The sequence below is a fragment of the Moschus berezovskii genome, chromosome 8 (assembly GCF_049115385.1).
Source record: "Moschus berezovskii isolate FMDL1 chromosome 8, NW_MosBer_1.0, whole genome shotgun sequence".
Taxonomy (NCBI): domain Eukaryota; kingdom Metazoa; phylum Chordata; class Mammalia; order Artiodactyla; family Moschidae; genus Moschus; species Moschus berezovskii.
In genome coordinates, this window is record NC_142467.1 from 102,637,984 (window position 1) to 102,710,072 (window position 72,089).

The 72,089-nt window shown below is 39.9% G+C and overlaps 4 pseudogenes; 2 read left to right on the forward strand and 2 right to left on the reverse strand.

Annotated features, from left to right (window-relative positions):
• The first annotated feature begins 2,436 nt into the window (after positions 1 to 2,436).
• On the forward strand, positions 2,437 to 13,101 carry LOC129558147 (olfactory receptor-like protein OLF4; annotated as a pseudogene).
• An 8,408-nt stretch (positions 13,102 to 21,509) lies between these two features.
• Positions 21,510 to 22,459, forward strand: LOC148777165 (olfactory receptor-like protein OLF4; annotated as a pseudogene).
• Positions 22,460 to 31,222: 8,763 nt separating this feature from the next.
• Positions 31,223 to 32,191, reverse strand: LOC129559210 (olfactory receptor-like protein OLF4; annotated as a pseudogene).
• Positions 32,192 to 38,013: 5,822 nt separating this feature from the next.
• Positions 38,014 to 56,871, reverse strand: LOC129558142 (olfactory receptor-like protein OLF4; annotated as a pseudogene).
• Positions 56,872 to 72,089: the final 15,218 nt, after the last annotated feature.

Here is a 72,089-nt window from a genome sequence, read left to right on the forward strand (position 1 = left end):
TATAAATTTATATAGCTCACTTGGTTAAGCTTTTTAATTTCTCTCTTAACCGAGAATTGTTGCCTTCATGCTTTCCCACTTGCTAAAATTTGTTTTCAAACTTAAATCTGAGCAATTTGGGGATTACTGCTTATCATATTAGTTGATTGATTTCTTTTTTTTTTCTTCCCAGACACATATTTATTTTAAATACTTTTTGAAAGTCTTCTTTTACATTTTTCAGGTACATGACACACCTAACAGGGTCTAATACCTGTCTTGTGAGGTTTGTATGCGTGCATGAGTATGGCATCAAAATAAAACTTGTGAATTTGAGTGCATATCTTCAGAAAAGTTAAATGAAAGTATGATCTTAAACAAAGCAACAAAGATTAAAAAGAAATTAGGCATGAACAGTGGCTTCAAAATCTTAGATTTTTCTAATCTATGAATTAAGAGTAAATTATGAGTGAAGACTTAACTAATACAAATAGTAAGTAGTTTGCCTAGCATTTTCTAATCTATGAATTAGGAGTAAATTATGAGTTAATTATAAACTAATACAAATCCTAAGTAGTTTGTCTAGCTTTTTCTAATCTATGAGTTAGGAGTAAATTATGAGCTAAGACTAAACTAACACAAATACTAAGCAGTTTGCCAGGAGTTTGTTTTTCCTTAAGGTTTTCTTGTTTACTTTGTCTCCTGGTTTTGTTTTATAAACCAATGAAAACTTATTCCAGTTGATTTTAGTCCTGGCCCCAGTCACAGAAGAGTTATCATCTGAAACATTTCTATCAAGGCCCACACAGAGGCGGCTCACGATCACAGTGGGCATCTCATTTAAACAAAACCACATGACTTATAGACTATAGTTCTAAAGGCTCCCTGGGGGAATTTCGTCATCATGAGAAGTCATGATGGGATCTGGAGTCACTGGGACATCTGTTTAGTCATGGGAGCTGCACGTGGAGAGGAAGGAAGATTTCTTCACAGACAAACGTGGGTCTTGGGTGTAGTGTTGGCAGTTAGGCCGGATACTGGAGCCGAGTCAAGACTTGCCTGTCTCCCGGGACCCCCGAGCCAGGGGCAGTGGCTGGCGCTCCGGGTCCCCGGGGGCAGGGCCGGGAGGGGGCCAGGTCAGCGGCCAGCTCCTGCCTGAGGCGCGCGTTGTAGCTCCTGAGCTCCTGGACCTTCCTCCAGGTCTGCTCGGCAGCCATCCAGCTCTCCCACACCATCCTCTCCTGGAAGAGGGTTTCCTTGCGATGGAAGGTGATGCTGACCTCCATCTCACGGCCCAGGCGCTCTGCCATCTCGCGGTAGATGCTGCGGGCCTCCTCCTGGGCGGCCAGGTCCTCCAGCGTGGCGGGCAACCTCCTCTCCAGCTCCAGGCAGCACGTCTCCGCCTGCAGCTCGGTCTCCTGTAGCTCCGCCAAGAGCCGAGCGTGCTGTCCCGGCAGCACCTGCAGCTTGTGCTTCAGCAGCTGCACGTCGTGCTCCAGCTGGAAGGCCTCTCCCCGCAGGGACGCCTGCTCTCGCTGCAGACGCACCGTCTCCCCCACAAGCCTCGCGAAGCGCCGCTTTTCTTCCAGCTCCTGTCTGGCTCTTCCCTGGGGTTGGTGCTCCGGGCCTGGGAGGGACACGCACAAGTCCCCGCCAGCGCCCATCTTCTTCAGGACACTTTCTGGCTGCTGGACTGGGACACGGCCAGCTGGCTCGACGTCCCCGTCACCCCCACGGCACCCAAGGATGTCAGGGACCGGGAAGACCCTCAACAGTTGCTCGGCCAGGGCCTCTGCCTGGCAGACCTGGGCTTCCAGCTCCTGCTGCCTCTGTGCGTTAGCCTCCCGCAGCCTCTCTTTCTCCTCCTCCTTCTCCAGGACTCTCTGCTTCCATCTTGCAAGATCCTGGGCCAGCAGCCCTGGACGTTCGGCAACAAGGATGTTTTCATTCAAATCGCTCACAGCTTTCGGGCAAGGCTGCCCCGCACTCTTCTCGGATGCTCTGAGGCCGGGTCTGTCATCGGTAACTCGGGGGCGTCGAGGTTCCCGGCTCTTCTGTACCTTTTCCACAAAGTCCACGGTGTCCTGACGAGAGCAACCGCTCAGGTGTGCGTTCAGTGCCGACAGGCCCGGGGTGTGGCGCATGGGTGGGCCGGGTTCCCCGTCGGGAGGTCCGGGGGCTCCATCGGCCTGTGCCATGGGGGAACCGCTTTTCTCCCTACTTTGTCCACAGACCTCATCGCGGCCAGAATACCTCCCGCCAGGCACCTTTCCTCTGCGGACACTGTGCCGTCTCCTCAGGACCCACAGCAGCCACGCAACACAAACCAGGGCCCCCCAGGGCAACAGAGGGAGGCCTGGGACGCGGGTCAAGCTCTCAGAAGCCAGCAGCAGAGCGCCCCCTAGCTGCTCCAGGGTTAGCTGGCTGTGGACCCCAGGCGCCGGCAGTGGGCCCTCCATGGCAGGGAGGGCTCCCCAGCTCCTCCTTCGAGGGCCGGTGTCCTGTGGGCAACGACCAACCGCTCAGAACCTTGGGGAGTGTTCCGTCTCCAAGGGAAACAGGTGCGTGACGACCAGGGCTGGTCAGTGAGGTGGGGGAGGGGAGGCACACCAGGTTCAAGAGACAGTTCCCTGGAGAGGTTCTGAATTAGAAAGGGATCGCTCCTGTCCAGGCTGGGGAAGGTGGCGTGGGGGAAGGCAGTGTGTCCCACACAGGCTCACAGCAAACCTTGGGTCAGGTACAGGACCTGGGGAGGTGGCCAGAGGGCAGCCTTGGGGCAGAGCCACCTGCAAAGGACCTGTACAAGTGTGTTGGAGTGAGGATTGCACTGCAGGGTCCTGAATCCTGAGTCTGTGTTTGAGGTGAGGGTGTTCTCCGTTATTTCCATCGTCTGTTCAGTTAATGTCTCGGGGCTCCTCCAGTATCCCCAGGATTATCCTGGCTGTTGGATCCAGGGATGAAGTCACCCAGGTGCATTGTCCAGGGGACCAAGAGGTCCAGCTCTAGGGAGCAGAAGATCAGGTAACAGGAACCAGGGGAGAATGGTCCCTTCTGCTCTGTAGACTCGTCCACCGGCTATCAGACGGGGTGACATGACAGGCTCCCGCCAGGACGGACACTGGTGCTGCTGTCTGAGGCAGGAGGAATCTGCCTGGAAGTCGGGGGTACAGTGTCCCAGGCAGGACGCAGGAGTGGGAATGCCTGTTATCCGAAATTTAGTGGTGAAATAAAGTATATGAAGAGATTGCTCAAAAGTATCCAGGCTAGGCTTCAACAGTATGTGAATCGAGAACTCCCATTGCTCAAACTGGACTTAGAAAAGGCAGAGGAAGCAGAGATCGCATTGCCAACATCCATTGGATCATAGAAAAAACAAGAGAGTTCCAGAAAAACATCTACTTCTGCTTCATTGACTACGCTAAAGCCTTTCACTGTTTGGATCACACCAAACTGGGGAAAATCTTAAGGAGATGGGAATACCAGAGCACCTCGCCTCCTGAGAAACCTGTATGAAGGTCAGGAAGCAACAGTTAGAACCGGACATTGAACAATGGACCCTTTCAAAATCGGGAAAGTACTCAAGGGTGTACGCTGTCACCCTGCCCATCCAACCCACATACTGAGCACATCATGCGAAACGCCAAACTGGATAAAGCACAAGCTGGATTCAAGACTGCAGGGAGAAACATCAACAAACTCAGACATGCAGATGGCACCACCCCCACGACAGACAAGTGAAGAGGAACTCTAGAGCCCCCCGATGAAGGCCAAAGAGGAGGGCGAAAAAGCCGAGCCCAAACTCAACATTCAGACAACCAAGACCATGGTGTCTGGTCCCCTCAGTTCAGTTCAGTTCAGTTGCTCAATTGTGTCTGACTCTTTGTGACCCCATAAACTGCAGCATGCCGGGCCTCCCTGTCCATCACCAGCTCCCGGAGTCCACCCAAACACATGTCCATGGAGTCGGTGATGCCATCCAATCATCCCATCCTCTGTCGTCCCCCTCTCCTCCTACCCTCAATCTTTCCCAGCATCGGGGTCTTTTCCAATGAGTCAGCTCTTTGCATCAGGTGGCCAAAGTATTGGAGCTTCAGCTTCAACATCAGTCCTTCCAATGAACACCCAGGACTGATCTCCGTTAGGATGGACTGGTTGGATCTCCTTGCAGTCCAAGGGATTCTCAAGAGTCTTCTTCAACACCACAGTTCAAAAGCATCAATTTTTCAGCGCTCAGCTTTCTTTATAGTCCAACTCTCACATCCATACATGATCACTGGAAAAACCATAGCCTTGACTAGATGAACCTTTGTTGACAAAGTGATGTCTCTGCTTTTTAATATGCTGTCTAGGTTGGTCATAACTTTCCTTCCAAGGAGCAAATGTCTTTCAATTTCATGGCTGCAATCACCATCTGCAGTGATCTTGGAGTCATGTATGGATGTAAGAGCTGGGCCTTAAAGAAGTCTGAGCACTGAAGAACTGATGCTTTTGAACTGTGGTATTAGAGAAAACTCTTGAGAATCCCTTGGACTGCAAGGAGATCCAACCAGTCCATCCTAAAGGAAATCAGTCCTGAATATTCATTGGAAGGACTGATGCTGAAGCTGAAACTCCAATACTTTGGCCAGCTGATGCAAAGAACTGACTCACTGGAAAAGACCCTGATTCTGGGAAAGATTGAAGGCCGGAGAAGGGGACAACAGAGGATGAGATATTTGGAAGGCATCACTGACTCGATGGACATGAGTTTGAGCTAGCTCCAGTAGATGGTGAAGGACCGGGATGCCTGGCACGCTGCAGTCCATGGAGTAGCAAAGAGTCAGAGGCAACTGAAAACTGAGCAACAACAAAGGCACTCATGGTTACTTATATGTATATAACAAGAGAAATCTCAGACCACTGATTTCTCACTGGTGTGTATCATTCCTTTGTATATTAACACCTTAGCTGCACTTCCTGATATTCCAGAATTCAACAAACATTGTGTTTTGTAAGTTGTCACTGAATTTTATTCTTCTTGTCACTGTTACATTCTCTGACTCTATTTCCACAATTCTCACCCTTTTTGTTGTTTAGTTGTTAAGTTGTGTCTGACTCTTTCATTACCCCATGTACTGTTACCACATGGTGAAACCACCAGGCTCCTCTGCCCATGGAATTTTCCAGACAAGAATACTGGAGCAAGTTACCATTTCCTACTCCAGGAGATCTTCCCAATTCAGTGATTGAACCCACATCTCTTATGTCTCCTGCAGAGGCAAGTGGGTTCTTTACCACTAGTGTCATCTGGCCACTGGCAAAAACAGTATCACATACAAATCTCCATATGGAGTTTCCAAAGTAATGCAAATTTGAATAAATCGTTGGGAATAATAAATATGTGAAATATGGGGAAAGGAATATTAAAATATAGTTCATATTACTTGCAAGATATTTTATTTTCATGCCACACATCTATTCCTTGTGTTATGGAAGATCAATATTTATGTAAAGGGGGATTTACCTTGGAGTTCAAGTGTTGATGTCTTGTTTTATATGTTATATATAGGATTATATTCTTGTTTCTCATTGAAAACCTCCAGTTATGCCTACAAATGAATTCTTCTATTGCTCTAAATGAAATATATCCCTCTATTCTAAATAGCCATATTTAAGGCGTAGTGAATGTTTATTATAAATATCATCTATTATGATCATAAATCTCATCATTCATTATGATCAAGGATGACTTACAAGAAAAGTTCACACAAGAGAAGTTCAATTCCTGTCTAGTCTAGTGTTTCAGGATCACATATTTTTCTCCATAAATATTCATTTCCCTCCACACTTCCCTGGTTTCCTGGAAAGGAATCTCAGTGAAGCCAAATACACATTTCTGAAGTAAACTTGAATAACAGAATGGTATTAAAGTTGTGTCAATATCAAAGCAAATATTAAAAGTAAGAATCAAATGTTTGTAAATGCCTTCACTTCTACTCAGTTTGGTTCTTGTATTAATAAGTGGTTGCTGTGTAAGAAGACATCCTGAAAGCAAATAGTTTGACATTATGTTTTACTAAAAGGTTATGGTAATGAATTGTTGAGATTTCTGCTGGGATTCTCATGTGTCTTTACTCATCTGTAAGTCAGCTGGGCAGGCTCCCTTGATCTTGGCTGACTTTTCTAATATACTGGCAGCTCACCTAGCAGTCGGCTGATCTACCATGGTCTTGGCTGGGACAATCAAGCTCTGTTCCATGAGTCCTCTCGATGGCCCACCTGGATTTATTTATATGTTTCAGAGGTGATTTTCCCAAAGAGATTAGCAGAAATGCATGAAGTCTACTTAAGCCACATCATCATTTTCTCTATATTCCATGAACAAAAGCAGAAAAGAAAAAAAAAAAAAAGCATGAGTCCAGAGTGGATACAAAGGTGGAGAAATAAACTCCATGACCTGATGGAAGGTGTTTTATTATCACTTTGTAAAATATGGGGATGCAGATGAAGGTGGAGAATTGGAGTCATGTCCACAAATAGTCTAAGACAATAATACATTTCAAGTCAGCAAAGTTTTGTCTTTAGAGCTGAGGTGCCTCTCTTTGAGGTAGAATGTATCTGCGTCTGTTTTTTAAATCCATCCAGGCACTCTGTGACTTTTGATTGGTGTGTTGAATCTGTTTACATTTAAAGTGATTATTGACAGATAAAGACTTAGTCCTGCTATTTTCCTCTTTTGTATATGGTTACTCTATTTCTCCTTTGATTCTGAAATTTTCCTTATGTTTCTGTCTGCCATTTCAAGTTGGTGGATTTCCATGATGCACTTTTCAGTTTTCTCTTTCCTGATGTTTCATGTCTCTACTCTAGATTTATGGTTACCATTCCATTCCGTCACTCAGTTGTGTCCGACTCTATGCGACCCCGTGGACTGTAGCCTACCAGGCTTCTCCGTCCATGGGATTCTCCAGGCAAGAATACTGGAGTGGGTTACCGTTTCCTTCTCCAGGGGATCTTCCCAACCCAGGGATCGAACCCGGGTCTCCCGCATTAGAGGCAGACACTTTAACCTCTGAGCCACCAGGGAAGCCCTATGGGTTAGTTTAAAATGTCTTGTAGATTAAATAGTCCTTTTCCCACTGATTGCATCTTATTTTCATTTGCACATATGGTTGCATACTTTCATCTTTCCCTTCTGTCTTTTAGTCACCTCAGCAATCTCTTTTTATGTTGATAACTTGTTACCTAATCAAAGTAACTATAATTATTGTTTCTGCTTTGTCACTCCTTTACACTTTATGCTATAAAAAATGCTTAAACCTATTCTGATGCTGTGTTAGAATCTTCAAATTCCACCTATTTATCAACTTACTCAAAATGTTGTGTGCTTTTGCCTTTGTTTCTGGTAGAAGAGTTTCTTTCAGCATCTATGTAAGGCATGCCTAGTGTTGATGAACTCCCTGAGCATTTGTTTGTCTAAAAGTCTTTATTTATCCTACATATCTGAATGGTAACTTTTCTGGGTAGAGTATTTTTAGGTGACAGTTTTTGTCTTTCAGTATTTTCAGAATGACATTCACTCCCTCCTGGTCTCATAAGCTTTCTACTGAGAAATGTGCTGGTAGGCTAATGAAGGTTTCATGTCGGTTACCTTTCTTTTTCCCTGTTTGCTTATAAATTATTTTATGTTCCTGACTTTGACAATTTTAAAATATTGTGTCTTGGGGAAGATCTTTGTGCACTGAGGTAATTAGATGATGTTTAGCTTCATGGAAGTGTATATATCCTGTTTCTTCTGCAGGATTGGAGAGTGTCGATTACCATTTGCTTAAATAAACTTTTTGTTCCCTTTTCCCTGTCTTCTCCTTCTGAGATACCCATTACTCTTATGTTGACTGTCAAAAAAAGCATTCAGATAGATTTTGATTTTGCTAGGTTTCCTCATATTTTGAGTATCTCATTTCTCTCTCCTCTTCTACTTGTGTCATCTTTAGATTTCTGTCTTCAAGTTGTGTATTCTCTCTTTATTTCCAATGATTTCGAGTGCCTTCTTCATCTGTTTGTATGTGTTTGTTGTTGTTGTTTTTTGATTAATTTTTCAGCCTTAGTCTTCCCTGGTTGCTCAGATAGTGAAGAATCTGCCAGCAATGAGGGAGACCTGGGTTCAATCTCTGGGTTGGGAAGAGCCCCTGAGAAGGGAATGGCTACCCACTCCAGTATTCTTACCTGGAGAACCCCATGCACAGAGGAGCCTGGTGGGCTACAGTCCACAGTGTCAAAGAGTCAGACATGACTGAGAGAGATTCATTATTCGGCTTTAGGATTTCTGTTTGGTTCCATTTTAAAGTTTTAACCTTTTTAGTAAAGCACGCCTTCTGTTCATTAATTTCACTCTTATGTTATTGAATTGACTTACAGAGTTGGCTCAGATAGTAAAGCGTCTGCTTACAATGCGGGAGACCTGGGTTCAATCCCTGGGTTGGGAAGATCTCCTGGAGAAGGAAATGGCAACCCACTTCAGTATTCTTGGCTGGAAAATCCCATGGACAGAGGAACCTGGTAGGCTATAGTCCATGGGGTCGCAAAGAGTTGGACACAACTGAGCAACTTCACTTTCACTTATGGCTCGTTAAGTTTCTTCATGGCAGATACTTTGAATTCAGTTGGTAAAGAATCTGCCTGCAATGGGGGAGACTTTGGTTTGATCCCTGAGTTGTGAAGATGCCCTGGAGGAGGGAATAGCAACACACTCCAGTATTCTTGACCAGAGAATCCCATGGACAGTGGAGCCTGGTGGGCTACAGTCCATGGCGTCACAAAGAGTCAGACATGACTGAGAAACTAACACCAGAATGCAATATCCCGTGCTTTGAAGTTTTGTTTCTGGGGAATTATTTTCTTTCTGTGGTAACGTTAGTGTACTTCTTTCTAGTGTGTGATGAGCTGTTCCTCTACTGGAACATTTGAAGTAGGGAACTTGTTGTTCAGTCCCTAAGTCATGTCCAGCTACCCCATGAACTGCAGCATTCCAGGCTTCCCTGTCCTTAACTTTCTCCAAGAGTTTGCTCCAACTCATGTCTATGGAGTCGGTGATGCCATCCAATCATCTCATCTTCTCTCACCCCCTTCACCTCTTGCCCTCAATCTTTCCCAGCATCAGGGTTTTTCCCATGGAGTCAGGAAAGACTGACTTCACATCACATGGTAAAGTATTGGAGCTTCAGCTTTGGCACCAGTCCTTCCAATGAATATTCAGTACTGATTTCCTTTAGGATGGACTAGCTGGATCTCCTTGCAGTCCAAGGGACTCTCAAGAGTTTTCTCCAACACCACAGTTCAAAAGCATCAATTCTTTCATTCTCAGTCTTCTTTATTATGGTCCAACTCTCATATCTGTACATAACTACTGGAAAAACCATAACTTTGAGTATATGGACCTTTGTTGGCAAAGTGATGTCTCTTCTTTCTAATACACTGTATAGGTTTGTCATAGCTTTTCTTCAAGGAACAAGGGTCTTTTAATTTCATGGCTGCACTCAATATCCACAATGATTTTGGAGCCCAAGAAAATAAAATATGTCACTGTTTCTACTTTTCTCACATTTATGAAGTCATGAAGTTGAGAGGGTAACAGGTAGGAAGGCTAGGTACTCCCAAGTGGAGGAAATAAACTGCAAGTGGCAGACTTTTATTTTTTCCCTTCTCTATACAATGGCAAGCCACTCCAGTACTCTTGCCTAGAAAATCCCATGGATGGAGGAGCCTGGTAGGCTGCAGTCCATGGGGTCGCTAAGGGTCGGACACGACTGAGCGACTTCACTTTCACTTTTCACTTTCACACATTGGAGAAGGAAATGGCAACCCACTCCAGTGTTCTTGCCTGGAGAATCCCAGGGACGGGGGAGCCTGGTGGGCTTCCGTCTATGGAGTCACACAGAGTCGGACACGACTGAAGTGACTTAGCAGCAGCAGCATACAAAATTAAAAGGAGGTTTCTTTTAAATTCTGTGTTGTTATGATGACACCTGGTTCCCCCTAACTTAACTTTTCTCAAACCTTGAGCTAACCAATGTGTTTTTCTTATGGAAATATTTTTCTTAAGCTATGTTAATGAACTATGTATTTGCCTTGGAATCTGCCTTTCTTCTAAAAGGTTCAGCCTAAGACTCAAACCTTGAACAGAAAATGGCCCAAAAAATCAGTATGTCTTACTCATGGAAATGTTTTCTTAAGCTATGCTAATGAGACTATGTATTTGATTGGAAATCCGCCTTTCTTTAAGATTCATGTCAACTGTTTTATGGTGGGGATGACCTTGTGCCAATGTAATCTCAAAACGCGTGCTATAGGAGAGGGGCCTGGTGCAACTCTTTCAGTTTTGAGGTGATTCTTTATTTGATTAGCAACAGATATCTTGCTAACAGATATATAACTCCTTGCTAAAAAATAGCAAGAGGGGCCTCTTTCTGCCCCCTTCTGATATCTATGTCAGAGCTTCCTCTGTCTCTTTTATACTTTAATAAAACTTCATTGCACAAAAGCTTTGAGTGATCAAACCTCGTCTCTGGCCCCGACTCAAAATCCTCTCCTCTGGAGGTCACAGATCCCAGTGTAGCTCTCGGCTGGCAGCCAAACCTTTCAAAGTGATGGGACTGGATGCCATGATCTTAGTTTTTTGAATTTTGAGTTTTAAACCAGCTTTTTCACTCTCCTCTTTCATCCTAATCAAGAGGATTTTTAGTTCCTCTTCACTTTCTGCCATTAGAGTGGTATCATCTGCATATTTGAGGCTGTTGATATTTCTCCCTGCAATCTTGATTCCAGCTTGGGATTCATCCTGCCCAGAATTTCACGTAATGTATGGCTGGATGGCATCAGCGACTCTGTGGACATGAGTTTGAATGAACTCCAGGAGTTGGTGATGGACAGGGAGGCCTGGCGTGCTGTGATTCATGGGGTCACAGAGAGTCGGACACGACTGAGCGACTGAACTGAACTGAACTGAACTGAACTCTGCATATAAATAAGCAGGGTGACAATATACAGCCTTAAAGTACTCCTGTCCCAATTTTGAACCAGTCAGTTGTTCCATATAATACTCTTACTGTTGCTTCTTGACCTGCAAACAGGTTTCTCAGGAGACAGATATGGTGGTCTGGTTTTCTCATCTCTGAGAATTTTCCAGTTTGTTGGGATCCACACAGTCAAAGGCTTTATCATAGTCAATGAAGCAGAAGAAGATATTTTTCTAGAATTCCTTTGCTCTTTCTATGATCCAGCAGTTGTTGGCAATTTGATCTCTGGTTCCTCTACCTTTTCTAAATCCAGATTTTACCTTTCCCTGGTTCAGAATCAGTTAAAAATTTGAGGCTTTACTCTCATTGTCAAGTAGGTGATGGTATATAGCAGTTACAAATTTCTTTTGCCTGAACTGCCTCTGTTTATTGTTCTGCTCTTTCCACCTTCCATCGCCTCTGTCAGAGGTGTCATCCTGAGACTTAGCTATTGCTTCTTGTGTCTCTGGGATTGTTGGTACATTGCTGCTGCCAGTGTGGCTGGCCTGTTGCCTGGTACTGTGGATGGGTAGATTTTCTGATGTACCTGGGAACTCCTGGGACACAGGCTATGATGCCATAAGGGTAGAGTGATGGTAGGTGGTGGGGCTGGGGTTATAAGTGTGCTACGGCATGTTCCTGGTGGCTCAGATGGTAAAGAATGCATCTGCAATGCAGGAGACCCAGGTTTGATCCCTAGGTATGGAAGATCCCCTGGAGAAGGAAATGGCTACCCACTCCAGTATTCTTGCCTGGAGAACTTCATGGAAAAGGGAGCCTGGTCACAAAAAGTCAAACAGACTGAAGCGAATTAGCATGCACACATGTGATATGTTCAGTGTGGTAAGATTCAACAACCTCAGTCACTGCAGGTGTGGAACTAGGAGGAAGAGTCATGGAACCCTAGGTGACTATGGGGATGGAATCCCATCCTCACAGCCACCTGTACTCATACCTAATTAGAGATGATGTAGGAGGTTCCCTACAGGGCATTAAATCCATGAACAAAATACTGACATTAACTTATTTATGGTAAAATATAAATGGTAGCATTTCAGCAATGCAGTAATGCCAATTTATGTGAAAATTAGTCATGTTATTTTCCCCTTTTATCATAGTCACCACCACCACATGGCACCAAGGAACCTAACAGCAATTTCTTAATTTCTTCTTATGGGATTTTCAGGGGAATCAGAACTGCAGACCCTCTTATTTATTATTTTTCTCTCCATGCACCTGATCAATGTGTTTGAAAACCTACTCACTATCATTGGTGCCCAGTCAGACTCCCACCTGCACACCCCCATGTACTTCTTCCTCTCCAACCTGTCCTTTGTAGACCTCTGCTTCACCTCCACCACCATCCCAAAGATGCTGTGGAGCATCCAGACACAGAGCACAGTTACCATCTATGAAGGCTGTAGCACCCACATTCATTTTTTCTTCCTTTTTGTTGGACTTGACATCTTGCTCCTAACAGTGATGGCCGATGACCGCTTCGTGGCCATCTGCCGCCCCCTGCTGTACACGGTCATCATGAGCCCCTGGCTCTGTGCACTGCTGGTGCTGGTGTCCTGGGTCATCAGGGTCCTGCATTCCTTGCTAGAAAGCTTAAGTTTGTTGAGACCGTCCTTCTGTACCTTCTTAGAAATCCCTCACTTTTTCTGTGAACTCAGTCAGATGATCCAACTTGCCAGTTCTGACACCTTTATCAATAACGTGGTGATGTACTCTGGAGCTCTGTTTCTGGCTGATGGTTCCTTCATGTGTATCCTTTACTCTTACTCTAAGGAAGTTTCCTTCATACACGGAATCTCATCAGCTCAGAGGAAGAATAAAGCATTTTTTACCTGTGCATCTCATCTCTCTTATTTTATTGTACAGGCTTAGGGTGTATCTTAGCTCTGCTGCTACCTGCAGCTCAAACTCAAGTTCAACAGCCTCAGTGATGTACACTGCGGTCACACTCACGCTGAACCTCTTCATCTACAGTCTGAGAAATAGAAACTTAAAGAGGGGTCTAAACATGTTCTTTGGAAATGTAAGTATAAAGGCTCCAGTTGTCCTAGGGCTTAAGAAGTACCTGTGATATCAGAACTCAAATTCTTAACCAAATGTTGACAATGTTTTGTCAGATTGTGAAGATAGAACATACTTCTTCTCTTTTTATTGGAATTTATATTTTTATTTTGACATCTTTATATAATTTAAATAACTCACTCAAGTTTTGTTATATCTATGAATGCCAAGTTTTTTGTTTGTTTGTTTTTGTTTCCTTTTAAATTTCCCTTTATTTGTTAATCACACAGTCGTGTCTTACTCTGAGGCTCCCTGGCCTGTAGCCTGCCTTGCTCCTCTTGCTGGGAGAACACTAGAGTCAGTTGCTATTTCCTTCTCCAGGGGATCTTCCCGATCCAGGGATCAAACCTGCATTGGCAGACAGATTCTTTACCACAGGGAAAGCCAACCTGAGGTCGTATACTATAAGTTTTTCTGCCTTGTTATGCAATTATTATAAGGGGAATGCCCAAACATTCTGTTTCTTTACTTCTAAAGGTCATGCAGAAAAGCGATGCTATGAGAAAAAAAAAATGAAAATTGTAAAAATACTTGTATAGTTCAAAGAATACATTGAAGGGTAAGCGGTGTATGTGTGCATTATCTGTATATATTTTATTTTAAAAAGCACACTCACACACAAACATGTACATGCACACAGACCCATATATGTTCCCATTTATTATATTGAGAATAACCTTTGCAGAAAATGGAGAGTAATACATGAAAATAATGAATGTCTTTAATAATACGTAATTTAAGTAATGTAGAAATCTAGATAATAACATTTGAAATAGAATATGAGACCTTATCTTTGATATGAATTACTTTTCCTTTCTAAACCCCTCAAAATAAAGCTGCATTTACATTTATGTAACCAGTGTGTGCACACAGGCTCAGTCATGTCCTACTCTTTGTGACCCCAAGGACTGTAGCCTGCCAGGCTTCTCTGTCCATGGAATTCTCAAGGCAAGTGTACTGGAATTGGTTGCCATTTCCTCTTCTAGGGGATCTTTCCAACCCAGAGATTGAACCCGACTCTCCTGCACTGGCAAGTGGATTCTTTACTGCTGTGCTACCTGGGAAGTCCATCAATGAACCAGTAAGTAAGATAAATATTTCAAGTTGCTTCTAATTCTCTTCTTCAGTGGGGTTGAAGTGGGGTTCCACTACAAAATACCTTTATCCAGGGGAAACTAAAGAACTGAATCGAGTTGTCTCTCAGTAACACATTACTACACTAATGGCTTTAAAAATTAAAGCTCTAGAGATCAGATGCTGATATTCCTTGCATTGGACTGAACAGAAGATATCTGGGAGAGCTGAGACCCATCTGGACACTCCAGGGAAGAAGGCATTAGCTTCCTAGATCACTAGCTAGGGGCACCTTCATGCCTTGTCTTGTGGTCCTTCCATTTTCAAAGCCAGCATCATAGCATCTTCAAATCTATCTCTGACACCAATTTTTCCTCTCTTTTCCAAATATAGAGAACCATTGCCATTACTCATACCAATGAGCATAATTCAAGTTAATCTTCTCATCATAAGGATAATAATTTGATAATTTGTTTTATCATTTACCTTTATTTTTCTTTATGTAAGTTAACCCATTCGAAATTTTAAAAATTTAAGCAGAATATTAAATGTCTCTGAGTCTCATTTCTAAAATGGGGAATAGAGGATATGCTATACTATTGATACTTCACAGAATAAGCTTCTCTAAATTTAAACAGACAATCCATACAATGTGCTAAGGTAGGTTAAAATATTTTATAATGAGGGGATAAATGGCAACTATTTGTTTTAGATATAAGTATGGAATTCCTAATGGTTTCAACTGAGCTTCCCAGGTGGTGCAATGGTGAAGAATTTGCCTGCCAGTGCAGCAGACACAAGAGACGTGAATTTGATCCCTGGGTTGGGGAGATCACCTGGAGTAGGGAATGTCAACCCACTCCAATATTCTTGCCTGGAAAATTCCATGGTCAGAGAAGCCTGGTGATCTACAGTTCATGGGTTCTCAAAGAGCAGACATACTGAGTGACTGAGCACACACACACACACACACACACAGGACACACACACTCACACACGTGAGAAACCAAAGCGCACTGCCCAATGTTTTGCACTAAAGAAACAAAGTAGTCCCTCTTATAAAGAGGGAAATAAATTTTTTACAAGAATATTATGGGCTGTGTCCTTGAAAAATGTCATTGCAGTGACCAGCAAAGAGAACTATCCAAGACAGTTGCCTCAGTCTCACTTGCTGGAGAAAACTCAAATTTGGGGTTGGGATAAGATGCTGGGAGTTTAGACTCTGGCAGGAGTAGAGATAATGGAGAAGGATTAATAAAAACTGAATTTGCCTGGCTTATAACCTGGTCTCCTGGGAACAGAGAATGAACAGGAAAAGAAAAAATAACTTTTTGTCCAGACCAAGTCCCACAGGGAATTCATGTGCCTGTAGGTCATTTCCCAAGAGGGAAATGTACCTAATGAGCACATGATAGAGAGTTGTAAATACCTCCTCTGCTGTATCCCTGAGCTTGTACAGCCTGGATGTGGAGTACACTAACTGTTGCATTTGGAGTCATAAGTCTGAGTAAAGAACCAATGCTTGACCCCTCCTTCCTGCTCTCATCTGAAGACAGAGCTTCAGTCTCCATCATCATCCACCCAGAAGGGATTCAGACTTCCATAAGGAGCCCTCTGTTCATAGTCCCATGCAGGTGAGTCTGAGACCTCAAAAGATACTGCTAAAAATGTTCAGATAAAATGAAATCCAAAAAATTTACATGAGAAACAACTCATCCTAACTCAGAGTCCAGAGACCACTATGGCTGTTTGCTTGGTTGATTAAAATATCAATATATTTTATGATGCTAGAAAGAAAAGTGGACATTGAATTCAACAACAATGTTCAGTGGTGCCAAATAAATGATAGGAATGGAAGCCCAAAGAGAAGAGGGATGAGAGGCATAAAGTGCTTCTAGTAAAAGTAGAACTTTTGTCCAACGTTTTATTAACTAATTGGGGTGAAAGATATTGTGCATGTGTGCTTCCTAAATTGGTTCAGTTTTGTCCAACTCTTTGTAATCCTATGCAGACCACCAGGCTCCTCAGTCCATGGGATTTTCCAGGCAAGAATAATGGAGTGGGTTGCCATTTCCTCCTCCAGGGGATCTTCCTGACCCAGGGATCGAACTGCATCTCTCACATCTCCTGCATTGGCAGGGAGGTTCTTTACTACTAATGCCCCCTGGGAAGTCCTGAGGATATCAGGTATTAGCTTTGGAGTGATGTAGAATGAATTGAAGGCATTCTTTTATGACTTTTACGATGGGATTTTTTTTCTCTCATCAACTGGTTATTTGCCATTTAGTTCTCTTATTAGGTACAGATGTATTTGAGAGGAATTGTGAGTCTATGTAAATTTTGTGTGGTCAAATCTAGCAATCAGTTATGTTTTCTCCATTTCTAGTATATCAATACTACAAAAATATAAGAAAGTGAATTTCAAATTCTGGCTCTAACTGTGGATGACTTCGTCCCCCAGGGTACATTTAACAGTGTCCAGAGATTTTTATGACTGTGACATATTAAGGGCTCGATAAATGTCAGGGATGCTGTAAACATCCCACAATGCACAGGACAGACCCTCACCTCAAATAATGATCTGGTTCAGAATGTCAGTTGTGCCAACTCTGGGGAACCCTGAATTAAAGAACACCTGTATTTTGAACATTTATTGCTATCTTCAATTTTTTCCTTAAAATGTAACACTTTACATTTTCTGCCAGACAAGTCAGAGAGGACTCCTAGTTCAGAAGCACTCAGCCCCAAACTGACAAATATATTTTCCACAGGAGAATGATATGAAAGAGATTCTGCATTTCTTTCTCAATTCATATACTGAATTAGAGCTAAACGTTGTGTATGTGGTCACAATTTTGATTTTCCTGTTATTATTATATACCCATATAGTACATGTCACTTTTTCTATAGTAAATAGACTTTGAAATACTTTTTTTTTAAATAAATGGTTGCTTTTCAATAGACTTTTGGGGCATATTCTTGACCAAAAATTTTAAGAATATTTTAGTTACATTGGCGAGTGAGTGGAAGGGAGATTACATACCAAAACATTCTATGAACATAATATATCATATTATTTTTATCTCTAGGTCACTGTCAATGCCATTAATCCATATCAATGTCATAAATCATTACTGTTATATTTGCTGTTCAATTAATTTTCAATACTTCATTTAATTTTGTTTATTACACTTGCTTCAGAATCATACTATTTAACCTATTAAATATTACCTACTTAATATTTTTACTTCCTAGCTTTTCTTTTCTTTCTTAAAATTATTTATTAAAATTTTTAAAAAATTTATTTTATTTTATAATTAAAAAAAAATTTTTTTTTTATTTTATTTATTTATTTTTATTGTATAGGTTGGTTTTGCCATACATTGACATGAATCCACCCCGGGTGTACATGTGTTCCCCATCTTGAACCATCTTGAATCCAATCTCCCACCTCCCTCCCCATATCATCCCTCTGGGTCAACCAGAATTGGAACATGTACTCCAATGTTCATCGCAGCACTGTTTATAATAGCCAGGACATGGAAGCAACCTAGATGTCCATCTGCAGACAAATGGATAAGAAAGCTGTGGTACATATACACAATGGAGTATTACTCAACCTGGCTTTTCATTTTTCTAAATTACTTTTGGTACAATTGTACATCTATTCACACACTTCATTACAATGCAAGGGTGAGCAAAACAGGTGAATTTACTTCCTGTTTTGGATCTTGCATTATGATTAGGAAGACAGAGTACAATGAAAGAAACGTGTGTGTAATTCAATGTCCTCAGATGACTATTACGAAGGACGTTACTCAGTGATAAGAATAGAATTGTTACACTGTGGGTAGGTTTAATGTGGATGGACCATACAGATCATTAGTTGTTGGATGAAGAGCAGAACTAGGACTAAAGTGTGCCCATATGACTTATGGGAAAAGCTATCAAAACCCAAGCATAACAAAGAGATGATGCCCCATATGAAAAGGGAGAGTCTTGCCTTGTCTGTTGTCAGACCTATAAGACTAATTAGTCAAATAGTTATTAAGCAGCCCCAGAAAAATAAATATTGCTGCCTGATATTAAAGAAGGTCAATATTCAATGCATATTTCATTCTGCCTTCTATATATCAGTTTGTGAAATGTTGACTCAGTCCTCTTGCTCACTTTCTGTTGGGCTATCCAATCTGCAAATGTTTCAAATCATAATGATAGCACTATTTTATCATTTGAATAAATATATTTTTGATTTGTTATTATTTTTCCTGGACATCCGGGGGTGGGGTGGGTAATAAACAGCACATGAAATGTCACCAGAACCAAAGAAAGCTCTTTACCACAGTCTCTCAGGAGACATTTGAGTTTGTTAGGTCTTTATTCCCTCTTGTGTCCATTTCTCTCTCTCTCTACCCCCTCCCCAATCCCTCTCTGTCTCTTGATGTATACATATACCTTAAAGTTCAAGTTTTGAGACAAGATACATATATAGACATGTACATTCATTGAACAAGCTTTTTATTTTATATTGGAGTATATCCAATTAACAATGTTGTGACAGTTTCAGGTGAACAGCAAAGGGACTCAGCCATACTTATACATATATCCATTCTCCTCCAAACTCCCATTCCATCCAGACTGAGACATAACACTGAGCAGAGTTCCCTGTGTTATACAGCAGGACTTTGTTGGTTATCCACTTTAAATATAGCATTGTGTTCATGTCGATCCCAAACTCTCTAACTGTCCCTTCCCCTCATCTTTCCCCCTGGCAACCCATAGGTTCACATTCAACTACATTTTAATGATCTTTAATACAAGTGTAAAATGGCCATACCAAAATTGAATCCCAAGTATATTGGTACCAAGAATATTTACAAACTGCAATTTTTGGATACCATTTTACATAACCTGATCTTATCAATGGGGGTTGTATCAAACTCTAACTTAATCAAGGTAGTCAGGGATGAGGGGTGAAAAACATAGAAGTAACAAAGCTTAGGTGGTCAGTGTTTACTGTATATGTGTGTGTGTGCACGCCTGTGTGTGTGTGTGTGCGTGCACATGTGTGCATGTGTGTGTGTGTGCGCCTGTGCATGTGTGTGTGTGTGTGGTGCCTGGTGGAGTATGAGAAGTCCTCACAGAGGTGGTGCTGAGTTCATATATTCCAAGGTGACTCTAAGAATCTGCCTGCAATGTGGGAGACCTGGGTCCAGTCCCTGGGTTGGGAAGATCCCCTGAAGGAGGGCATGGCAACCCATTCCAGTATTCTTGACTGGAAAATCCCATGAACAGAGGAGCCTGGCAGGCTGCAGTCCATGGGGTCATAAAGAGTTGGACATGACTGAAGCAGCTGAACACAGCAAGGTGACTCATACACAGAGGTCAGAACTCAGTCAACAAAAGGGATCCATTTAAACACATTGGATATCTCGGCAACAATTTCATAAAGTACTAGTTACATGAGGTGGATGAAAGTCTTATGATTTGAAGTTTCAGCACCACCACAGAGGTCACCTTGTCCCTCAGCGTCCTCTGACAGCATCTCTCCTCACTCCCTCTTGCCCTACACCCTCCCCACATTGGCTTCCTTTTTTCTCTTGAACACCTTAAACAAACACTTTCCTCAGTGCATTTGCACAGGCTATTCTCCCTGCTAAGCATACACTTCACCTGATATGTTCATGGCTCCTAGTCTTTCATTCTTGAATCTAAAAAATAGCATGTCTTCTCTACTCTTTCCCTAAAACCTTTCAGTTTTCTTCATAGCAACAGTCACCATTAAAAAGTTATATATAACCTATAAGTTATATATATATGTATATATTTAATATATATTCACATATATATGGACTTCCCTGGTAGCTCAGCAGTAAAGAACCCACCTGCAATGTAGGAGACTCAGGAGACCGGGGTTCTATCTCTGGGTGGGAAAGATCCCCAGCGGAGGGCATGACAACCCACTCCAATATTCTTGCCTGGAAAACCTCATGGACAGAAGAGCCTGGCGGGCTACAGTGCATAGAATGGGAAAGAAGTCACTGAGCACACACACATACACACACACATATATGACTTGCTTATGTTTACTTTGTGACTGGATTCTTAGAGATTTTGTGTTTTAGAGCCCTATACTCATAGCCAAGACACACCTGGAACATGATCATCACTCAGTTTATAATCCCCAAATGAATGAAAGTATTTCTTCTGCGGAATAGATGACATCCCGGGGAAAAAGCAGCAACTGGGACAATCTTGTGAATTCCAGATGACACAGAAATTCCCTCAGTCAGTTCAGTTCAGTCTCTCAGTCGTGTCCGACTCTTTGTGACCCCATGAATTTCAGCACACCAGGCCTCCCTGTCCGTCACCAACTCCCGGAGTTTACCCAAACTCATGTCCATCGAATCGGTGATGTCATCCACGCATCTCATCCTCTGTTGTCCCCTTCTTCTCCTGCCCCCAATCCCTCCAAGAATCAGGGTCTTTTCCAGTGAGTCAACTCTTCATATGAGGTGGCCAAAGTATTGGAGTTTCAGCTTCAGCATCAGTCCTTCCAATGAACACCCAGGTCTGATCTCCTTTATTTTATTTTAAATTTTTTAATTTTTTAATTTTATTGGAGGCAAATTACCTTACATTAATATATTGGTTGGTTTTGCCATACATTGACACGAATCCACCCCGGGTGTACATGTGTTCCCTTTCTTGAACCCCCCTCCCACCTTCCTCTTCCCCATATGCTCCTGGTTGGATCTCCTTGCAGTCCAAGGGACTCTCAAGAGTCTTCTCCAACACCACTGTTCAAAAGCATCAATACTTCGGTGCTCAGCTTTCTTCACAGTCCAACTCTCACAACCATACATGACTACTGGAAAAACCATAGCCTTGACTAGACGTCTGACACTGTTTCCACTGTTTCCCCATCTGTTTCCCATGAAGTGATGGGACCAGATGCCATGATCTTAGTTTTCTGAATGTTGAGCTTTAAGTCAACTTTTTCGCTCTCCTCTTTCACTTTCATCAAGAGGCTTTTTAGTTCCTCTTCGCTTTCTGCCATAAGGGTGGTGTCATCTGCATATCTGAGATTATTGATATTTCTCCCGGCAATCCTGATTCCAGCTTGTGCTTCTTTCAGCCCAGCATTTCTCATGATGTACTCTGCATATAAGTTAAATAAGCAGGGTGGGGCGCAAATCCATAAACAAAGGAGAACTTAGTTAAGCAAATATATTTAAATATAATTAGGCAAAATAGAAATAGCAGTTTTTCAATGATGTGAGCAATGTCATTTTTGTGAAAATTAGACATATTTTCCCCTTTCCTTTATGTCACCTCCACCACATGGTACCAAGGATCCTAACGCATGTTTCAGGTTTTCTTCTTCTGGGATTTTCAGAGGTATCTGAACTGCAGCCCATCATATTTGGGGCCTTCCTCTCCACGTACCTAATCACTGTAATTGGAAATCTCCTCATCATCCTGGCCGTCAGTGCAGACGCCCACCTCCACACACCCATGTACTTCTTCCTCTCCAACCTGTCCTTTGTAGACATCTGCTTCACATCCACCACCATCCCAAAGATGCTGTGGGACATCCAGACCCAGAACAAAGTTATCACCTATGAAGGTTGCATTGCCCAGGTGTATTTTTTTGCACTGTTTGTAGGGTTGGATGACTTCCTCCTGACTGTGATGGCCCATGACCGCTTCATGGCCATCTGCCACCCCCTGCTCTACACGGTCATCATGAGCCCCGGCTCTGTGGAGCGCTGGTGCTGGTGTCCTGGGTCATCAGTGCCCTGCATTCCTTCTTGCAAACTTTAATGGTGTTGAGTTTGTCCTTTGGCAGAGAGGTGATAATCCCTCACTATTTCTGTGAACTCGAACAGTTGGTCCAACTTGCCTTTTCTGACATCTTTCTTAATGAGATGGTGATTTATTTTGCAACTGTCCTGCTGGGAGGTGCTCCCTTAGCTGGTATCCTTTACTCTTACTCTAGGATAGTTTCCTCCATATGTGAAATCTCATCAGCTCGGGGGAAGTATAAAGCATTCTCCACCTGTGCATCTCACCTCTCGGTTGTCTCCTTATTTTATTGTACATGCTTAAGAGTGTACCTTAGCTCTGCTACTACCCAAAGCTCACACTCAAGTGCAACAGCCTCAGTGATGTACACTGTGGTCACCCCCTTGCTGAACCCCTTCATCTACAGTCTGAGGAACTGAGGAAAGGCCGCTCTGAAAGCATTCTTTAGGAGGACAATGATTAAAAGACCATTTGTTCTAAGCTGAAGAAGGGAGCCTGACTAAAAGATGTAAAACCTCACAGGCAGAACTTGCAATTTTTGAGATCAGACTGTGGAAGAAGATGTTGCTCCTTCCTTAATTTCTTGAAATTTCCATTTATTTGACCTCACCTCTTTCATACAATTTATGTAACCCATTTGATTAAGCTTAGTGATTTCCCCCTTATCCAAGAGTTATTTTAATAAAGAATAGTCATGAGTTGTACTGCTCCAATTCAGGGAAAACTACTGAAGACATTCACGGCTATCTGTGTGTTTATAACAAGGAAAATTTCAGACCACTGACTGTATGTCTGTGTACATCATTCCTTTGCATCACCACCTTAGCTGCTCTTTCTGATATTTCGGACGTTGACATACACTGTATCTTGCTAGTTGTCACTGTATTTTATTCGTCTATTTAGGATTCTATTGCTTATTCAGTTTTGTTTCCACAATACCTATCATGTGTGTCCATGCTTTGCTCAGTTATGTCTCTTTGTGACCTTTCTGACTGTAGCCTGCCAGGCTCCTCTGTCCATGGGATTCTCCAGGCAAGAATACTGGGGTGAGTTGCCATTTCCTCCTCCAGGGCATCTTCCTGACCCAGGGATCAAAAGCCATAGCTTGAGTCTCCTGCATTGGCAGCCAGGGGTTCTTTACCACTAATGTCAGCTGGGAAGCCCCTGAGGCATCAAGTTCAGTTCAGTTCAGTCGCTCAGTCATGTCTGACTCTTTGCGACCCCATGAACTGCAGGCTTCCCTGGCCATCACCAACTCCCGGAGTTCACTCAAACGCATGTCCATTGAGTCAGTGATGCCATCCAACCATCCTCTGTCATCCCCTTCTTCTCCTGCCTTCAATCTTTCCCAGCATCAGTCTTTTCAAATGAGTTAGTTCTTTACATCAGATGGCCAAAGTACTGGAGTTTCAGCTTTAGTATCAGTCCTTCCAATGAATATTCAGGATTGATTTCCTTGAGAATGAACTTGTTGGATCTCCTTGCTGTCCAAGGGACTCTCAAGAGTCTTCTCCAAACCATAATTCAAAAGCATCAATTCTTTGGCCCTCAGCTTTCTTTATAGTCCAACTCTCACATCCATACATGACTACTGGAAAAACCATAGCTTTGACATAGCTGTACCTTTGTTAGTAAAGTAATGTCTCTGCTTTTTAATATGCTATCCAGGTTGGTCATAACTTTCCTTCCAAGGAGCAAGTGTCTTTTAATTTCATGGCTGAAGTCATCATCTGCAGTGATTTTGAAGCCCCCCAAATAAAGTCTGTCACTGTTTCCACTGTTTCCCGATCTATTTTCCATGAATTGATGGGACCAGATGTCATGATCTTAGTTTTCTGAATGTTGAGCATTAAGCCAACTTTTTCACTCTCCTCTTTCACTTTCATCAAGAGGCTCTTTAGTTCCTCTTCACTTTCTGCCATGACGGTAGTGTCATCTGCCTATCTGAGGTTATTGATATTTCTCCTGACAATGTTGATTCCAGCTTGTGCTTCATCCAGCCTAGAGTTTCTTATGATGTGCTCTGTGTATAAGTTAAATATAAAGCCGTGAAACACTCCTTTCTCTATTTGGACCAGTCTGTTGTTCCATGTCCAGTTCTAACTGTTGTTTCCTGACCTGCAAATAGATTTCTCAAGAGGCAGGTCAGGTTGATCTCTTGAAGAATTTTCCACACTTTATTGTGACCTACACAGTCAAAGACTTTGGCATGGTTTATAAAGCAGAAGTAGATGTTTTTCTGAAACTCTCTTGCTTTTTCAGTGATCCCATGGATGTTGGCAATTTGATCTATGGTTCCTCTGCCTTTTCTAAATCCAGCTTGGACATCTGGAAGTTCACGAAATAGATGGACAACATGAAAATGAAATCTTTTGCAAAGTAACATTGAAGTGAAGTGAAGTCGCTCAGTCATGTCTGACTCTTTGCGACCATGTGGACTGTAGCCTACCACACTCCTCCATCCATGGGATTTTCCAGGCAAAAGTACTTGAGTGGTTTGCCACTTCCTTATCACACATATCTATTATATTGAATGATTCATTCAAACTTATGTTCTCTTGGATACTCTACCTGAAGACATGTATATGATAATCTGTTTGAATTGTTCAATATAACTGACTTGTGTGATATTTAAAAAAAATGTTTACACTTTTTTTGTGTGTGTTCTTGTTGGCCATCTATATTTTTTCTTTGGGAAAATGTTTAGTCAGGTCTTCTGCTCACTTTTATTTATTTTATTTTTTAAAATTTATTTATTTTAATTGGAGGCTAATTACTTTACAATGTTACTTTGAGTTTTAACGTCCTGGGGGCTCAGCAGGCTGGATTTAGGTTAGAACTTTCATGTTTTTCTATCTTTGTCCAGTAGGTGGCGACATGATATAGCTTTTTTTTTTTTCCAATTCCACCTATGGTTATGAATCTGCACTTTAGACCCTCCATGACCTCTGTCAGAGGAGTTACCCTGTGCCCTAGCTATTGCTTTTGTGCCTCTGGGGTATGGTACCTTGATGCTGTCAGTGCTTCTGGTGTGCTGCTTGGGACGCTGGGTGGGTAGTTTTCTGATATGCTTGTAATGCTTTTCTGTGTAGCTTCTCTGAGATCTTCTGAGTCATAGCTTCTGCTGCCATATGGGGCAGGATGATGGTAGTCGGTGGAGCTGGGGTAGTAGGGGTGATGTGGCATGTCCAGTGTGGTAAGCTTTGCCAGCTCTAACACTGCAGATATGGAGGTTGGCAGCAGGGGACACAGGGTCATGGACACCTAGGCAGCTTGGGGGACGGGGTCCCATGCCCCACTGCCACCTCTGCTCCTTCCTATGCTGCAGGAACCGATGCTGGTGTGCCAGAGTTGGTGCCACCTCTCCTGCTGCTTCTAACTTCCTTGGGGTTGAATTTATAAAACATTAAAAGAAAACACAGCCTATAAGCTCTGGGACTAAATCCATAGGACACCTAAAAGAAGACAAAGCCAGTAAGCTTTTTGACATTGGTTTTAGTAATATCTTTTCTAGATATATATCTCCTTAGGCAAGGGAAACAAAACCAAGAATAAATAATGATACTGTATAATACTGAGAAAGCATTGTATAGAAAAGGAAATCATTAACAAAATGAAAAGACAAACTACCAAATGGAAGAAGATATTTACAAGGGATATATCTGATAAGCAGTTGATGTTAAAATATACAAATAACTCACATAACAACAGCAACAAAAGAACTAGATTTTAAAATGAGCAGAGAATCTTAATAGATCTTTTTTTTTCAAGAATACTGGAGTAGGTAGCCTATTCCTTCTCCATGGGATCTTCCTGACCCAGGGATCAAGCTGGAGTCTCCTGCATTGCAGGTGGATTCTTTACCAGTTGAGCTACCAGGGAAGCTCTCAAAAAAGACACACAGATGACCAGCTGACACAGAAAGAAATATGTAATATCACTCTAAAAAGTCCCCTACTTACAAACGACTTCTGTTCCAAAAGTGTGTTTGTGAGTCCAACAAAGTTAGCCTAGGTACCTAACTCTTACAGATAATGCCAGACATGTTAACTAACTTACATAGCTGGATATGGGAACACATGGTCACATTTTAAAAGTTAGCAACTTGAATTTTAATATGAAAGGAACTTACTGTAATTATTAAGGAAATGCAAATCAAAGCCACAATGAGAATTTATCTCATGCCTGTTACAATGGCATTATCAAAAAGGCAAGAAATAATGTTGGTGATCATATGGAGAAAAGGGAAAACTTTTTATTGTAGAGAATATCTTTTCTCTATCAAATATTGCTTATTATAAGCTAATTGTCCACATATGTGTGCCTTGATGGTGTGAATTTAAATTGGTACAGCTACAATGGAAAACAAAGTAAAGATTCCCCAAATAATTAGGAACTATCATATGATTCAGCTATTTCACTCCTGAGTATTTATTCCCAAACATGAAAGCACTAGTTTTTAAAGATGCATGCACCCTTAAGTTGATCACAGTAAGATTTAAAATAGTCAAGATACAAGGAAAATATCTAGGCCCATCAATGTATGGACTTCCCTTGTGGCTCAGCTGGTAAATAATCTGCCTGCAATACAGGAGACACTGGGTTGGAAAGGCTACTCACTCCAGTATTCTGGCCTGGAGAATTCCATGGGCTGTATAGTCCATGGGGTGGCAAAGACTCAGACATAACTGAGTGACTTTCACTTTCTAGCAATGGATGAATGTATAAAAAAGATGTTATATATCTGTATATAAGTATATATATATATATATATATATATACATACATACACACACACAATGGAATACTACTCGGAATGAAAAAGATGAAACCTTTCATTTGCAACAACATGGATGAAATTTAAGGGTGTTTTACTAAGTAAAATAAATCAGATAGAGGAAGACAAACATCCTTTGATTTCACTCAAATGTGAAATAGAACAAACAAACAAACAAAGCTAGTAAATGAGCACTCCAAAGCAAACAAGATCTAACATGTAGATACAGAGAATAGAGTTCTCTACATGAGGGAAAGGGAACTGAGGGGAGGGTGAATTGCTTAAAGGGGATCGACATTATCTTGATGAGTGGAAACAAGTTTTGCTTGGGAGTGCTCTGTCCTGTACAGAGAAGTAAAAAAAGAAATGTTTGTACACATGAAACTTATATGACATTATCTCAATGAATGATACATCATTAAAAATAAATGAAAAAAAAAAGACAGACACATATACATCGGTGTTTTCTAAGATCATTCATCTGTTAAAATTGGAAGAAAAATAAAACGTTACTGAATTGAAATTATACCTGTTTGTTGAGATGGCCCTAAGTGGAGCTTTCTCTGTGCCCAAGTCTCTTGAAATGTGACACTGAAGCACCTTTCATTAGGAGGAGGTGTCTCTCTCTCCACCTTTGTATCTGGGCTAGACTTAGGATTTTTATTTGCTTGAGCCCGTAGAATTCTAGGTTCATCAACCTCATCAGAACTGACTCACATGCACTCCTTTTTATGGCTGAGTAATATTCCATTGTCTATATGTACCGCACTACTTTATCCATTCATCGGTTGACAGACATCTAGGTTGCTTCCATGTTCTAGCTACTGTAAACAGTGCTGCATGGAACTACGGAACACATGTGTCTTCTTCAGTTTTGGTTTCCTCAAGGTACATGCCTAGGAGTGGGATTGAATTATGTCATCAAGTGTTCTGCCTATGTTTTCCTCTAAGAGTTGGTGATGGACAGGGAAGCCTGGCGTGCTGCAGTCCATGGGGTCACAAAGTGTCAGACGTGACTGGGCAAATGAACTTAATTGAAAGATCAACACTATGAAGGTGAGAAAATTTATTCCAGAGTAGCATTTCTCTAAATTCACTATTCTTACAAATTACCAAGGATTGTAGTTCAAGTTCAAATTATTTTTCAGCGGGTCTGATCAGGGTCCCACAGACCCTTCATTTCTAAAAGATGCTAAGTGTTGATGCTTCAGGTCCTCATCTGAATCACAGTTTGGGTAGCAAATAAGTAATCCTATGTTAGATTCAGTTATGCATAGACTAAGGTATTCAACACAATCTTCCTTGTATGTAATTTTGAAAACAATTCAGGGTGTCTTTTGTTTGTTTGTTTTCTTTTATTTTCTGGCCACATGGTATGTGAGACCTTAATTCCCCAACCAGGGATAGGACCCAGTGTCCCCTGCATTGGACACACAGATCCTTAACCACTGGACCACCAGGGAAGTCCCTTCCATGTATGTAATTTTGAAAGATTTTCACTCATTTTTATAGGTAGTGATAAAGTTTTTGTTGATTTTTATAGAAATATTCTTAAGTGACATAACACCCGGGGTGGATTCATGTCAATGTATGACAAAACCAATACAGTATTGTAAAGAATTAGCCTCTAATTAAAATTTAAAAAATAAAAAAAATAAAATAAAACCACCATAAAAAAAAAGAAAAAGACTTTGCAGTAGGCAGAATAAGATCCTCCAAAAGATGTTCACATGCTAAGAACTTTGGAAAATCCTACCTTACATAACTGGCTTAATTACAATAGCTGATGAAATACAGTTGATCTTGATGTAAGAATGTTAACACAGATATGCAGTTTGGACTAATATAATCACAGTAGATTTTCTAAATGTGAAAGAGAAAGGAAGAAGAATTGGAGTCAGACATTTAACATTGTAGGCATCTGGATTTGAAGACAGAGGAGGGACCATGAGTTAAGCGATGCTGGTTACCACTAGAAGTAAAATATTAACAACATATTGAGTGCATTCTCTCTGGAGCATCCAGAAGGATCACAGTCTTGCAGACATCTCCATTTTTGCTCATTGAGACTTCAGGATTTTTGTCTCATAGAACTTTATGATAGGTACTTCTTTTAACTTGCTTGTGTCGTAATTTGTTAAAGAAGCAATAGAAATCTAATATAGATATTTGTCCAATCATAAGCTGCTCCTGCTAACGTATATCTCAGATGGTAAAGAATCCACCTGCAATGAAGGATACGCAGGTTCAATTTCTAGGTTGGGATAATCCCTTGGAGAAGGGAATGGCAACACACTCCTGTATTCTTGCCTGGCGAATTCCATGGGAAAACCATGCATGGAGTTAAGAATTAAAATTTTTGTCTGTGCATTGTTAAGGGTAGTATTTTAATCACACAGAAATTGGTGAGAGACAACTCCTCTAACTGGGAAGAAAGTGACATATATGGATTTAGGAACAGCGAAATTTAAATATAGCAATTAACATTTGAGAAATCCAGTTTTGTTTGTTTTTCTTATAAACCAAAAACTGTTGTTCAGTCGTTAAGTCATGTCCAACTCTTTGCAACCTCATGGACTGCAGCACTGCAGGCTTCCCTGTCCTTTGCCATCTCCCAGATCTTGCTCAAATTCATGTCCATTGAGTCAATGATGAAATCCAACCATCTCATCCTCTGCCACCTCCTTCTCCTTTTACATTCAATCTTTCCCAGCATCAGGGTCTTTTCCAATGAGTTGACTCATTGCATCAGGTGGCCAAAGTATTGTTGCTTCAGCCTCATCATCAGGGTTGATTTCCTATAGGACTGACTGGTTTGATCTCCTTTCAGACCAAGGGACTCTCAAGAGTCTTCTCCAGTGCCACAGTTGGATAGCATCAATTCTTTGGTGTTCAGCCTTTTTTGTGGTCCAACTCTCATCTAATCACCATCCACAATAAACTAAAGACTAACCTACTTACATAAAAGGAAGAAATTGACATAAAGTTGTTCAAGACAGAAGACCACTACAAATGCACACACCATTGTGGAGGAGCCTTTAAAACACAAAACAGAGCCTGACAGCTGATAGTCGATCCTTGAGGAAACAATCATAACTCAGATCAACTCCCCATTACAGAAACTCATTAGATAAAAGATTCGTTACACTAAATCATTGCTTTTAGGATGATGTGCTATGTTGCAACAGCTAACTAATACTATAGCCCAAGTGAATAGGACTGAAGGAAAGGCAATTGTTGTGATATGAATATCATTCATGACTACCCTATTATTCAAGTTTATGTCATACAATTTTATTTAAAAAGGATTCCATTTAGGTTTCCTTGTAGGTAAGCAAGAAAGTTTAAAAGGATATGCATATTTTTGATAAACTTGTACCTTTATCACAGGACTAGATGGGAATTTAAATCTAGAGAGCCATAATTTGGAGATATATATCATATATATAATATTATATATATCATGTACATCATATAAATATGGTATTTATATTATTCATTCACAGCTCTTTTATTGGTTATTTCAGAAATGGAATGGGAGAAATGCTTCATCTAGAGAAACGGAAGGAGTCATTTAATTGTAGGTAACAATGGAAGTTTTCAAGCAGAACAATATAATTATACCAAAAAAATCCTTCACCTCAATGATAAACCCCTTTACAAACAGACACTAAATCACATACATCAATAAGTAAATGGACACCATGAAAAAATCGCTTGCAAAGATATAATCTGACACAAATTTTTGCTACATCATACTTAAGGTCTTCTCTGACTCTAGGTCTTATTATGTCAAACTCTTTATTGAAATCTTTGTTTCACATAGATGTCATTTAGAGACATGCATCTGATGCTCAGTTTTACCAGTAACTCCTGAAGGCAATGTGGACACTGAGCTATTAATAAATAGAGACTAGTACACTGTTAGGGAATAAAATCAGGTGACCTTTTATGAAATACACTATCTGCTAACATCTACATTTTTGGAAAGAGCAGTTATGGTAGTGACTTTCCAAGGTATGAAGACCTAAAACATCATAGACTGTAGTTTCATATTTCACTCTCCTATGAAATTATGTAATTGGTTTGGTTTTCAAGTTAGCTTTTTCCCATAGAAGTATCAAAATTCATGATTATTCTTTTAGTAAAAAGAAAGAAAAATTAGTCAGTATAAAGTGTATCATTTCAGAAGAATTTATTTTTAAGAAATGTGTGAAGTCTCATGGGATAAATGTGAATTTACATATAGGTTTCACATGAGGTTTTGAATCAATTTCAGAAAGCAGAAAAGTGACAAAAGAAAAAACTTAGATAACAGAAAAGAGAAAAGTTAATAAAAGATGTTTTTAAAATTGTATAGAGAAGTTGAAATCAAAGAAAGGGAAATATCAGACAATAAATTGAAGAAACTTTTGCTATTATCACAATCTAATCAAAGAATCACATGCCTATGAGGCTTTGAGCCCTCCTATCATGGGCAGTTCTTCAGCCCAAGGGCAAATGGCTCTTTTATAAATGCTTCCATTCCAAAGAATCTTTTTAGAGCCCTCTTTATGTCTTTATTTCTCAGACTGTAGATGAAGGGGTTCAGCATGGGTGTGACCACAGTGTACATCACCGAGGCAATTGCACTTGAGTGTAAGCTGTGGGTAGCAGCAGAGCTAAGGTACACTCCTAAGGCCGAACAGTAAAATAAGGAGACAACCGAGAGGTGAGATGCACAGGTGGAGAATGCTTTATACTTCCCCTTAGCTGATGAGAGTCCACAGATAGAGGACAACATCTTAGAGTAAGAGTAAAGGATACCAGTAAGGGGAGCACTCCCTTGAATTATCGATCCAAAATACACAATTATATTGTTGAGAAATGGGTCAGAACAGGCAAGTTGGATCAGCCATTTGATTTCACAGAAAAAGTGATGGATTTCCAAGTCTGAGCAGAATGACAGTTGCAACACCATTAAGCTGTGTAACAAGGAAAACAAGGCACTCATGATCCAGAATACCAGAAAGAGCAGCCCACAGACCCAGGGGCTCATGATGACTGTGTAGTGCAGGGGGTGACAGATGGCCACATACTGGTCATAGTCCATCACAGTCAGGAGAAAATCATCTAATCCTGCAAAGAGTAGTAAAAATACACCTGGACGATGCAGCCTTCATAGGTTATGACTTTCCTCTGTGTCTGAGTGCTTTGCAACATCTTTGGGATGGTGGTAGAGGTGAAGCAGATGTCTACAAAGGACAGGTTGGAGAGGAAGAAGTACATAGGGGTGTGGAGGTGGGAGTCTGAGATGACAGCCAGGATGATGAGCAGATTTCCAAACAGTGATCAGGTACATGGAGAGGAAAATCCCAAATATGATGGGCTGCAGTTCTGTTTCCTCTGAGAATCCCAAAAGGAGAAATTCTAAAATCTGTGTCTTGTTCTCTGGTTCCATATGATGGATGTGACAATTGGGAAAAATATATATATAACATGATAATTTTCACTCAAACTGACATTACTTAAATAGCTAAACTACTGTAATCTCCATTTTGATGACAAAAAATTGATGTTAATATGTTCTATATAGATAAATTCTCCTTGAGGGTATACCTCATTTCACCACTAACACAAAATTTTTGTCCTATTAGAGCATATTTCCAAGCAGTTCATGTTTTACTGTTTTATTGAGAAACATGTTGAGAACATACATATTCTAAGTACCTATAAGAGATAAATATGTGCACACATATGGGATAAAATATCTCTACATTTGAGACACATTTAAAAACAAATCTCTCACAATCCAAGGATAGTGGAAGATGATATTCAAATAAATATATAATATGTTAGAAGGTGACAGATGTATAAAGAAAACAGAAACATGTGTAAAGGAGAGAGTAGTAGGAGACATTATTTTATTCTGAGTGCTCAGACAAGGGCTGAAAACAAGGGTTTATTTGAGGAGACATTAAGAAAGGAAGAGAAGGACCTAGTTTGATTCTAGGAGAAGGCACTCACTAGAGTGAAGGCAGAGGAACAATCACTGCAAAGGACCTGAGGAAGATGCTGGTTCCACACGTTCAGATCCAGACAGAAAGCCAGTGGGAGAGAGGAGTGAGTAAAAGGAGAAGTGATCAGAGACGGATGAATCACAGCTGGAATCAAGATTGCCAGGAAAAATACCAATAACCTCAGATATGCAGATGACATCACCCTTATGGCAGAAAGTGAAGAGGAACTAAAGAGCTTCTTGATGAAGGTGAAGGAGGAGAGTGAAAAGGCTGGCTTAAAACTCAACCTTTAAAAAACTAAGATCGTGGTATCTGGTCCTATCACTTCCTGGCAAATAGATGGGGAAAAGGTAGAAACAGTGAAAGACTTTGTTTTCTTGTGTTTCAAAAATCACTGTGGACAGCGATTGTGGCTATGAAATTAAAAGATGCTTGCTCTTCAGGAAAAATGCTATGACAAACTCAGTGTATTAAAAAGTAAAGACATCACTTTGCCAACAAAATTCCATACAGTCAAAACTATTGTTTTCCCAGTAGTCATGTATGGATGTGAGAGCTGGACCATAAGAAAGGCTGAGCATTGAAGAATGAATGCTTCTGAACTGTGGTGTTGGAGAAGACTCTTGAGAATCCCTTGGATGGCAAGGAGATCAAACCAGTCAATCCTAAAGGAAATCAACACTGAATATCCACTGGAAAGACTGATGTTGAAACTGAAACTCCAATACTTTGGCCACCTGATGCGAAGAGCTGACTCACTGGAAAAGACCCTGATGCTGGAAAGATTGAAAGCAGAAGGAGAAGCAAACGACAGAGGATGAGACGATTGTATGGCATTATCAACTCAATGGACATGAGTTTGAGCAACCTCCAGGAGATAGTGAAGGACAGGGAATCCTGGTGTGCTGCAGTCCATGGGATCGCAAAGAGTCAGACATGACTGAGCCACTCAACAACAACAGGAATGCTGAGGAACAAGGTGGCCTCCCTGCTACAGCTGACACTTCAGTCCACAGAGAATCCTTCCTTCCATGTTGTTCCCAGCACTTTATGGATTTAGTTGCAAGGACATCCTGTGAATTATATCAGATCCTCTGCTTAGTACCATCTTTGATTGAGTTCTGACCACTGTCACCTTAGTATGCCAACTTAATATATGAGCTCAGGTGCCTCTGATTAAAAAAGAACTGTTCCTATTCCACAAGGCACAGGTTCACAGACACTGTATCACCTCCTGAGCAGCTACTGTCATGAATTTCTCATCCAGAACCACCCTCCTTCGGCCGTGAGTGGTTATAGCTCAAGCTGGTCAGATCAGATTAATTTTCTCCTCTGTGTGTGTGTTTGTGCAAAGTCACTTCAGTTGTGTCTGACTCCTATCCTGTAGTCCACCAGGATCCTCTGTCCAAGGAATTTTCCAGGAAAGAACACTGGAGTGGTTTGCCATGCCCTCCTCCAGGAGATCTTCCTGACTCAGGGATCGAACCTGCTTCACTTTGCAACTCCTGTAATTTTCTCCTAAACAAAGTTCAAGTGGTATGCAGAAATTCCAGTTCATAAGCTTCTGAGAGAGTAATAAAGTTGTGGCTCCTTTTAGCTACAGTCACTTTCTCCCCTTATGTAAAGAAATATGAAAAGTATGAGGGACAAATAAAATGAAGGTAGAAGAGCTAACAAGCTCAAATCATTCCTGAGACAATGTGACCAAGAAAGCTTCCTTGGTTTGGCAACATTCCAACCTCAGCTACATCTCCTTGATGCCCAGGATAAATCAGAAAGAAACATACCGCTTTTCCAAGGAAAGAAACTGTTATATCTATATGATGTGAAAAACTGTACAGATTTAATATTCCAAGAAAAAAATAACCAATGAGAGTAAACTAACAATTCAAAAATGAAAATGTACAAAACACAACAAAAGTTTCATATGTGTTATATGAAGCAGTAGAAGATGTCTTTCCTGTGCTTTCCCAAATGATTTGACCTCTCTGTGTGGTCTGATACTGAATTAGGCAAGTTCTATCTCTCTTTTCTTATGGGTTGTAATTTGTTTGTTACTCTTGGGCTTAATGTTTTGACTTTTAAATAAATCCAACACTTTAATTCTAGTTCTGGGCTTTGTCCAATACGCAAAAGCCTTTGCACACCATACTCCATAAAGCCTGAGCAGGTCAAAAAAATTCATTCTCTTATTATGGATAAATTTCTTTATGTGATTTAAGCCTGAGGACACTATATTTATTTCACTGTACTGTGTCTTTGCCACTATAATTTAAGATACTAATCATCAGAGACTTAATCTGCCTTACCATCAGAGACAACTGTCTTGTTCACTTATTATTTTCTCAAAGGTATGTGAATGTATTTGCATTTATTTTAAAAATGCACTTAAGAAAATGAGTGAATTATGAAATGACAAAATATGGCTAACATATGAAACCAATAAAAAGGATGATTTCATATAATCGTATTAAAGAAAACTGAATGAAACAGCAAAAGTTGACTGAAACATGATTTATAATAGGAGTGATTAAACACTTATGCCATGAATTAATAATTTAGAAAAGACCTTGACTCAAGAGAACATAACATATAATGACCCAGAAATTTCTGGTAGATAGTAGATGCTTTGTTATAATGTGTTATGATTAGGAATTAAGTCCCCTTAGGTATGAACAATATCCTTTGGGATGGTTGTATTCAATTTGGTTGGAAAAGGCTGGATTGCTGAATAAAAACTGGAATAAATGGCCTTCTATCTAGAAGGAAATTAACTAGCTTCTTCTCTGACTCATCTTTTAAAAAGGGACTAAAGACCCCAGTGTAAAAGTGAGCAATCCACTTTAGACGCATATATAAAAATCCACATTGGAACTACATTTTTACTGGTACTAGAAACACAGATAGTTTTAAACTCAGAATTCCTCAATCTCTGTGCTGTTGGACATTTTCTGCCTGTTCCTTCTCTGGGGTGGGGGTCTGTCCTGTAAATTGCAGCATGTTTATAAATATCCTTTCCCACCACTTACTCCTCATCAGTGTGACAGCAAATAATGTCTACAAATATTGCTCAAAAAACCCTGGGGGACACAATTATCCTTGGTTGAAAAGCATAGTATTAAATTAAGGCTCTCGAAATATTTTTGCAGCAGTGATATAATAGTCACTTATGGATAAATAATGTTATAGACCACCAAATGTGTGAGCCACACAGTCACACCATGTGATATTATACAGATGTTAAAATAATGAACCAACATTATACTGGTTGATTGGAAGCAAGTCCCTGAGGTATTATTGAGAATGAAACAAGTGAGGGACAAATTGTAGAAAACATTAAACATAATGACTATTTGTCACTAAAATATAAAAACCATTTATGATATATTCAGGACAATATTGATGCATCTGTGTAAAAGTATATATGTATGTTTAAGAACAAATTTTACAAAGATATTTTTCAAAAACTAAGAACTTACAGAACAAATTATATTGGTGAGAGTGCAATTATGTTAAGTGTATTGTTTCCTGGGCAATGTGCTATGTGCTAAGTTGCTTCAGTCCTGTCTGACTCCATGTGTCCCTATGGACTGTAGTTTGCCAGTAGCCTCCATCTGTCCATGGGATTCTCTGGGCAAGAAGACTGGAGTGAGTTGCCATGCCCTCCTCCAGGGGATCTTCCCAACCCAGGGTTTGAACCTGCATCTCTTAATTCTCCGGCATTGGCAGACAAGATCATTATCACTAGCACCATCTGGGAAGCCCCTTTCTGAACAATAGAACATAATAAAATTGAATGAAAATCTACAACTAACTGACCAAAAGACACAAAAGAGTAAACATTTAACAATATTACATGGACCACTAATTCAAGATCAAATTGCCAAAGATTTCGAAGTGAAACAATATAACAGAAGAACATTTACAATATGAGGAAGGAGAAGTATCTAAATTATAATTTTACCTTAAATGTAGATAGAAGAATTCAAATATGCTTATAGAATATAAGACAAATGGTAAAAAATTAAGGTCAGATGATGCAACTTTTAGGAAAAGATTTAATGAGAAATCCAAAAGGAATAATAAGGAATAACAGATGATAAACTCTAAACAGAAGTAAATATATATAAGAAATTATCACCACTAAGGATGCTGAAGAACTCTCACTTTCCTTTTGCTTACAGCAAGAGTTGACACATTAGGAATATTAAAGTGATTAAATTATTACAGTAAGAAAAATAAGAATAAAAAGCAGTGCATGGTATGCACTGTGCAGCATGATAACTATAGTTCATAATACTTTTTTTTTTTTTTAGCATAATTGAAAGCTGCCTTGAGACAGTATATCCTAAAAACTCTCATCACAAGAACAGGCAGATTCATGTCAATGTATGGCAAAACCAATACAATAATGTAAAGTAATTAGCCTCCAATTAAAATAAATAAATTTTAAAAATAAAAAAAGAAAGAAATTGTAACTATGTGTGGTGACAAATGTTAAATAAGTTTACTGTGGTGATCATTTAGCAATATAAACAAATATTGAACGATCAAGCTGTGTACCTGTAACTCATATATTGTCACGTGTCAATTATATCCAAATTCTTTTGGAAAAGAAATGAGAATGTTGGTAGATAAGACCAACAAAATTTATCAGTTCTTGTGCAATCCCCACAAATACATCTCTGCATATATAGAAGAACTAAATCACAAATTCTAGTTTTTGTTAAAAATAATTCTATCAAAGAATGCAATTTTAAAAAGGAATAACAACACTCTGATACCACTATATAAAACAAAATAGTTGTAGATAATTTTTTAATAGAGAAACACTGCATGGTTAACAAATCGATAGAAATATTTAGCTTCACAGATAATAAGATAGTTGCAAAGTAAACCTCACTAGCATACATCTTTTCACTTACATAACTTTTTTTTTTTCTCTTATGTGAACCCAAGAGTGAGAGAAGATACTGGAATGTGTGTGTTTCCTACACAGCTATTGAAAGTGTATTTGCAAATGGTCCTCAGTTTAGATCGTTCTCCGCTATGTGGAGGAACGATCTAATATGTCCCATCTTACAATAAAATGAAATCCCCTCACCTCACTGACTGACCCTCTACAGTTAACACCCTATTTGTCTACTCCTGTTAATTAGAATAAACTTAGACTCATATTCCACTTTTACTGGATACAGTTTATATCTCTCATTCGTTCTTTTGTGGGCTTCCACTAGCATGATTTAATCGTCAACACTGTCACTCACATTTTCAGGTGCACTGTTCCTTTTACAGCATCATAAATAAATACATTTTTAGGAAACCCAGCAAACAACCGCAGTGACCTCTGCCTCTGGGCTATGCTAGATTGGTCTTCAAGTGACCTCTGGTACGTTCCTGGCTTCCATCCTCTCTGATCCTCTCCTGCAGTGTCTGTGGAGCTCTCAGTCTCACCTGTTTGGGAACTCTGTGCGGGAGGTTTCCATCTGAAAGTCAAAATTTCCCCCTAAGTAGCTGGCAATGCAGGCCAAAGCTCTGTCTCCCCACAAGACAGCAATAAGAGATCAAGTACTGGCCTCTCAGCCAGATGTAGGACTGCAAAAGCAACAACTACATCCTGTCCAACCAAAGAGGCACAGGCTGAGGGCCTGCAGCAGAGGGGTTGTTTACATCTTTCCATGTCGGCTCATTAGACATGCTTTCCTCTTGTGACATCAGCCTCTAAGAATGTGATATTCCCTGGTGACACTGGTCTAGACAAAATCGACTTTTTCTTCTGATTCTCTGTTCCTAAGAGGCTCCAATATAAGTTATGTGAATTCAGTTTTGTCATTCCTTCTCTGTTAACTCTTCTGCTTCCAAAGCTCTGAGGCTTCCGGCACCTCATCACATCCCTGAGTTCAAGTTTCCTCAAAAGCGTAATATTTACAATTGGTCTTGAATAGGTCCTTTGGATCTTCAATGCTTTGATTTGTGGTGGATACACAATCCCAGAAATGTCTGACTATTGCCCTCTTCAAAACAAGGGATAACTTTCCTTCTTTGATGTAATAATAACTTGGGTATTATAACTTTTGGTTTCATGAAAGTTTTGCAAAGCCAAAAAGGCTTCCTTCTTATATCAGAAATTAAAGAACCCTCCTGCCATTGCAGGAAAAGTAAGAGATGTGGGTAGTATGCCCAGGTCAGCAGGATCCCATGGAGAAGGGCATGGCAACCCACTCCAGTAGTCTTGCCTGGAGAATCCCATGGACAGAGGAGCCTGGAGGGCTACAGTCCATAGAATCACAAACAGTCGAACACAACTGAAGTGACTTAACATGTGTGAACCACTGCTACTGCTACTGCTGCTAAGTCACTTCAGTCGTGCCCGACTCTGTGTGACCCCATAGACGGAGGCCCACCAGGCTCCCCCGTCCCTGGGATTCTCCAGGCAAGAACACTGGAGTGGGTTGCCATTTCCTTCTCCAATGTGTGAAAGTGAAAAGTGAAAGTGAAGTCGCTCAGTCGTGCCCGACCCCTAGCGACCCCACGGACTGCAGCCCACCAGGCTCCTCCATCCATGGGATTTTCTAGGCAATAGTACTGGAGTGGCTTGCCATTGCCTTCTCCGGTGTGAACCACTAACTTACCATATTATAAAGACTGTCCAATTCAATTTTTACTATAATATATTCTATGAGATAGCACTTTTATGAACTCCTTTCTCCATTATGGAAATGTAATTTACAGGATAGCACCCAGTACAGATAATTACACTTCTGTAATGATCAACACTATGAAGGTGAGAAAATCTATTCCAGAGTAGCATTTCTCTAAACTCACTATTTCTAAAAACTACCAAAGATTGTAGTTTAAGTTCAAATTATTTTTCAGCAAGTCTGATCAGGGGCCCACAGACCCTTCGTTTGTAACAAGATGCTAAGTGTTATGAAGCAAAGAAGTGGTTCTGTGTTAGGTTCAGTTATAGCTAGATTTAGGTATTCAACAAAAATCTTCTCTGTATGTAATTTTGTAAACAATTCAGGATGTCTTTTGTTTGTTTTCTTTTATTTTCTAGCCACATGGCATGTGAGACCTTAGTTCCCCAACCAGGGATAAAACCCAGTGTCCCCTGCATTGGAAGCACAGATCCTTAACCACTGGACCACCAGGGAAGTCCCTTCCATTATGTAATTTTGAAAGATAAGATTTTCACTTAATTTTATAGGTAGTGATAAATTTTGTGTTGATTTTTACATAAGTATTCTTAAGTGACATAAAGTAATTTGTATTAGAAAAAGACTTTGCAGTTAGGCAGAATAAGATCCTCCAACAGAGGTCCACATGCTAAGAACTTTGGAATATCTTACTTTACATAGCTGGCTTAATTACAATAGCTGATGAAATACAGTTGATCTTGATGTAGGAATATCAGCACAGATATGTAAATTGGACTAGTATAGTCACAATAGATTTTTTAAAATTGAAAGAGAAAGGAAGAAGAATTGGAGTCAGACACTTAAAATTGTAGGCATCTGGATTTGAAGACAGAGGAAGGACCATGAGTTAAGCGTTGCTGGTGACCACTAAAAGTAAAATATTAACAAGATACTAAGTGCATTCTCTCTGGAGCATCCAGAAGGATCACAGTCTTGCAGACATCTCCATTTTCGCTCAACGAGACTTCAGGCTTTTTGTCTCATAGAATTTTATGATCGGTATTTCTTTTAACTTGCTAGTGTTGTAATTTGTTAAAGAAGCAATAGCGGGGGTGGGGGATGGTGGTCCTAAGATGGCGAAGGAATAGGATGGGGAGAACACTTTCTCCCCCACAAGTTCATTGAAAGAACATTTGAACGCTGAGCTATTCCACAACAACTTATGAACGTTGGCAGAGAACCAGGCACCCAGAAAGGCAGTCCATTGTCTTCAAAAAGAGGTAGGACAAAATATAAAAGATAAAAAGAGAGACAAAAGAGTTAGGGATGGAGACCCGGCCCGGGAGGGAGTCATAAAAGAAGAGTAGTTTCCAAACACCAGGAAACCTCTCATCGGCAGGTCTGTAGGGAGTTTTGGAATCTCAGAGGGCAACATAACCAAGAGGAAAAATAAATAAATAAAACCCTCATATTACGTGCCTAATGGCAACTCCCAGCGGAGAAGTAACTCAGTTGCTTGCATCTGCCACCAGCAAGTGGGGGCTGAACAGGGAGGCGCAGGCTGTATTGCTTAGGTAAGGACTGGGCCTGAATGCCCTGAGGGCAATCTGAGGGACATAATGTGAGATAGCAATCCAAACTGTGGGATAGCCAGAGAGAGAGAGAGAGAAATTTCCCATGAAAAGCCCTAACCTAAGGCACTTCCGGGCCGCTCACAGAACAAAGGACTGAGCAAATACCAGAGGAGAGTTAGTGGCAGTGGACTGGCCCATCCCCTGCTGGAGGCAGGGAGTCAGGCAGGTGGCAGCCAGAGCCAGAAAGGGGCAAACTCGGCCCCAGAGAGGGCATCCCCTACCAAACTGCGAGCAGGCTCCCAGTTGCTAACCAAGTCTTCCTGGGATCCTGGATGGTTGACATCTGCTGGGATGGTCACAGCCAGAGATCAGCTTCCCAGAAGAGACACAAGGCACACTTGACATGGCATACCCTCTGCGCAACCAGAAAACACAGCGGTTGGATCTAGGGAGGTGATAAGATGCACTGCACCTGGGGAGTGTGCTCTCGCCAAGCACCTGGTCACCTGAGCTGCTAGGACCTGGGAAGGGCACAAAATGCAGGCCCAACTGACTCTGTGCCTTTGTGGAGTACCCGAGAACCTGAACCTGAATGGCTTAGACCTGGGAAGTGCATGCAATCCAGGGCCCACTTCAGACAGTTCCCCTGCAGAGCAACCTGGAGCCCGAGCAGTGTAGACTGGGAAAGCACACACACCATGAGCAGGGACAAACCCAGTGTGGCTGAAACACTGCGAGCACTCCCCACACACTCCAGTGATATTTGTTTGCAGTGTTCCTCCCTCTCAACAAGATGACTGAACAAGTGAGCCTAAATAAGTGATCACCTTTGCCACCTTGTGTGAGGGTTGAAATTAGACACTGAAGAGACTTTCAAACAGAAGAAACCAAAATAAACAGAGGGAACTCCTTTGGAAGAGACAGGTGCAATAGATTAAAACCCTGTAAGTTAGCACTGACTACATTGGAAGGGGCCTAGAGATCTAGAGAAGTATAAGCTGGAACAAGGAACTCTCTGAAATTGAACTGCTTCCACACTGCCTGCTACAGCTCCAGAGAAATTCCTAGATATATTTTTACTATTATGATTTTTAAAAAATTAAAATTTAAGTCCTCTATTACACCTTTAATTTTCATTTTTATAACCTATTCTTACCTTGCAAAAAGAGACCCTATTTTTAAAACAAATTTCATATATATTTTTATAATTTCTTTGATTTTTTTTTAATATTGTATTTTTGAAGTCTAACCTCTAACCTAGATTTTTAATTTTTGCTTTATGTTATTTGTTATCAATTTTGTACCATTAAGAATCCAATCTTCAGTGCCCACTTTTAGTTAGGAGTGTGATTAGTGGCTTGATTGCCCTCTACCCCTTTTGACTCTCCTTTTCCTCCCCCAGGTCACCTCTATCTCCTCCCTCCCCCTTCTCCTCTCTACCCAATTCTGTGAATCTCTTTGGGTATTCCGGGCTGTGGAGAACACTTAGGGAACTGATTACTGGCTGGATCTGTCTCTCTCTTTTTGACTCCCCCCTTCTCCACCTGGTCACCTCTATCTCCTACCTCCCTCTTCTCTTCTCCATGTAACTCAGTGAACCTTTCTGAGTGTCCCTCATTATGGAGAATCTTTTCTCCATTAACCTAGATGTTTTACCATTGGTGTTGTATTGATGGAGAAGTCTTGAGGCTACTGTAAGAATCAGACTGAAAACCAGAGGCAGGAGGCTTCAGTCCAAAACCTAAGAACACCAGAGAACTCCTGACTTCAGGGAGTATTAATCAATAAGAGCTCATCCAAAAGCCTCCATACCTACACTGAAACAAGCTCCACCCAAGAGCCAACAGGTTCCAGAGCAAGACACCATGTAAATTCTCCAGCAAGCCAGGAACATATCCCTGAGCTTTAATATACAGGCTTCTCAAAATCACACCAAACCCACATACATCTCAAAACTCACTACTGGACACTTCATTGAATTCCAGAGAAAAGAAACCCAGCTCTACCCACCAGAACACTAACACAAGCTTCCCTAACCAGGAAACCTTGACAAGTCACTCGTCCAAACCCACCCACAGGGTGGAACCTCCACAATAAAGAGGAACCACAGACTGCCAGAATACAGAAAGGCCACCCCAAACACAGCAATCTAAACAAGATGAAAAGGCACAGTAATACTCAGCAGGTAAAGAAACGTGGTAAATGCCCACCAAACCAAACAAAAGAGGGGGAGATAGGGAGTATACCTGACAAATAATTCAGAATAATGATAGTAAAATGATTCAAAACCTTGAAAACAAAATGGAGTTACAGATAAATAGCCTGGAGACAAGGACTGAGAAGATGCAAGAAAAGTTTAACAAGGAAATAGAAGAAATAAAAAAGAGTCAATCAATAATGAATAATGCAATAAATGGGATCAAAAACACTCTGGAGGGTATCAACAGTAGAATAACGAAGGTAGAAGATAGGATAAGTGAGGTAGAAGTAGGATGGTGGGAATAAATGAAGTAGACAGGAAAAAAGAAAAAAGAATTAGAAGAAATGAGGACAACCTCAGGGACCTCTGGGACAATGTCAAATGCCCCAACATTCGAATCATAGCGGTCCCAGAAGAAGAAGACAAAAAGAAAGGCCATGAGAAAATACTTGAGGAGATAATAGTTGAAAACTTTCCTAAAATGGGAAAGCAAATGGTCACACATGTCCAAGAATCCCAAGAGTCCCACACAGGATAAACCCAAGGCCAAACACCCCAAAACACATATTAATCAAATTAACGAAGATGAAACACAAAGAACAAATACTAAAAGCAGAAAAGGAAAAAAAAAAAAACAAAACAACAACAACACACAAGGGGATTCCCATAAGGATAAGAGCTGATCTTTCAATAGAAACTCTTCAGGCCAGTAAGAAATGGCAGGACATACTTAAAGTGATGAAAGAGTAAAACCTACAACCCAGATTACTGTACCCAGTAAGAATCTCATTCAAATACAAAGGAGAAATCAAAAGCTTTACAGTCAAGCAAAAGCTGAGAGAATTCAGCATCACCAAACCAGCTCTCCAACAAATACTAAGGGATCTTCTCTAGACAGGAAACACAGAAACGGTGTATAAACTGGAACCCAAAACAACAAAGTAAATGGCAACGGGATCATTTTTATCAATAATTACCTTAAATGTAAATGGGTTGAATGCCCCAACCAAAAGACAAAGACTGGCTGAATGGATACAAAACAAGACCCCTACGTATGCTGTCTACAAGGGACCCACCTCAAACCAAGGGATACATACAGACTGAAAGTGAAGGGCTGGAAAAAGATATTTCACGAAAATGGAGACCAAAAGAAAGCAGGAGTAGTAATACGCATATCAGATAAAATAGACTTTGAAAAAAGGGCTGTGAAAAGAGACAAAGAGGGACACTACATAACAATCAAAGGATCAATCCAAGAAGAAGATATAATAATTATAAATATATATGAACCCAACATAGGAGCACCACAATATGTAAGGCAAATGCTAACAAGTATGAAAAGGGAAATTAACAATAACACAATGATAGTGGGAGACTTTGATACCCCACTCACACCTATGGATAGATCAACTAAACAGAAAATTAGTAAGGAAACAAACTTTAAGTGATACAATGTACCAATTAGACCTAATAGATCTCTATAGGACATTTCATGTCAAAACAATGAACTTCACCTTTTTCTCAAGTGCACACGGAATCTTCTCCAGGATAGATCACATCCTGGGCCATAAATCTAGCCTTGGTAAATTAAAAAAAATTGAAATCATCCCAAGCATCTTTTCTGACCACAATGTGGTAAGATTAGATATCAACTACAGGAAAAAAAAACTATTAAAAATTCCAACATATGGAGGCTAAACAACCTGCTTCTGAATAAACAACAAATCACAGAAGAAATCAAAAGAGAAATCAAAATATGCATAGAGATGAATGAAAATGAAAACGCAACAACCCCAAACCTGTGGGACATTGAAAAAGTAGTGCTAAGGGGAAGGTTCATAGCAATACAGGCTTACATCAAGAAACAAGAAATAAATCAAGTAAATAACCTAACTCTACACCTAAAGTAACTAGAAAAAGAAGAAATGAAGTATTCCAGGGTTAGTAGAAGGAAAGAAATAAAAAAAAATTAGGGCAGATATAATGCAAAAGAGACCAAAGCAAAAAATCAACAAAGATAAAAGCTGGTTCTTTGAGTAAATAAATAAAATAGAAAAACCACTAGCCAGACTCATCAAGAAACAAATGTAGAAGAATCAAATCAACATAATTATAAATGAAAATGGAGAAATTACAACAGACAACACAGAATACAAAGGATCATAAGAGACTACTATCAGTAACTATGTCAATAAAATGGACAACTTGGAAGAAATGGACAAAGTTCTAGAAAAGTGTAACTTTCCAAAACTGAACTAGGAAGAAATAGAAAATCTTAAGAGACCCATCACAAACACGGAAATTGAAACTGTAATCGGAAATCTTCCAGCAAAGATCCAGCAGAAAATCTGCCCAGGACCAGATGGCTTCACACCTTAATTCTACCAAAACTTTAGGGAAGAGCTAACACCTATCCTACATAAAGTCTTCCAGAAAATTGCAGAAGAAGGTAAACTTCCAAACTCATTCTATGAGGCAACAACCACCCTAATACCAAAATCAGACAAAGATGCCACAGAAAAAGAAAACTACATGGCAATATCACTGATGAGCATAGATGCAAAAATCCTTAACAAAATCCTAGCAAACAGAATCCAACAACACATTAAAAAGATTATACATCATGACCAAGTGGGCTTTATCACAGATGCAAGATTTTGCTAATATCTACAAATCAATCAATATGATACACCACATTAACAAAATTAAAGATAAAATCATATGCATTGAACCTGGACTGGCAATTCATTTCACATATGATAATATACATGTTTCAATGCCATTCTCCCAAATCATCCCACCCTCGCCCTCTCCCACAGAATCCAAAAGACTGTTTGTATGCATCTGTGTCTCTTTTGCTGTCTCGTACACAGGGTTATTGTTATCATCTTTCTAAATTCTATATATATATGTGTTAGTATACTGTATTGGTGTTTTTCTTTCTGGCTTACTTCACTCTGTATAATAGGCTCCAGTGTCATCCACCTCATTAGAACTGATTCAAATGTATTCTTTTAAATTGCTGAGTAATACTCCATTGTGTATATGTACTACAGCTTTCTTATCCATTCGTCTGCAGATGGACATCTAGGTTGCTTCCATGTCCTGGCTATTTTAAACAGTGCAGCGATGAACATTGGAGTACACGTGTCTCTTTCAATTCTGTTTTCCTTGATGCAGGATGCTCAGGGCTGTTGCACTGGGATGAACCAGGGGGATGGGATGGGAAGGGAGGTGCAAGGGGGGTTCAAGATGGGAAACTCATGTACACCCATGGCTTATTCATGTCAATGTATGACAAAAACCACCAAATATTGTAAAGTAGTTAGCCTCCAATTAAAAAACAAAATCTTTAACCAAATATATTTTGTTAAATTATATCAATACTGTCGAAAATTATTAAAGTTTATGAAAGACAAAAAAATAAAATAAATTAAAAAAATAAAAATTAAAAAAAATACATTGCAAATAAAGTAAATTTCAATTAAAAATAACCATATGGTTATCTCAATAAATTCAGAGAAATCCTTTGACAAAATTCAACCTCAGTTTATGATAAAAACCCTCCAGAAGCAGGAATAGAAGGAACATACCTCAACATAATAAAAGCAATATATGACCAAACCACAGCAAAGATTATCCTCAATGGTGAAAAATTGAAAACATTTCCCCTAAAGTCAGGAACAAGACAAGGGTGCCCACTCTCACCACTACGATTCAACATAGTTTTGGAAGTTTTGGCCACAGCAGTCAGAGCAGAAAAAGAAATAAAAGGAATCCAGATTGGAAAATAAGAAGTAAAACTCTCACTGTTTGCAGATGACATGATCCTCTACATAGAAAACACTTGAGACTCCACCAGAAAGTTACTAGCGCTAATCAATGAATATAGTAAAGTTGCAGGATATAAAATTAGCACACAGAAATTCCTTGCATTCCTATACATTAATGATGAGAAAACTGAAAGAGAAATTAAGGAAACAATTCCATTCACCATTGCAATGAAAAGAATAAAATACTCAGGAATAAGTCCATCTAAAGAAACAAAAGACCTATATACAGAAAACTATAAAACACTGATGAAAGGAATCAAAGAGAACACAAATAGATGAAGAAATATACCATGTTCATGGATGGGAAGAATGAATATAGTGAAAACGAATATACTACCCAAAGCAAACTATCAATTCAGTGCAATTCTTATCAAGCTACCAATGGTATTTTTCAGAGAAATAGAACAAATAATTTCACAATTTGTATGGAAATATAGAAAACCTAGAATAGCCAAAGCAATCTTGAAAAAGAAGAATGGAACTGGAGGAATCAACCTGCCTGACTTTAGGCTCTACTACAAAGCTCCAATCATCAAGACAGTATGGTACTGGCACAAAGACAGAAATATAGATCAATGGAACAAAATAGAAAGTCCAGAGATAAATCCATGCACCTATGGACACCTTATCTTTGACAAGGGAGGCAAGAATATTCAATGGAGAAAAGACAACCTCTTTAACAAGTGGTGCTGGGAAAACTGGTCAACCACTAGTAAAAGAATGAAACTAGAACACTTTCTAACCCCACACACAAAAATAAACTCAAAATGGATTAAAGATCTAAGCATAATACCAGAAACTATAAAACTCCTAGAGGAAAACATAGGCAAAATCCTCTCCTACATAAATCACAGACAGGATCCTCTATGACCCACCTCCCAGAGTAATGGAAATAAAAGCAAAAATAAACAAATGGGACCTAATTAAACTTAAAAGCTTTTACACAACGAAGAAAACTGTAAGCAATTTGAAAAGACAGCCTTCAGAATGGGAGAAAATAATAGCAAATGAAGCAACTTACAAAAGATTAATCTCAAAAATAAACAAGCAAATCCTGCAGCTCAATTCCAGAGAAATAAGCAACCCAATAAAAAAAATGGGCCAAAGAACTAAACACACATTTTTCCAAAGAAGATATCCTAATGGCTAAAAAACACATGAAAATATGCTCAACATCACTCATTATCAGAGAAATGCAAATCAAAACCACAATGAGGTAGCATCTCATGCCAGCCAGAATGGTTGCTATCCAAAAGTCTACAAACAATAAATGCTGGAGAGGTTGTGGAGAAAAAGGAACCCTCTTACACTGTTTGTGGGAATGCAAACTAGTACAGCCACTATGGAGAATAGTGTGGAGATTCTTTAGAAAACTGGAAATAGAACTGCCATAGGACTCAGCAATTGCACCCCTGGGCATACACACCAAGGAAACCAGAATTGAAAGAGACACATGTACTCCAATATTCATTGCAGCACTGTTAACAGTAGCAAGGACATGGAAGCAACCTAGATGTCCTTTTGCAGACGAATGGATTAGAAAGTGGTACATTTACCGAATGGAATGTTCAGTTCAGTTCAGTCGCAAAGTCATGTCCGACTCTTTGCGACCCCATGAATCACAGCACGCCAGGCCTCCCTGTCCATGACCAACACCCGGAGTTCACTCAAACTCATGTCCACTGAGTTGGTAATGCCATCCAGCCATCTCATTCTCGGTCATCCCCTTCTCCTCCCGCCCCCAATCCCTCCCAGCATCAGAGTCTCTTCCAGTGAGTCAACTCATCGCATGAGGTGGCCAAAGTATTGCAGTTTCAGCTTTAGCATTAGTCCTTCCAGTGAACACCCAGGATTGACCTCCTTTAGAATGGATTGATTGGATCTCCTTGCAGTCCAAGGGACTCTCAAGAGTCTTCTCCAGCACCACAGTTCAAAAGCATCGATTCTTCGGCGATCAGCTTTCTTCACAGTCCAACTCTCACATCCATATATGACCACGGGAAAAACCATAGCCTTGAGTAGACAGACCTTTGTTGGCAAAGTAATGTCTCTGCTTTTTAATATGCTATCTAGATTGGTCATAACTTTCCTTCCAAGGAGTAAGCGTCTTTTAATTTCATGGCTGCAATCAGCATCTGCAGTGATTTTGGAGCCCCCAGAAATAAAGTCTGACACTGTTTCCACTGTTTTTCCATCTATTTCCCATGAAGTGATGGGACCAGATGCCATGATCTTTGTTTTCTCAATGTTGAGCTTCAAGCCAACGTTTTCACTCTCCTCTTTCACTTTCATCAAGAGGCTTTTGAGTTCCTCTTCACTTTCTGCCATAAGGGTGGTGTATTACTCAGCCATTAAAACGAAAGCATTTGAATCAGTTCTAATGAGGTGGATGAAACTGGAGCCTATTATACATAGCGAAGTAAGTCAGAAAGAAAAACAGCAATACAGTATACTAACACATATATATGAAATTTAGAAACATGGTAACAATAACTCTATATGTGAGACAGCAAAAGAGACACAGATGTATAGAACGTTCTTTTGGACTCCGTGGGAGAAGGCGAGAGTGGGATGATTTGAGAGAATAGCATTGAAACTTTTATCTTATCATATGTGAAACAGATCACCAGTCCTGTCAATGTATGGCCAAAACTACTACAATGTGGTAAAGTAATTAGCCTCCAATTAAAATAAAAAGAAAAAAAATAAAGAAGCAATAGGAATCTAATATAGATATTTGTCCAGTCATAAGCTGTTCCTGATAACATACTATATCTCAGATCGTAAAGAATCTGCTTGTAATGCAAGAGACCCAGGTTCCATTCCTAGGTGGATGTAATCCCCTGAAGAAGGGAATGGCAACCCACTCCTATATACTTGCCTGGAGAATTCCAAGGAAAGACTGAACGTGGAGTTCCAAAGATCGGATATGACTGAGTGATTCACACACATTAATTTTAACACATGTTGTTCCTAGGAGCTGAGTTTAAGCTTTTGATTCAATCACTGAGCTTTCTTGTAAACTCATTATATGTTAAATTCATATCTTAAACAGGAGAAATTTTCAGTCACTCTGGAGAGATTTTTCCCCCTTAGCTGGTACAGAGAATTTCACTTTGTCTAAACGTAAATATGGTTCTGACTGTGAGATATTTTGAATTTCAGATAGGAAAAGTAACTCATTATCAAAATTAACGTCACACATTCTATTTTAAATCTTTGTGCTATCATTGTTATATTTTTTCTAAATCTTATTTATTCCAGCATCTATTTTCTTTCACTTCTAACCTTCCAACTTTCTCTCATGCTTTCTTTCAGCACAATGGGTGAGATTACATCCATGTGCGTGTGTGTGTTTATTTCAGAGAGGTATATACAGACATATATAAACATATACATATTCCTAAACTTGAACAAAGTTCGTTGATTCAAGAAAGTATTTCTACACATTTCTTTAATTCTTCACAATATCCAAATGAAGTTAGAATTAATCATCTCACGCTTCCTTCTGAAAGATAAAACTGAGGCTCAGGGCATTTCCATTATTAACAATAATGTTACAAGGAAATTAGAATTTATTGTGGACCTTTTAAAATCATACACAAGTGGAACCATGTAATATACTTCTGGTTTATTAAATTTAGAAAATTGCATGTTTTAAAAATGTGTAGTTTATTATATGTGATTACACTTTAATGAGTTAGAATTAATTAAAATTAAAATTAAATTAAATTAATTAAAAATTTCTGGCTGTGCATTGTTATGGGTAGTATGTCAAGCACAGGTAGTTGAAAGCAAAGTGACATATATGGATTTAGGAACACTGAAATTTAAATATAGCAATTAACATTTGAGAAATACAGGTGTTTGCTTTTTTTTAACTTATAGACTAAAAACTGTTGTTCAGTTGCTAAGTGATATTTGTGCAACCCTTTGTGACCCCACAGACTGCAGCACACCAGGCTTCCCTGTCCTTCACCATCTCCCAGATCTTGCTCAAGTTCATGTCCAATGAGTCAGTGATGAAATCCAACCATCTTATCCTATGCCACCTCCTTCTCCTTATACCTTTAGTCTTTCCCAGCATCAGGGTCTTTTCCAATGAGTTGGCTCTTCGTGTCAGGTGGTCAAAGTATTAGCACTTCAGCCTCAAAATCAGTTGATTTCCTGTAGGACTGATTAGTTTGATCTCCTTTCAGACCAAGGGACTCTCAATAGTCTTCTCCAGAACCACAGTTGGATAGCATCAGTTCTTTGGTGCTCAGCCTTCTTTATGGTCCAACTCTCATCCAGTCACTGTACACGATAAACTAAATACTAACTTAGTTACATGGGGCTCCCTTTGTAGCTCAGTCAGTAAAGAATTTGCCTGCAGTACAGGAGACCCAGGTTCAATCCCTGGGTTGGGAGATCCTCTGCAGAAGGAAATGGTGACCCACTCCAGTATCCTTGCCTGGGAAATCTCATGAACAGAGGAGCCTGATGGGCTGCAGTCCATGGGGTTGCAAAGAGTCAGGCACGACTGAGCGACTAACACTTACTTACTTAACCTACTTACATAAAAGGAAGAAATTGACATAAAGTTGTTCAAGACAGAAGACCACTACAACTGCATACACCATCGTGGAGGAGCCTTTAAAACACAAAATAGAGTCTGACAGCTGACTGTAGACCCATAAAGAAACAATCATAACTCAGATCAACTCCCTGTCATAGAAACTCATTAGGTAAAAAATACATTATACTAAATCATTGCTTTTAGAATGACTTGCTATATAGCAACAGCTAACTGATACAATAATCCAAGTGAACAGAACTGAGGGGAATTATAATAATGTGTTGCTTTTTTTCTAGGCAATTGTTGTGTTGGTATTTTCTACACAATAGCATTCATGATTTCTCTATTAATCAAGTTTATGTCATACAATTTTATTAAAAAGGATTCCATTTAGATTTCCTTGTAGGTAAGCAAGAAAGGTTAAACTTGTTTGTGAGAAATTTGTACCTTTATTACAGGCAAGTGAAAAAGTGAAAGTCACTTAGTCATATCTGAATCTTTGTGACCCCATGGACTGAATTCTCCAGGCTAGAGTACTGGAGTGAGTAGCCTTTGCCTTCTCCTGGAGATCATCCCAAGCGAAGGATTGAACCCAGGTCTCCCTCATTGCAGGGGGATTCTTCACCAGCTGAGCTACCAGGGAAGCCCCAAAACAAAACACTGGAGTCGGTAGCCTATCCCTTCTCCAGTGGATCTTCCTGACCCAGGAATCAAACAAGGGTCTCCTGTACTGCAAGCAGATTCTTTACCAACTAAGCTAATCAGGGAAGCCTGCTTATCACAGGACTAGATGGGAATTTAAGATCTAGTGAGCCATAATTTGGAGACATAGCTATATCTAATATTATACATATACCATGTATACCATATAAATATGATATTTATGTTATTCATTCACTACTCTTTTATTGGTTATAGCAGAAATGGAAGGGGGAAATATTTCATCTATAGCAATGTTTTTTTTTCCTAATTTATTTATTTTAATTGGAGGCTAATTACATTATTGTATTGGTTTTGCCATACATTGACATGAATCTGCCCCGGGTGTACATATGTTTCCCATCTTGAACCTCCCTTCCACCTCCCACCCCATCCAATCCCTCTGGTTCATCCCAGTACACCAGCCCCGAGCATATTGTATCATGCATCGAACTTGGACTGGCGATTCGTATCACATATGATAATATACGTGTTTCCATGCCATTCTCCCAAATCATCCCACCCTTGCCCTCTCCCACAGAGTCCAAAAGACTGTTCTATACATCTGTGTCTCTTTTGCTGTGTTGTACACAGGGTTATCGTTATCATCTTTTTATATTCCATATATATGCATTAATATACTGTACTGGTGTTTTTCTTTCTGGCTTACTTCACTCTGTATAATAGGCTCCAGTGTCATCCACCTCATTAGAACTGATACAAATGTATTCTTTTTAATTGCTGAATAATACTCCATTGTGTAAATGTACCACGGCTTTCTTATCCATTCATCTGCAGATGGACATCTAGGTTGCTTCCATGTCCTGGCTATTATAAACAGTGCTGCAATGAACATTGGAGTACATATGTCTCTTTCAATTCTGGGTCCTCAGTGTGTATGCCAGGAGTGCGATTTCTGGGTCCTATGGCAGTTCTATTTCCAGTTTTTTAAGGAATCTCCACACTGTTCTCCATAGTGGTTGTACTAGTTTCCATTCCCACCAACAGTGTAAGAGGGTTCCCTTTTCTCCACACCCTCTCCAGCATTTATTGCTTATAGACGTTTGGATAGCAACCATTCTGACTGGCGTGAAATGGTACCTCACTGTGGTTTTGATTTGCATTTCTCTGATTATGAGGGATATTGAGCATCTTTTCATGTGTCTGTTAACCATCTGTATGTCTTCTTAGGAGAAATGTCTGTTTCATTCTTTGGCCCATTTTTTGATTGTGTCATTTATTTTTCTGGAATTGAGCTGCAAGCGTTGTTTGTGTATATATATGTATATATACATATAATTTTTATTGGAAGCTAATTATTTTACAATATTATATTGTTTGGTTTTGCCATACATTGACAAGAATCCGCCCCGGGTGTACATGAGTTCCCCCTGCAGAACCCCCTCCCACCTCCCTCTTCCCCTCATCCTCCCTCTGGGTCATCCCAGCATACCAGACCCGAGCATCCTGTAACATTCATCCTTTGTCAGTGGCTTCATTTGCTATTATTTTCTCCAATTCTGAAGGCTGTCTTTTCACCTTGTTTATAGTTTCCTTTACTGTGCATAAGCTTTTCATTTTAATTAGGTCTCATTTGTTTATTTTTGCTTTTATTTCCGATATTCGGGGAGGTGGGTCATGGAGGATCCTGCTGTGATTTATGTCGGAGAGTGTTTTGCTATAAAACTATAGGAGTTTTATAGTTTATGGTCTTATATTTAGATCTTTAATCCATTTTGAGTTTATTTTTGTGTATGGTGTTAGAAAGTGTTCTAGTTTCATTCTTTTACAAATGGTTGACCAGTTTCCCAGCACCACTTGTTAAAGAGATTATCTTTTCTCCATTGAATACTTTTGCCTTCCTTGTCAATGATAAGGTGTCCATAGGTGCATGGATTTATCTCTGGGCTTTCTATTTTGTTCCATTGATCTATATTTCTGTCTTTGTGCAAGTATCATACTGTCTTGATGACTGTGGCTCTGTAGTAGAGCCTGAAGTCTGGCAGGTTGATTCTCCCAGTTCCATTCTTCTTTTTCAAGATTACTTTGGCTATTCGAGGTTTTTTGTATTTCCATACAAATTGTGAAATTATTTATTCTAGCTCTGTGAAAAACACCGTTGGTAGATTGATAGGGATTGCATTGAACTTATAAAATAGTTTGGATTATATATTCATTTTCACAATATTTATACTTCCAATCCATGAACACGGTATATTTCTCCATCTATTAGTGTCCCCTTTGATTTCTTTCACCAGTGTTTTATAGTTTTATAAATATAGGTCTTTTGTTTCTTTAGGTAGATATATTCCTAAGTATTTTATTCTTTTCGTTGCAACGGGGAATGGAATTGTTTCCTTAATTTCTCTTTCTGTTTTCTCATTATTAGTGTATAGGAATGTGAGGGATTTCTGTGTGTTGATTTTATATCCTGCAACTTCACTCTATTCATTGATTAGCTCTAATAATTTTCTGGTAGAGTCTTTTGGGTTTTCTGTGTAGAAGATATTGTCTTCTGCAAAAAGTGAGAGTTTTACTTCTTATTTTCCAATCTGGATTCCTTTTATGTCTTTTTCTGGTCTGATTGCTGTGGCCAAAACTTCCAAAACTATGTTGAATAGTAGTGGTGAGAGTGGGCACCCTTGTCTTTTTCCTGACTTTAGGGGAAACACTTTCAATTTTTCACCATTGAAGATAATGTTTGCTGTTGGTTTGTCATACAATGGAAGTTTTTTGAGCAGAAAGATATCATTAAGCCCCAAACTCCTTCACCTCAATGATAAAGCCCTTTACACAGAAATACTATATCATGTACATCAATAAGTAAATGGACACCATGAAAAAATCAATTTCGAATATATAATCTGACACAAATTTTTGCTGCATCATACTTAAGGTCTTTTCTGACTCTAGGTCTTATTATGTCAAAGTCTTTATTGAAATTTTTGTTTCACATAGATTTCAATTAGAGACATGAATCTGATGCTCAACTTTACCAGTAATTTCTATGGAGAATGTAGACACTAGGCTAAATAGAGAATAATACGCTGTGAGGGAGTAAAATCAGATGACAGTTTATGAAATACACTATCTGTTAACAACTACATTTTCTCAAGGAGCAATTATGGTAGTGATGCTCCAAGGTATGAAGAACTAAAATGTGATAAACTGTAGCTTCATATTTTACTCTCTTATGAAATCATGTAATTGACTTGTTTACCTAGTGTTTTACCATAGAAGTAACACAATTCATGATTATTCTTTTAGCAAAAAGAAAGAAAAATTACTCAGTATAAAGTATATCATTTCAGAAGAATTTATTCTTAGGAAATGTGTGAAGTCTCATGAGATAAATGAGGATTTACATGTTTCACACATAGTTTTGAATCAATTTGAGAGAGTAGAAAAATAACAAGTGAAAAAGCTTAGAGAACAGCAAAGTTAATCAAGGATGTTTTTAAAACTGTATAGAGAAATTGAAATCAAAGAAATGGAAATACTAGGCTATAAATTGAAGAAGCAATTGCTATTATCACAATCTGATCAAAGAATCACATATCCGGCTATGAGGCTTTGAGCCTTCCTATCATGGGTCGCGGAGAGTCGGACACGACTGAGCGACTGAACTGAACTGAACTGAATTGACCATGGGCAGTTCTTCAGCCCAAGGGAAAATGGCCTTTTTATAAACACTTCCACCACAAAGAATCTTTTCAGATCCCCTTTTATGTCTTTATTTCTCAGACTGTAGATGAAGGAGTTCAGCAAGGGTGTGACCACAGTGTACATCACTGAGGCGATTGTACTTGAATGTGAGCTGTGGGTAGCAGCAGAGCTAAGGAACAATCCTAAGGCTGTAAAATAAAATAGGGAGACAACCAAGAGGTGGGACACACTGGTAGAAAATGCTTTATATTTCCCCTGAGCTGATGAGATTTTACATGTGCAGGAAACTATTTTAGAGTAAGAGTAAAGGATACCAGAAAAGGGACCAACACCCATCAGGACAGCTGCAAAATACATCACTATGTTATTAAGAAAGTTGTCAGTACTGGCAAGTTGTACCAACTGATTGAGTTCACAGAAAAGTGGGGGATTTACATTTCTGGACAGAAGGACAATCAGAGCACCATTAAGCTGTGTAGCAAGGAATACAAGGAAATAGGCACCCAGGATATCAGAACCAGCAATACACAGAGACAGGGGCTCATGATGACCATGCAGTGCAAAGGGTGGCAGATGGCCACATACCAATCGTAGGCCATCACACTCAGGAGAATGTCATCTAATTCTGCAAAGGGAATGTAAAAATACATCTGGGTGATGCAGCCTTCATAGGTGACACCTTTGCTCTGTGTCTGGATATTCTACAGTATCTTTGGGATGGTGGTGGAGATAAAATAGATGTCTACAAAGGACAGGTTGGAGAGGAAGAAGTACATGGGGGTGTGGAGGTGGGGGTCTGTGCTGACAGCCAGGATGATGAGCAGGTTTCCAAACACAGTCATCAGGTGCATGGAGAGGAAAGGTCAAAATATGAAGGGTTGTAGTTCTGGTTCCTTTGAAAATTCTGAAAGAAGAAATCCTGAAATTTGTGTATTGTAACTTGGTTCCATGGAGGTGACTACCAGGAAAAAAGAAAATAATGACAATTTTCACTCATATTGGTATAATTCAATAACTGAAATACTGCAATTTCTATTTAGCCCTCAAGAAGTTGATGCTAATATTTTATTTACAGATAAGTTCTCTTTTAGCATATGTTTGTATGTTTAGCTGCTTGTGTCTGACTCTGTGCGACCCCAATGACCATAGCAAGCCAACCTACATAGTCTATGGGATTTCCCAAGAAAGAGTTCTGGTATGGGTTTTCATGCCCTCCTCCAGGCATTCTTTCCAGCCCAGGGATTTATCCCATGTATCTTGAATGGCTACTGCCATTGCAGTTGGATTCTAAACCACGGAGTCACTGTGGAAGCCCCTTGAAGGTATACTTCATTTCGTTTCTGACTAGGAATTTTCATCTCATTCTCATCACATTTGCTAAGAAGTCATATATTCTAGAGTTTTAATGTGATATTCCTTCATTCATTTGAGAAATACATATTTAGTGCTAGCCACATTCCAAGCACATGGAGACAGAGTGGTCAGGAAAGTATAGCAAACTAGGTGCTGTTTGAACAGATTCCTAAAGAAAGAGAGACAAGGAGCTAGTGTGATGTCAGAATTGTGTGCCTGGAAGAGGGAGCTGGCACTGCTAAGGACCTGAAGAAGATGCTTGTTCCACATGTTCAACAACAAAGAAGGAAGCCAGTGGGGCAGAGGGAAAAGGAAGAGGGGGAGTGATTAGACATGGTGTCAGGAATGCTGAGGAACAAGGTGGCCTTCTTGCTACAGCTGAACCTTCAGTCCACAGAGAATCCCTCCTTCCATGTGGTTTCTTACACATTATCAATTTAGCTATAAAACTATCCTGTGAATTATATCAGATTCACTCCTTGGTTCAATCTGTTGTCCTGATCTGTGTATATGTCATTTAGCATATGGGTCCAGGAGCCTCTGCTGTAAGAATTGTTCTTCCTTTCAAGGCACAAGCACAGACACATGCTCTTCTGTGTTGTGTCACCATCATACATTGGTCACCTATATTCATTCTCTTTAGGCTGTAAGTGGTTACAGCTCAGCTTGTCAGGTCAAATAATTATTCTCCAAAAGAATATATAATTTTTACCATGAAATTCCACTTTATAGACTTCTCATGGGACAATTAATGCGGGGTTCATTTTTGGTATAGCCAATGTCTGCTTGGCATTTTGAAAAGAATAAAAAGTATGAGAGTGAAAGAAACAGAGAGAAATGAAGTACATATATGGACATTAATGGAAAACTGTATCCAATATATTCAATGACACCTGAGACAATGCAATAAAGAAAGATTTCCTTGCTTCATCAATATTCCAACTCCAGTGACATCTCCTTGATGTCCTGGAAAATTAATAGAGAAAAATACCTTTGTCCAAGGACATAAAAAATGATATACTTATGACATGGAACATTTTTCAATTTGAATATCCCAAGAGGAAAAGAAGCAATTGGAATATAAGCTACAAATTCAATATCAGAAACAGATGAAATACAACAAAAGTTGGATATGTTTTATATGAAGCATATAAAGCAGTAGAAGTCTTCTTTTTCTTAAGGACTTCCCCTATTTGTTTCCTCCTGTTCATAAATAAGATCCTTATACTTGTTTTTTACTTTTACTGGAAGCATTTTATGCCTCCTATTCCTTCTAAAGGAATTTCCCTGGTGGCTCAGAAAGTAAAGAATCTGCTTGTCAATACAGGACACATAGCTTCAGTTCCTGGGTGGAGAAGATCCCCTGCAAAAGGAAATGGTAACCCACTCCAGCATTCTTTCCTGGGAAATCCCATGGACAGAAGAGCCAGTGGGCTACAGTTCATGGGGTCACAAGAGTTGAAGCAACTTAGAGACTAAACCTCCACCCTCATTCCTTCTGAGCTTCCATTATTACCATTTAATTTTCAAGATTGTCATTTGCATTTTCAAGTGCAATGTTCACTTTATTTTTAGACCATAAATAAGTACATTAACACTAGGAAAACCAGAAAACGATGACAATGACCTCTGGCCCCTGGGCTATGCAAGATTGGTCCTATGCAACCAGGTTCCTGGTTTCCGTCCTCTCTGACGTTATCCTGCAGCATCTGTGGAGCTATCAGAATCCCCTGCCTGCAGGTTGAGAGAGAAAGCTTTCCCTGTAGAAGTCAAAATTCCTCCCTAAATGATTACTGATGCAGACAGAATTTTTGTCCCCAAATAAAAAAACAGGAAGTGCTTAAATCAAGCATTGGTTCCCAGACAGATGCTTTTTGTTCAAAACCAAGAACCAGATCCTCACCAAACAAAGTGACAGAGGCTGAGGGATTGCAGCAGAGGAGATATTTAGAGCTTCCTGTGTCAGCTCATTAGGCATGTTTCCTCTTGTTACTCCAATCTGTAACTACATGATTTCCCATAGGGACTCTTTTCTGGACAGAATGGACTTTTTTTTTTTTCCTGCTGATTCTCTGTTCTTAAGACATGCATTATAAGTTAGGTGAATTTATTTTTTATTACTCCTTCCTCTTTAATTCTCTTGCTTCAAAAGCCCTGAGGCTTCCAGCATGTCATCAGATCCCTGTGCACAAAATTTTCTTTAAACGGTAACACTGAGGATTTGTCTTGAGTAGGACCCTCGGGGCTTTAACACTTTGATTTGTGGCAGGGACAGAACCACTGAAATCTCTACAAATTGCTATTCTCCTCTTTAAAAAAGGGTATGACTTTGCTACTTCAGAATAAAACCATGGTCAATATACTCCTTGGATGCATAATAGTTTCTTCAAGCCAATTAGAAATTTCCCAGTTTAAAAAAATAAAAAGAAGTTAAGAGCTATCCTTTAATCTCTCATTACTAAATGTTTGTACTTATAAGAGAGACATTTATATGCTGACATGTACCATAAACTCTCTTAGTGTAATATATATGTGTGTGTGTGTGTGTGTGTGTGCTGTGCTCATTCACATCTGCTGTCTTTGTGACCCCATGGACTGTAGCCTGCCAGGCTCATCTGTCCATGGGACTGGCAATCAAGAATACTGGAGTGGATTCTCCCCAATGCAGGAAACATCCCAATGCAGGGATCAAGCCCATATGTTCTGCATTGCAGGCAGATCCAACAGGTGGATCAGGCAGTAAAGAATCTGTCTGCAAGCAGAGATGCAATAAATATGGATTTGGAATTAAAAGACGTTTGCTCCTTGGAAGGAAAGTTATGACCAACCTTGATAGTATATTAAAAAGCAGAGACATTACTTTGCCAACCAAGGTCCGTCTAGTCAAGGCAATGGTTTTTCCTGTGGTCATGTATGGATGTGAGAGTTGGACTGTGAAGAAAGCTGATCGCTGAAGAATCGATGATTTTGAAGTGTGGTGTTGGAGAAGACTCTTGAGAGTCCCTTATACTGCAAGGAGATCCAACCAGTCCATTCTAAAGGAGATCAATCCTCCAATTCATTGGAGGGACTGATGCTAAAGCTGAAACTGCAATACTTTGGCCACCTCATGTGGCGAGTTGACTCACTGGAAAAAACTCTGATGCTGGGAAAGGTTGGGGGCGGGAGGAGAAGGGGACGACGGAGAATGAGATGGCTGGATGGCATCACCGACTCTGTGGACATGAGTTTGAGTGTACTCCGGGAGTTGGTGATGGACAGGGAGGCCTGGCGTGCTGTGATTCATGGGGTCGCGGAGAGTCGGACACGACTGAACGACTGAACTGAACTGAACTGATACATATATATATTGGAGAAGGAAATGGCAACCCACTCCAGTGTTCTTGCCTGGAGAATCCCAGGGATGGGGGAGCCTGGTGGGCTTCCATCTATGGGGTCACACAGAGTCTGACACGACTGAAGTGACTTAGCAGCATACAGATATATACACACTCTAGTGTTCTTGCCTGGAGAATCCCAGGGATGGGGGGAGCCTGGTGGGCTGCAGTCCATGAGGTCACTAAGAGTCGGACACGACTGAAGCAACTTAGCAGCAGCAGCAGCATACATACATACATACATACATACATATATATATATATATATAGTGTGTGTGCTTGTGTGTGTGTGTGTGTGTGAGCCACAACCTGAGATGAGTGGATATTTGGGAACCTGGCTGTGAGCCTCAGCAGAGGCTCAGAGTGAAGCAATGTCAAAGCAGGGTCATGGCACCTACTACTGGTGCTTACGTGGACTTCATATCAGAGGCAAACCCAATCACTGACTAGAGCTGGATGCCACAGTCACACCCCTACCCATGGCAGAAGTCCATGCAGGTCCCATCTCCCTGGATTTGCAGCTCATAGTAGTACAAGAACAGCAGCCCTATTGTAGGGTCACAAAAGCTTCAGACCCAAAGATGCTTCTGAGCAAGGGAGGGCCAACTATTGGTGGTGCTTACAGAGACAGTGCATCAGAGGCAGTCTGCATCTGAAGTTCTGCCCAGGCCAACAGTTCCATGCCCCACCACATGTTGAGGGCCTCACACTAGCACTTCTTGCTCCAGCACTGGTCCCCTCTGGGTCAACCAAGCTGGTGCAGGAGTGGGGAAGCACAAACTTAGGGGGAACAAGGTCAACTTAGACCTGACACTCAGAGCTTCTGATCTAGCAACTTGGGAGCTGCTTCCTTCCCATTAGACCATTAATGGCCAGTGATCAAAGAGGAAGCCATATCTCATACCTGACTCAAGCTGTAAAAACATGCCTAAAAACAGCTATTGAAAGAGAAACAAATAGTTTACCATATTTGGTATAAATGCATGATACCAAGTAAAGGTGATATAAAACTCCATTTTCTCAAGATTCAAGGAATCTTCTAAAAGAAGTTTTATTTCCATTATTCACCCTGTGCATTTTGTTAATAAGTGGAAGACCATAAAATATTTAATTCTCTGATAAAAGGACTGATGAAACAGTGATAATTTTAACAGGGAACTATAAAATAAAAACTAGTTAGAACTGATTACTGCACTAAAGGAAATGAACACCAACCAGAACTGATTAGTAGTATACCAGGGGATACAGAAGAATGCATGAGCCAACTGAGATATAAAATCACGGAAGTGACTCAGTCAGAAAAGCAAAACAATTAAAATGAGAATGTTTTGAGGGATATTTGACTACATTAAGAACACCAACACTGGCATAATTGGAGTGTCCAGGAAGGAAAGACAGAAAGAGAAGGTAGTCAAAATGTATTTGATAATCTTATGGATGAAATCTTCCGAAACCTGAATAAAGAGCGAGGGTGGGATGATTTGGGAGAATGGCATTGAAACATGTACATTATCATATGTGAAACGAATCACCAGTCCAAATTCGATGTATGATACAGGATGCTCAGGGCTGGTGTACTGGTATGACCCAAAGGGATGGGAGGGAGAGGGAGGTGGGAGGGGGGTTCAAGATGGGGAACATATATACACCCGGGGCAGATTTATGTCAATGTATGGCAAAACCCATACAATAATGTAATTAGCCTCCAATTAAAATAAATAAATTAAAAAGAAAGCAAATTCAAGTACCAGAAGCAAAAAGCATTCCCCAAAATGACAGCAACAAGACCCACATCAATATATTTATTAAAACTACAATATTAAAGATATGGGTTTCTAAAAGAAGCAAAACAGCACTATATAAAAAGGAGCCCCATAAGTCTATCAACTGATTTTTTTTTTTTGCAGAAACATTACAAGTCAAATGTGAGAAATCTGATATAATTGACGTGCTGAGAGTTTTCTGATTTGTCATTGCTAATATATAGAAATGCAAGTGACTTCTGTGTATTGATTTTGTGTCCTGCAACTTTGCTAAATTCACTAATTAGCTCTAGTAATTTTCTGATGCTATCTTTAGGATTTTCTATGTACAGTATCACTGCAAACAGCGAGAGCTTTATTTCTTCTTTTCCTATCTGGATTCCTTTTATTTCTTTTTCTTCTCTGATTGCTGTAACTGGGACTTCCAGAACTATGTTTAATAATAGTGGTGAAAGTGCACACCCTTGTCTTGTTCCTGATCTTAGGGGGAATGCTTTCAGTTTCTCTCCATTGAGAATTCTGTTTGCTGTAGGCTTATCATATATGGCCTTTACTATGTTGAGGTAGGATCCTTCTATGCCAATTTTTTGAAGCATTTTAATCATAAATGGGTGCTGAATTTTGTCAAAGGCTTTTTCTGCATCTATTGAGATGATCATATGGTTTTCATCTTTCAGTGTGTTATGGTGTATCACATTGCTTTATTTGTGTATATTGAAGAATCCTTGAATTCCTGGAATAAACCAAACTTGATCATGGTGTATGACATTTTTGATGTGTGGCTGAATTCTGTTTGCTAAAATTTTGTTGAGGATTTTTGCATCTATGTGCATCAGTGATATTGGCCTGTAGTTTTCTTTTTGTGTATTGTGTTTGCTGGTTTTGGTATCAGGGTGATGGTGGCTTCGTAGACTGAGTTTGGAAGTGTTCCTTCCTCTGCATTTTTTTGAAAGACTGTTGGAAGGATAGGCATTAGTTCTTCTCTAAATGTTTGATAGAATTCTCCTGTGAAGACATCTGGTCCTGGGTTTTTGTTTTGGGGAAAATTTTTTATCACAGCTTCAATTTCAATGCATGTAATTGGGTTTTTCATAATTTCTATTTCTTCCTGGTTTAGTCTTAAAGGATTGAGCTTTTCTAAGAATCTGTCCATTTCTTCCAGGTTATCCATTTTATTTCTATATCAGTTAAGTTCAGTTCAGTCGCTCAATCGTGTCCGACTCTTTGCGACCCCATGAATCACAGCACGCCAGGCCTCCCTGTCCATCACCAACTCCCAGAGTTCACTCACACTCATGCCCATCGAGTCGGTGATGCCATCCAGCCATCTCATTCTCTGTCATCCCCTTCTCCTGCCGCCCCCAATCCCTCCCAGCATCAGACTCTCTTCCAGTGAGTCAACTCGTCGCATGAGGTGGCCAAAGTATTGGAGTTTCAGCTTTAGCATCAGTCCTTCCAATGAACACCCAGGACTGATCTCTTTTAGAATGGACTGGTTGGATCTCCTTGCAGTCCAAGGGACTCTCAAGAGTCTTCTCCAGCACCTCAGTTCAAAAGCATCAATTCTTCGGTGATCAGCTTTCTTCACAGTCAACTCTGACATCCATACATGACCACGGGAAAAAGTAGTCTCATAATCCTTTGCATTTCTGCATTCTCTGTTGGAACCTCTCCTTTTTCATTTCTAGTTTTTTTATTTGATTCTTCTCCTTTTCTTGTTGATAAGACTGTCTAAAGCTTTGTCATTCTTGTTTATCGTCTCAAAGAACCAGCTTTTAGTTGTATTAATCTTTACTCTTGTTTCTTTCATTTCTTTTTCTTTTATTTCTACTCATATCTTTATGATTTCTTTCCTTCTTCTATTTTTTTTTGTTCTTCTTTTTCCAGTTGTTTTAGATGTAAAATTAGGTTATCTATTTGATGTTTTTCTTGTTTCTTGAGATTGTATTGCTATACACTTCCCTCTTATGACTGCTTTTGCTGCATCCCATAGGTTTTGAGTTGTGTGTGTTTTCATTGTCATTTGTTTCTAGAAATTTTTTGGTTTTGCTTTGGATTTCTTCAGTAACCTGTTGGCTATTTAGAAATGTGTTGTTTAATCTCATGTATTTGTGTTTCTTACAGTTTTTTTCTTGTAATTGATATCTAGACTCATAGTGTTGTGGTCAAAAAGATGCTTGATATTATTTCAAATTTCTTAAATTTACTAAAGTTTGATTTGTTACCCAAGATGTGGCCTATCCTGGAGAATGTTCCATGTGCACTTTAGAAGAAGGTGTATTCTTCTGTATTTTGATGGAATGTCCTGAAGATATCAGTGAGACCCATCTCATCTAATGTATCATTAAGACTTGTGTTTCCTTATTAATTTTCTGTTTTAATGATCTGTCCATTGGTGTGAGTGGGGTGTTAAAGTCTCCTACTATTATTGTGTTACTGTCAATATCTCCTTTTATGTCTGTTAGTGTTTGTCTTATGCATTGCAGTGCTCTTATGTTGGGTGCATAGATATTTACAATTGTTATGTCTTCCTCTTGGATTGATCCCTTGATCATTATGTAGTGTCCTTCCTTATATCTCTCTCTCTTTTTAAATTGTATTGGCTTTGCCATACATTGATATGAATCTGCCCTGGGTGTACATATGTTCCCCATCTTGAAAACCCCTCCCACCTCCTTCCCCCTCCCATCCCTCTGGTTCATCCCAGTACACCAGCCCTGAGCATCCTGTATCATGCATTGAATTTGGACTGGTGATTCGTTTCACATATGATAATATAAATGTTTCAATGCCATTCTCCCAAATCATCCCACCCTTGCTCTCTCCCACAGAGTCCAAAAGACTGTTCTGTACATCTGTGTCTCTTTTACTGTCTCGCATACAGGGTTATCGTTACCATCTTTCTAAATTCCATATATATGAGTTAACATACTGTATTTTTTTCTGGCTTACTTCATTCTGTATAATAGGCTCCAGTTTCATCCATCTCATTAGAACTGATTCAAATGTATTCTTTTTAATTGCTGAGTAGCCTGTCCTGGCGTGCTGTGATTCAAGGGGTCAAGGAGAATCGGACACGACTGAGCGACTGAACTGAACTCCATTGCGTAAATGTACCACAGCTTTTATAATTTTCTTTATTTTAAGGTTCATTATGTCTGATATGAGCTTTCTTTTGCTTTTCATTTGCATGAAATATAGTTTTCCATCCTCTCAATTTCAGTCTATATGTGTCTTGAGGTCTCAAGTGGGTTTCTTGTGCACAACATGTATATGGGTCTTGTTTTCGTATCCATTCATTCAATCTGTATCTTTTGGTTGGAGCATTTAATACATTACATTTAAAGTAATTATTGATATATATGTCCCTATTGCCATTTTCTTAATTGTTTGGGGTTGATTTTGTAGATCTTTTTTATTCTCTTGTATTTCTTGACTATGTAAGTCCGTTTAACATTTGTTGTAAAGCTGGTTTGGTGGTACTGAATTCTCTTAACTTTTGCTTGTCTGAAAATCTTTTTATTTCTCCATCAATTTTGAATGAGATCCTTGCTGGGTACAGTAATCTTGGCTGTAGATTTTTCCCTTTCAATACTTTAAATATATCCTACCATTCCCTTCTGGCCTGCAGAGTTTCTGCTGAAAGATCAGCTGTTAAGCCTTTGGGGTTTCCCTTGTATGTTACTTGTTGCTTCTCCCTTGCTGTCTTAATACTCTTTCTTTGTGTTTAGTCTTTGTAGTTTGATTAGTATGTGTCTTGGTGTGTTTCTCCATGGGTTTCTCCTATCTGGGACTCTTTGTTCCTCTTGGACTTAATTGACTATTTCCTTTTCCATGTTGGTACTATTGGTACTATTTCCTTTCCAAATTTTCAACTATAAACTCTTCAAAAAATTTCTCATACCCTTTCTTTTTCTCTTCTTCTTCTGGGACCCCTATAATTCGAATGTTGGTGCATTTGATATCATCCCAGAGGTCTCTGAGACTATCCTCAGTTCCTTTCATTCTTTTTACTTTATTTTGCTCTTAAGAATTTATTTCCACCATTTTATCCTCCAGCTCACTGATTCAATCTTCTGCTTCAGATATTCTGGTATTGTTTCCTTCCAGAGTGTCTTTAATTTCAGTAATTGTGTTGTTTGTGTCTGCATATTTATTTTTTAGTTCTTCTAGGTATTTGTTAACTGTTTCTTGCATTTTCTCCATTTTGCTTTCAAGGTTTTTTTTTTTTTTTAATAATCTTTACAATCATTGTTCTGAATTCTTTTCCAGGTAGCTTGCCTATTTCCTCTTCATTTATTTGGACTTCTATGTTTCTAGTTTGTTCCTTCATTTTTGTAGTATTTATCTGCCTTTTCATTATTTTTTCTTAACTTATTGTGTTTGAGGTCTCCTTTTCCCAGGCTTCAAGGTTGAAGTCTTTTTTCCTTTGGTTTCTGCTCTCTAAGGTTGGTCCAGTGGCTTGTGTAAGCTTTCATAGGGTGAAATTTGTACTGAGTTTTTGTTTGCTTGTTTATTTTTCCTTTGATGGGCAAGGTTGAGTGAGGTGGTAATCCTGTCTGCTGCTGATCTTGTTTGTATTTTTGTTTGTTTGTTGTTTAGATGTGGAGTCCTTCACAGTGTGCTATTTGTGGTTAGGTGATGTTGGGTCTTGTATTACAGTGGTTTCCTTTGTGTGAGTTCTCACTCTCTGATACTCCCTAGGGTTCGTTTTCTGGTAGTCTAGGTTCTTGGAGTCAGTGCCCCCACTACAAAGGCTCAGGGATTGATCTCTGGAATTGTCACCTCACGCCAGCCAGTAAGAGAAAGCATAGAAAACCAGGGGTAGATCCAGGCTTTGAAGAGTTGCGGTCAACACAATTTCAAGATCTCAGAGTAGACACTCAAGGAAGGCAAACCCACTGAACACCAGCTCTAGGAAGAAGACTCTGAACTGTACTTGAAAAACTGCTGAAAGTTCAGAGCAGACAAGTCATATGGGAGCTCAGTCAGAGGGGGCTCCCACAGTACTGTGAGATTTACCTCCAGGAACTCGAGTACATCCAGTAAATACTGGAGAAAATTCCCCTTAAGCATTCAACAAGGGAAAAGAAGGGAACCATTCTAAAATTCTACCCCAGTATTCTTCCTGGGAAATCCCAGAGGCAAAGGAGCCAGACAGTCTACAGTCCATGGAGTCACAAGAGTGGACACAACTTATCAACAAAACCACAACCATCATACATTCTGAGCTTCCAGTATTACCATCTAATTGTCAACATTGACACATGCAGTTTCAAGTGCAAGTTTCATTTTTGTTTTAGACCATAAATAAGTACATTACTATTAGGAAAACCAGAATACATCCACAATAACCACTGACCTCTGGGCTATGCTAGATTGGTCCTCAGGTGACCTCAGGTACACACTCCTGGCCTCCATCCTCTCTGGAGCTCTCCTGCAGTGTCTGTGGGGCTCTCAGATTCACCTGCTTGCAGACTGAGAGGGAAGGCTTTCCCCATAGAAGTAAAAATTCCTCCATAAATGCTTAATGATGCAGAACTAATTTAAGTCCCCAAATAAGAAAAGTGCTTAAATCAAGCATGGATTCCCAGACAGATGTAGAACTTCAAAAGCAAGAACCAGGTTCTCACCAACTAACGAGGCACAGGCTGAGGGACTGCAGCAGAGGAGATATTTACAGCTTCCTGTGTCATATCATTAGACATGATTCCTCGGGTTACTCCACCCGCTAACTACATAATTTCCCATGGGGAGACTTTTCTGGACAAAAAGGATTTTTTTTCCTGCTGATTCTCTATTCCTAAGACATGCATTATAAGTTAGGTGAATTCATTTTTTATTACTCCTTTCCCTTTAATTCTCTTGCTTTCAAAGCTTCCCAGCATGGAATCACATCCCTGAGCTGAAAATTTTCTTTAAACTGTAACATTGGGGATTTGTCTTGACTAAGTCCTTAAGATCTTCAGAGCTTTGATTTGTGGCAGGAACACAACCACTGGTATCTCTAAAAAGTACTATTCTCCTCTTCAAAAAGGGGGATAACTTTGCCCCTTTAGTATACTCCCTGGATCCTTGACAGTTTTTCCAAGCCAATTAGAAATTCCCCAGGTATATCCGAACTCAAGTGTTATACTTTAGTCCCTCATTACTAAATATTTGCAATTATAAGAGAGATATTTATAAGTTTATATGCACCATAAACTATCATAGCATATTATGTGTGTGTTTGGGCTATGCTCATCTTGCCCGAATTTTTGTAACCCCATGGACAGTAGCCCACCAGGCTTCTCTGTTCATGGGATTTCCCAGGCAAGAATACTGGAGTGGATTGTCATTCCCTTCCCCATGGTATCTTCCCACTGAAAGATTAAATCTATGCCTCCTGCATTGCAGGCAGATTCTTTAACATCTGATCCACCAGGGAAGCCATGCGAATACTCTTCACTCATGTGCAGCTGTGTGCAACCCAGTGCACTGTAGCCTGCCAGGCTCCTCCACCCATGGGATTCTCCAGCCAAGAACACTGGAGTGGGTTGCCATTTCCTTCTCCAGAGGATCTTCCAACCCAGGGATCAAACCCACAACTCTTATGTCACTTGCATTGCAAGGCAGGACCTTTTATTGTTTGTTTGTTTTTAAATAATTTATTTATTTTTATTGGAGGCAAATTACTTTACATTAATATATTGGTTGGTTTTGCCAAACATTGACATGAATCTGCCCCGGGTGTACATGTGTTTCCCCTCTTGAACCCCCTCCCAACTCCTTCTTCCCCATATCCTCCCTCCAGGTCATCCCCGTGCACCAGCCCCAGGCATCCTGTATCATGCGTCGAGCCTGGACTGGTGATTCATTTCACATATGATAATATACATGCTACAATGCCATTCTCTCAAATCATCCCACCTTCACCCTCTCCCACAGAGTCCCAAAGACTGTTCTATACATCTGTGTCTCTTTTGCTGTCTCGTATACAGGGTTAAGTTTACCATCTTTCTAAATTCCATATATATGCGTTATGCTTTTGAACTATGGTGTTGGAGAAGACTCTTGAGAGTCCCTTGTACTGCAAGAAGATCCAACCAGTCCATTCTAAAGGAGATCAATCCTGGGTGTTCATTGGAAGGACTGATGCTAAAGCTGAAACTCCAATACTTTGGCCACCTCATGAGACGAGTTGACTCACTGGAAAAGACTCTGATGCTGGGAAAGGTTGGGGGCGGGAGGAGAAGGGGACGACAGAGAATGAGATGGCTGGATGGCATCACCGACTCTGTGGACATGAGTTTGAGTGAACTCCGGGAGTTGGTGATGGACAGGGAGGCCTGGCGTGCTGTGATTCATGGGGTCGTGGAGAGTCGGAGATGATTGAGTGACTGAACTGAACTGAACTGAATGCTGTATTGATGTTTTTCTTTCAGGCTGACTTCACTCTGTATAATAGGCTCCAGGGAACATTAATCGATAGGAGCTCATCAAATACCTCCATACCTACACTAAAACCAAGCACCACGCAAGGGTCAACAAGTTCCAGAGCAAGACATACCATGCAAATTCTCCAGCAACACAGGAAAATAGCCCTGAGCTTCAACATACAGGCTGCCCAAAGTCACTCCAAACCCACTGACATCTCATAACTCATTACTGGACACTTCATTGCACTCCAGAGAGAAGAAATCCAGCTCCACCCACCAGAACACCGACACAAGCTTCTCTAACCAGGGAACCTTGACAAGCCACCTGTCCAACCTCACCCATAGTGAGGAAACTCCACAATAAAGAGAACTCTACAAAATGCTAGAAGACACAAAGGCCACCACAAACAAGATGAAGAGGCCGAGAAATACCCAGCAAATAAAGGAACAGGATAAATGCCCACCAGCCCAAACAAAAGAGGAAGAGATAAGAAATCTACTTGATAAAGAATTCCAAATCATGATAGTGAAATTGATCCAAAATCTTGAGAGCAAATTGGAGTTACAGATAAATAATCTGGAGATGAGGATTGAGAATATGCAAGAAAGGTTTAATAAGGATCTAGAAGAAATAAAAAAGAGTCAATATACAATGAATAATGCAATAGATGAAAACAAAAATACTATGGAGGGAACCAACAGTAGAATAATGGAGGCAGAAGATAGAATAAGTGAGTTAGAAGATAGAATGGTAATAATAAATGAAGCAGAGAGGAAAAAAGAAAAACGAATTAAAAGAAATGAGGACAATCTCAGAGACCTCTGGGGCAATTTTAAATGCCCCAACATCCGAATCATAGGAGTCCCAGAAGAAGAAGACAAGAAGAAAGACCATGAGAGAATACTTGAGGAGAGAATATAATTTCCCTAAAATGGGGAAGGAAATAATCACGCAATTCCAAGAATCCCAGAGAGTCCCAACAGGATAAACCCAAGGCGAAATACCCCAAGACACATATTAATCAAATTAACAAAGATCAAAAACAAAGAACAAATATTAAAAGCAGCAAGGGAAAAGCAACAAATAACACACAAGGGAATCCCCATAAGGATAACAGCTGACCTTTCAATAGAAACTCTTCAGGCCAGGAGGGAATGGCAGGTCATACTTAAAGTGATGAAAGAAAATAACCTACAGCCCAGATTACTGTACCCAGCAAAGATCTCATTCAAATATGAAGGCGAAATCAAAAGCTTTACAGACAGGCAAGAGCTGAGAGAATTCAGCATCACCAAACCAGCTCTTCAAAAATGCTAAAGGACCTTCTCTAGACAGGAAACAGAGAATGAGTGTATAAATTCGAACCCAAAACAATAAAGTAAATGACAATAGGATCATACTTATCAATAATTACCTTAAATGTAAATGGGTTGAACACCCCAACCAAAAGACAAAGACTGGCTGAATGGATACAAAAACAAGACCCTTATATATATTGTCTACAAGAGACCCACCTCAAAACGAGGGACACATACAGATTGAAAGTGAAGGGCTGGAAAAAGATATTCCATGCAAATAGAGATCAAAAGAAAGCAGGAATAGCAATACTCATATCAGATAAAATAGACTTTAAGACAAAGGCTGTGAAAAGAGACAATGAAGGACACTACATGATGATCAAAGGCTCAATCCAAGAAGAAGATATAACAGTTATAAATATATATGCACCCAACATAGGAGCACCACAATATGTAAGACTAATGCTAACAAGTACAAAAGGGGAAATCAACAATAACACAATAATAGTGGGAGACTTTAATACCCCACTCACACTTATGGATAGATCAACTAAACAGAAAATTAACAAGGAAACACAAACGTTAAATGATACAGTAGACCAGTTAGACCTAATAGATCTCTATAGGAAATTTCACCCCAAAACAATGAATTTCACCTTCTTCTCAAATGCACACGGAACCTTCTCCAGGATAGATCACATCCTGGGCCATAAATTTAGCCTTGGTAAATTCAAAAAAATTGAAATCATTCCAAGCATCTTTTCTGACCACAATGCAGTAAGATTAGATCTCCATTACAGGAGAAAAACTCTTAAAAATTCCAACATATGGAGGCTGAACAACACGCTGCTGAATAATGAACAAATCATTGAAGAAATCAAAAAATAAATCAAAATATGCATAGAAATGAATGAAAATGAAAACACAACAACCCAAAACCCATGGGACACTGTAAAAA